Source organism: Wolffia australiana, chromosome 13 (assembly GCF_029677425.1).
Source record: "Wolffia australiana isolate 7733 chromosome 13, ASM2967742v1".
NCBI classification, from domain to species: Eukaryota; Viridiplantae; Streptophyta; class Magnoliopsida; order Alismatales; family Araceae; genus Wolffia; species Wolffia australiana.
Window position 1 is genome coordinate 12,684,583 of NC_135847.1, and position 72,089 is coordinate 12,756,671.

The 72,089-nt window shown below is 38.7% G+C and overlaps 4 protein-coding genes across 9 annotated transcripts; 1 reads left to right on the forward strand and 3 right to left on the reverse strand.

Moving 5' to 3' along the window:
* Nucleotides 1-6,182: 6,182 nt before the first annotated feature.
* LOC144711427 (uncharacterized) lies at nt 6,183-11,714 on the reverse strand. 2 transcript variants are annotated; one of them, XM_078585427.1, is made up of 12 exons: nt 11,455-11,594; nt 11,022-11,166; nt 10,273-10,447; nt 10,024-10,182; nt 8,464-8,560; nt 7,968-8,038; nt 7,319-7,370; nt 7,140-7,188; nt 6,932-7,066; nt 6,741-6,860; nt 6,513-6,645; nt 6,183-6,404 (listed from the first exon to the last, which is right to left on the reverse strand). In XM_078585427.1, exons 3-11 carry the CDS (start codon nt 10,444-10,446, stop codon nt 6,513-6,515), a joined length of 990 nt encoding a protein of 329 aa, XP_078441553.1. In that variant the 5' UTR covers nt 10,447; nt 11,022-11,166; nt 11,455-11,594; the 3' UTR covers nt 6,183-6,404. The 2 variants fall into 2 exon arrangements, with proteins under 2 accessions (XP_078441553.1, XP_078441552.1); XM_078585426.1 differs by lacking the exon at nt 11,022-11,166 and having other exon boundaries at nt 11,455-11,714.
* A 10,397-nt stretch (nt 11,715-22,111) lies between these two features.
* LOC144711236 (plasminogen activator inhibitor) lies at nt 22,112-24,376 on the forward strand. Of its 2 annotated transcripts, XM_078585170.1 has the most exons (3): nt 22,112-22,337; nt 22,428-22,457; nt 22,910-24,376. In XM_078585170.1, the coding sequence occupies exon 3, from the start codon at nt 23,117-23,119 to the stop codon at nt 24,188-24,190; it is 1,074 nt and encodes a 357-aa protein (XP_078441296.1). In that variant the 5' UTR covers nt 22,112-22,337; nt 22,428-22,457; nt 22,910-23,116; the 3' UTR covers nt 24,191-24,376. The 2 variants fall into 2 exon arrangements, with proteins under 2 accessions (XP_078441296.1, XP_078441294.1); XM_078585168.1 differs by lacking the exon at nt 22,428-22,457.
* Nucleotides 24,377-25,246: 870 nt separating this feature from the next.
* Nucleotides 25,247-29,352, reverse strand: LOC144711237 (uncharacterized). 4 transcript variants are annotated; one of them, XM_078585174.1, is made up of 7 exons: nt 28,758-29,352; nt 28,238-28,290; nt 27,380-27,472; nt 27,063-27,286; nt 26,664-26,730; nt 26,046-26,079; nt 25,247-25,522 (listed from the first exon to the last, which is right to left on the reverse strand). In XM_078585174.1, the coding sequence occupies exons 1-7, from the start codon at nt 29,137-29,139 to the stop codon at nt 25,512-25,514; spliced, it is 864 nt and encodes a 287-aa protein (XP_078441300.1). In that variant the 5' UTR covers nt 29,140-29,352; the 3' UTR covers nt 25,247-25,511. The 4 variants fall into 4 exon arrangements, with proteins under 4 accessions (XP_078441300.1, XP_078441298.1, XP_078441299.1 ...); XM_078585172.1 differs by having other exon boundaries at nt 25,972-26,079; nt 28,758-29,350; XM_078585173.1 differs by having other exon boundaries at nt 26,046-26,082; nt 28,758-29,350.
* Nucleotides 29,353-32,071: 2,719 nt separating this feature from the next.
* On the reverse strand, nt 32,072-33,464 carry LOC144711238 (uncharacterized). The gene is made up of 4 exons (XM_078585175.1): nt 33,390-33,464; nt 33,189-33,242; nt 33,045-33,096; nt 32,072-32,271 (listed from the first exon to the last, which is right to left on the reverse strand). The coding sequence occupies exons 1-4, from the start codon at nt 33,452-33,454 to the stop codon at nt 32,122-32,124; spliced, it is 321 nt and encodes a 106-aa protein (XP_078441301.1). The 5' UTR covers nt 33,455-33,464; the 3' UTR covers nt 32,072-32,121.
* Nucleotides 33,465-72,089: the final 38,625 nt, after the last annotated feature.

A 72,089-nucleotide genomic window follows, 5' to 3' on the forward strand; every position in this document is an offset into this window, starting at 1 on the left:
ATGTCAAAGCTTTCACTGGGCTGTCACCATTGCCTCCATGGTCATCGTGGTTGACACGACCTCCTTAGCCGCCGCCGCCTCCGCAGCCACCGTTGCTGCCTCAACTGCCGTTGTTTCTGCCTCAATCACCACCGCCACTTCCTCAGCTGCCGCCGGCTCTACCTCGGGTCTTTGGCCGTGGCCGAGCATGCAACTCAGGCTGGGGCCGAGCACTGCTCTAGCCAGAGCCGAGTGCGCTGCTCTGCTGTGACCGAGCATGCCGCTTCGCTGGGGTGGCCTGGAGTGGCTTTCCTCGCGTGGTGCCATCTTGAGCAAAGCTGTATGACCTGTAAAATGATCCACGCGGGCGCGAGATGCGCACCCACATTGGCACAAAATTACTCAAGTACATTAAAGCTTAGCTTGAATTAAAATAATTCGCCCGCACATATCCCTTTGTTGGCCATCCAAATTGGCTGAAACCTTCACCCAATTTTTCTATCCTCATAAGGCTTCGAACTCATTCATCCTGCTCAAATATATGAAATTCACAGATTCATATTCAGTGTCAAACTTGGCACACTGGTCTTGAAAAATCACGCTCATAGTGCAACGATGAAGAACCATGAAATTTCTTAACCTGCTTCCTGCAATCATAAAACTCCAAACAGAATGATCAATTCACAAAGGTTTGACCTTGAGAAAGGTCCAACCTGTAAATTGCATCACAATAATGATAAATTTAAGAAAATACACTAATAGGTGATGAAATGGAATGAATGCAAAAATGTTAAAATTATCGGATTACGTGCATCAACTTAGTATAAATAATAATTTAATATTGGTTATAAATGACATTAATGCATATGATGATATCACGTTATTAGACATCGAAGTATTCAAATAGAATAGTACTATTTAGCCTGACTCATTTGATAACTATGGTCATTCCCTTAGCCATTAGTGTGGAGACACTAAGAATAGATAGTAGGTACTCTTTAGCGAAAGAGTACAATGAATTGATTCATATGAATACCTGAATGTTATTATACCAAACTGTCAATCACGTTGATTCACATGACAGTTGTATAAGCGGTTCTTAGACTTGAGGCACCAAAGACGTCTTGTGGATAGACAGTTGTCCTTAGACTATGACCAACGAGCCCCTAATTATGGGGTTCATAATACTCTTAGTTCGGGTGCATCAAGAAGTTTATGAAGACGATTGCATGGTCAAGATGGGATCATCCACCCTTGGTACAAGAGGCGACATCTCAAGGAAGATGATGCGATGAAGTTCTCCGATGATTTCAAAATGAATCAATACTAACTCAAATGATCAATTAGGGTTTGACAGTTGACCATACCCTAAGTTGTTCTAGGAGCGTCAAGTGTGGATGAAGGACTATAAATACATGATAAACGATAAGGAACACGTTCCATGAGTAAGTCGATACACACTACTTTGTATCTTCTACAACACGATGTGTAGCTTCTCACCCCATGTGTTGGAGACTCAACCTATAAATTAATCTCTATGATGATATAGTTAATTAAATTTTAAGGCCAATAAAAGTTATTGGGCCACACGAGTTGTTAACTATATTGATACATGGGCCTAGAGGGTCACACACAAATGATATTTTGGATATCGAAAGATATACTTAAGTTTTGAGGGGTTTTTGAAAAATACCCACTTTGTATAATTAGGAAAAGGCCCTGAACGGGATACATCGAGGCCAGAATTGTTCAAGGGTCTTCCCCTTCTTCTCCCTTCCCCTACACATCCTTTCCACTCCCGATGGAATCGGGACAACGTGACGACGACGACGACGGAGATTGGACGGGGTTGTCAATGAGAAGGAGGAGATCCGACATGCTAAGGACCACATGGATAATTCTAGAGGCCGCACACATGAGCAGCTTCACATGACTCATTCGAGGATCAAAGGAATCACAAATGTGATCCGTGCACAAGTTCTTTGTTTCATGTTTTATCAATGTCGTTATGATTTGTTCATCAAGATCTAGGCCTCTAGAACCCAACAGCTTGTCCTACCATCACATTGTAATATGTGCCACTTTCAAACACTGATTTAATCCAAACTTTCTTAGTAAAGTTCCTACATGATGAAACCTATCTAACGTAACCAGGATTTTATAATTATTGTGTCAAAAGGGACTTGAAAGTTGAAGGATAAATATATATAATGATATTAGTTCATATGATCTAAGATCTATATTTATAATACCCTTATGCATCTTTGTGTAACCGCCAACTCAGGTTTTCGAGCTAGATTAGATCATTATTAACTTCCTCTCTACCATGGACACACGATAATTCCCAATATGAAGTCAGATGCATTGCACTTGATCTCAAGTCATAAAATCCTGAATAGGATTTTCAAGAACTTGTGTCTTATTCCAATATCTCCTTAATGCATGGAATGCCTTTTTGTCTTAGTTGACAATCATTATGTCAGTTACTTGATATGAAATTCAGTGTCTGAGAGATATTAGAAAATGTTTAATAAAGCCTCTATAAAAACCACATACTCATACCCAATAAAACCACATATCACTCAAAGGTTATTAGGGTACATTTAAGTTCTAAATAACCTCCCATTTTGTTTTATCCACTTCAAGAACTCTAATGGATACCTAGTGTTTAGCCAAATACCTTCATGTACCATTAAATCTTCCAATTGAGACTTAACTTCTTGTGCTATAAATTCGAAGGATAATTTCCAAGCAAGCAAGTTATTAATTAAATATCTATCAAAATACTGAGAATTCATGTGTCAAGACCTCTAAATATTCACGAATATGATAAAAAAGTTATGTATCAATACACATTTATCATTATCTATTGATTTTAATCCAAAAACAAATTTAAAATATATATTCACTTGTAAAAATCACACCGAGTTTAACGCAGAGAGATTTCATCAAACTTGAACCCTTCGCATTTTTTTCAGGAGGAAAGGTGTGAAATTTTTTCACATTTTTAGCCGAAGAATGAGTTCTGAGGTCATGTTAAAAAGTCATTAACTTTGTCAACTTCTACTTTTTTATCATAATCCAATGAAAAACAGGATGTAGAATGCCACACCGAGTTTCTGCAAGAAAGAATATAATCACAGTAATAATAACAGAATTATTACTCTTCAATAATGTTGGATAACCCTTGGATAAAGCTTATGCTCAGTCAATTGTGGTAGGCAGAGATTCCATTCGAACTAACATAGTAGGGTTCTTGAACGTATCATCTTCAATTTCAGGATCTAGTGAATGTAAAAGAAAAAAAAAGAAAGGATGAATTCTACTTTAATTGCCAGACATGTAACCCTTAATCTCACTAATTTCCGGGTTAACTCAATGTGATCTTTTTCAAGAAATGATTATCCATTTTTAGCCTAATCAAGGACATACTATTCAATCCACTTCTCCAACACAGTACCACTGATATTCCTGAAATAAATAAAGATAAATATTTTTGATAAATTATTATGGCTTAAATAAATAATTTTTGAGTGAAGTAAATTCCAAAAAAATTTCATAACTCCTAAAACATAATACAATGATAAAAGATTATGAAAAAAACTATGAAATAACTGTGGGGTGCATTTTAATTTTAATTTAATTAGTCTTAAATGCTATAAAGTTAATAATCATTATATGTATGCATGAATAGTGAAGATATATCTAAAATAAATACTCAAATGTACTATTCCACTAATTCATTTGCATGAAAGATATGTGTTCTATTTATAAGCTGTCAAGTATTCACATTTGAAATGTTGACATGCATTAGACATCTTGAACTCAATTTGTTGACATGAGACAGAACCAAAGAGAAGGTGAAGATTATTTCTCTTGGCCTTAAGGATGCACTCAGTCGGATTGTACCCAAAAAACAGTGTATCAAAATTTTCTTTTGGATTTATTTGGATATTAATTCTAGTCAATGGAGAGAAGAGGTAAGTGACCCTTCTAAGGGCAAATGCTAAAATTTTGATAATTAATGCACACTCATCTTTTAGTAGGTTTTCAAGGTTAGATATGTGTCCTTCTCATTCTTCATGACAGTAGTCCAGACTATTTGGAACAATTTCCCTCCTTCCCCTTCCTATGGTCAGATTCTTTTCCCCAAGACTAGAAGCACTAGAGCTTCAAATTGTCTTTTGAGATTCCTATTTCAATTATACGTTCCAATCTCCATGATATAAGCAAACTTTGTACACATTCAGTGGATGTAGCTAATGAGATCGATAAAGTACGAGATATCTAGCGGGATGAAGATGATAAATTGACTGGCTAATTTAATTGTAACTCATTTAATTCCCATATCTTTCAAGTGAAATAAAAAATAATTATAAGAAGTGAGGAGGGTGTTTTAAATAAATGTTAACTCGCAAATATTAGAATTAAGAAATAAAGTCAAAAATATATAATCTACATTACCTTTATTTTTATGTTGATAGTATAATGAAAAAATTGAGACTATGAACATAATTATACATTTGAGAAATGACAAACAGGAAGAATTGTATTTAAAAGTGTGTAATATGATACTATATATATTAATTATTATTTGATTCACAGTAGAGAATGTGAAACAATATTATAATAATGAGGGGAATATAATTATAATCATAATATAACATCTCTAATATACGACCGAGAAACATGTTACAGTAATAGATAAGAGAAATAGACAGTATTACTTGTAAGTATAAATTAGGAGATTACTAAACGGTTCTATTGTCAAGGATATTAATTATTGATAGGTTAAATATATACTAAATTTTTATTTGGAGGTGGATAAGATATTTTTAAAGATAGCTCAGAAAGCAAAATACTGTATATTATGAATGATAAGTACTTGCCAAATGAGTTATATATGTTTTGTTATATTTTAAGAAATTCACATATAATATCTTATAGAATACTTGTCTGCATGATATGAGTATACTTATTTATATCCTTCAAGATATTGTAAATTTAAATATCAGATTATATTTGGAGAGAAGATTATGAGTACTAGATTTAGAGTGATATATCGTTGAATATATAATATAACTAGATAATGAAAAGTACTACTATTTGATACTATTGAGATCATCAATATATGCATAAATATATTTATATATTTACTTACGGGTAAATATAAATAATAGCTTTTACTTTTAATTCTTGTAGTTCAAGAAATAAAATTTTATTAAAAAAATCATACATATTTATATTAATATATTTGATGAAAATTGGCAATTATAATTTCAAATAAATAAAGGCAAATGGGGATATACATGTTACCAAAGAAGAGAGCAACTCTATAAACAAAATATGAATTTTAATCTGATTGAATCAAAATTCAGCCAGGGGAAGAGTGCACGCCCAAGTTTTTTATTTTCTTAATTTTTTTCCAGCGTCGCCCAAAACCGTTTGAAACATATAGCTTAAGATAACAGTTAGAATATAAAAACTTTTTACTATTTCTAAGGCGATAAACCTTTTTTTTATTTACGACAAACATAAAATTAAATGGTTATTCTAAAATTTTGCCGATTCAATACCCAAACTCAAATAATAGATATCTAACGCAAAGTCACATTTTATTGATAATATCCATTTAGTAATAGAAGTTTTATTTCATTTAATTGTAAATTAGAAAACTGGGGTTTTTATTAATTCAGTTTATAGAGACACAGATAGAACAAGAGTCACAATCACAAATTTTCCAATTTAGGAACAATTCTGAGCTGGCTTGTTTTAACAAAAGTAAATAGATAAGATGTAATAAATGATGCCCCCCAAAAAAATCACACAAATCACTGATTCAATGCATTCCTAGACTGAACTAATACAGTACTAATAACTGATTCCCCTGAATAACCAGGTAATTAGCTAATGATTTTCCTCATTACTGTAAGAAAAAAAAACTGTTACTCTAGTGGCAAACATAAAATCCATTCAATAATTGTTTTAGCCACTCCATAGAGTAACATATTTTTATTGAGATAGGTAAAGTCTGTGTCACCTTCAATTTCAAGCTTCAATACTAGTAAGGTTACAGAGTATTTGATGAACTAATGAAAATGGGTGTAAATACATATTCCACTGTTAATATGTACTGATTAAGGTTTTCTTTTGAACCATATCCTAACCGCTAAACCATAAAAAGCTTGAACGCCGACTCCGAATTATACACATCAACAAAGTATACCAGATATCAAGAAACAACTATCAACAGATGTCGCATATAACGGCTAAATCTTCAATATTAAAATTTAAATAGCATTTCTGAAAAAGAGATAAAGCTAAATCTTACAAAATTTGGGCCAACTTCTCAGCTACCGGGACTGGCATCCCCTCTAGCTCCATTTTTTTAACAAAATTAATATGGTATGAGGAAATTAAGATTCCTGTACAGAGAAAAATTGAAATCTGAGAAAGAATGAGCAACTTTCATAAATTATAAACAAGAAATGGCGATTCCAACAAGATAACACACACAAGAGGTATTGCTTGACCTAGAACATTGCGGCTGAGACGAAAAGTTCACGCCTGCTTTCAATGAATTTCTGTCTAAAAATGTCAAAATTTCCACACGCAATCGCTCTCCTTATTAAGCGGAAGAAGCCAAGGTAATGGTGAGTGTTATGTCTGCACAGGAAAAAAAAGGTCAGTTGTCATAATTTAGAAAACGTTGGTGGAAGGGGCAATTAATGAAGAAATTGAGGAATAAATATGCAACATACATCTCAAGGAGGGTCTGAGCCAGCATCTCATGAACGTTAAGAAGATGATGGATATAAGCTCGCGTGTGCTTTTGACAGGTGAAGCAAACACAACCCTCCAAGATTGGGGAGTCATCCCTCCTAAAGCAAAAACACATCAAATAAATCCCTCAAATTATTAAAAGTAATAAAATAATATCAATCATACAAACCGGTAGATAGTCGCTCTTAGATTTATCTTTGTGCCATCATTGGCTGAATTTCGCATCAGACTGCTCCCCGCCTTGTCAAACGTATCAATAGGGAAAACAAGGGCGAGGCCTCCGAGAGTAAGATGATAAATATAACTGAAAATGAGGTTAGAAAAAGTCAATTTATGAAAATAAGGGGGGAAATGAAATGTTACACAAGAACAAACACCTGGAGTCAAAAAGATCAATCCCAGCTGCAACGCCCTGCAGTATCTCCTCTAGAGTTGGAGTAAGGATATTATTCGACATATTAGTCCTTTTTTAGGGCACAGATTATGAACAAAGGGATAAATTGATAAGGAAGAGTTATGGAGTAAGAGCTATTGGCTTTGAATTGTTGAAAATTACCAGGGAGACCAAGTCCTGATGCATACCGTAGTTTATCCTCGGGCAAATTTTCCTGAATATTGAAAAAAAAGTCTTAGTGCTGCAGGGTTTGTTTTCAGCTAATGTAAGATAACTTACAACTGCCCTTTGTAATTAGTTTAATGCACTGAAACGTAAAGTGAGTTGTTCTGACCATCAAACCACATCTGGGGGTATTTTGGTCATTTCAGATTTTTTGTAAGTCCCTTTAAATACTTGTAGATCTCCCGATAGAGGGAAAGTCAAGGACTCAATAATTGAAGGATGTGAGATCCTCTTAAAGGGGGCACAGGCGTTGACTCAGACCTGTTGTCATTTGGCTGTATATCCGTCTCTCGCTCATCGTCTCTCTTTTCTAATCTCCCTAGTCCTCATTCGATGAGAGAACAATGTTGGGTTCCCTATCATGAATGTTCACTTTTTTGAAGAAAATCTTCATTAGCAAATAGTTAATACCCTAATGATTAATAATTGAAAGATAAGCAAAAAGAGTTAAAAATACACAAGGAAAAATATTTCACAGTTGAAAAACTACATGTTCTTTTTTCATAGGAATCAAATGAAAAAGAAATTATCTAACAGCAGCAAATACTGTTGCAAAATCATCGAGCTACCAGTTCGGATACCCTACCACAACAGCATTAAAGAGAGCAGGTCGCTCTTCCATACTTTCCCCAAGCCCGAAACCTCCCAGCCAATAACCTGAGAAAGACTTAAATTTCTTTTTAAAGAAAAAAAACAGAATTAAATGAAATAACTACACTGTAACAAAAGGTAATAAATTTGAGAGTATTAATCAAAGGCAGACGAAGATGATAGTTCTTTCTCCATTCGAAATTTACTTAACGCTGTTGAACTAGAAACAGCGGGAATGCATTGATTGTGTTGACTTTGACCATCTCGAATAATTACGTGAAGTAAACCAAAATTGAACTTATTTTCTGGCAGTCTTCTCGGAGGGAAAACTACTAGTGCTGGTCCAATTTTCACCCCTAGTTAAAAAATAATCAAATAGAAGGATCCATTTAACAAGGTGAAAACTCTAAAAAAAATTACCCTGCATTACTCTAGGATAATAGATTACTAGAATTGATCAACTAAGAAATAGCAGACGGATTATTGATCACCTGTCACATTTCTTTCTGCCACTTCTTTAGCACACCTTGCACGCTCTTCTATGCTGGATCCTCCAACTATTGCCCCCAAAGTCTCTTCTCCACCATACTGAATTTCATCGGACGCATTTAGTTTTAAGAAAATTGAATAAAAAACAATAAGAAAAAAGCCACAGTAAAAAAAACGATTAGTTCTCTATTCTTACCCCACGAGATGGAATACATCAACAAAGACAGACAAGGGTTTGGAAAGAGTATTATACTATTCCATACTATCCCATTAAGGGCATTTCAGTCATTTGGTCCCTATGTATTTCCTTAAACAGGAATGCCCTTTTCCTCAGAGGAAGGTCAAGAAGAATGAAGCTAGAGTAATTGGTCTCCACTCTCATTTTTTAAGTCCCCCTCTCTCCCTCGTGTTCATCTCTACCTCACCGCTTCTTCCGGCTGCTCGTCCCCTGTCAATCCCTGCCTCATCTGCTCGACCTCTCCTCAGATCACTCCCCTTTCTCTTGACCAACCCCCCAAACATCTACACCTTCTCATTTAGCCCCTTTCCCCAAAACGAGCTTACATCCAGGTTCACATCAGAGTCAACGTCAATGAGACCCCTGTTGATGTTGATGACAACACTGACAAATTCTAGGGTGGTTGACAACAACTTTGAAGATGTCAGCGTAGCACAGACAGTCGTCGTTGTTTGTCAATGTCAGCTGTCAACAAAATTCTAGTAAGGAAAAATATCAACCCCGTCAATGTCTACCGACCCAGTTGACACTAGCAATGATGCTGTAGTATTTTTTATTAAACCGCAGACAGTTGATGGTGATGACAATGTTGATGTCTGTTGAAGTTGACTGACTCAACAAACGACTTCACTGCACATCAATGTCTTTTGGACATGCCAAACTGATACGTGTGGCCCAGACATGGTCAGCCCCGACAGAAGTAGCCAAGGCAAGTGCACGACCCAAGCACTATTGACACAGACAGAGTGGCCCAAGCAATCGTAAAACATGGAGGGGAAGGCCCAGCCAAACCCTAAGGCATTGAAGAAAGCGGCTCAGGAACAAGGGAGGCATCTGCTGATACAAAGGTGGGAGAGTGGTTGGGAGCTCTGTGCTAACTCACAGCATGGCAGCAGCTCTGCAGGGCCGCCTGAGGATAGCCCTTTAACTCGCGTCTCTACCTCTCTCTCTTCCTTCCCCGCACTCTCTCTCTACCCCTATTTTGTGGAACAGCCACCATTTTCAGGGTCTAACTACATCTCTAATCCTATCAAAAATTAAAGGTAACTAAACTCTAACGTGTAGGCAGCACAAAAACTAGTTTATCTCCGTAACAAAATCCTAGGAAAATGCACAGGAAATTGCATCGGAAAAGTAGATGGAGACAGACAAACCAGAACTTTCAATAAACAGTAAGAAGAATAGATATTCACAGATACATGAGCTGGAAAAATAAAAACCACATTTATGGAACAAAACAGATACCAAAATTCCAGATTCAATTCTAAGGAAGGTAGACCATTCTATGGGATCATGGTATAGGTAATCTGATTGAGAAACAGACCGGGTCCAAGGCAATACACTCGTCGAGCCAACGAACTGTTCTATCCACTGAAGCTTTATTCCGTTTCCCAATGATCCATGCAGGTACCTCATCTGCCAACGAAGCCCATAGATTTGGTTTCAACGATGAAATAATCTCCATGTATTTTTCTGGCCTAACCTTCACCCGGAAATAAAAAGAAGCGATAAGGGATTTGTTTAAGGGGCAGGAGATTAATAATTCCACAACCAAATTAATGAGCTAGATTACCAACAGACGGCCAGAAGGTGTCTCAAAAGAAGCTCCCAACTTGTTCGTCCCTTCAATTGTTGGAAGGGATTCAATACAATCTCTGGGAACAGCAACAAAAAAACTCTCAGGCAATCCAAGCATCTGGCGTAGCCCTCCAATGCTCGAAATGGTTCTTGTTGGGGGACATTCCATGCTGCATTACATAAAAAATGACTTATAAGAGCATGTGAGTGATGCTAGTGTATGACGATCCTATCATTGATTGCCTTGATCGGTAAGGATCAGGCATTGTCAGAGAAAAAAAGAGATCACTCGATCATCATATCATCAATCATCGAGGATTGTCAATTGTCAACAGTGATCAGATTGAAGTAGCCCAAAAATTGATTGTCCATCAGTGAAAATAAGCATTCACTGATCCCACCAGTGAAAATACTCAATCTCTGATCGAATTTATCAGTACGGACTGGGCATGTATGTGACAGAATAATCTGAAGCAGAAGCATACCGAAATCCATCAAGTTAGAAGGATGGGGAGTGGATCTTATGGATCGTCACGTTAGAGACTGATGTCTCTATGCAGATGGGGAGTTGAGGATCTCACATATAGGCTCCTCTGGGGGTTTGTCAAATTACAAAAATACTCATCAGTGTTTCTAACCGACCCGATTTTTACACATTTGCACCCATCCTAAACTTTACAAAATCAATTTAATTGGGGTGTTTGACTTTGTAAGAACTGTTTATATACAATTATATGTGTTCACCCGCGTATTAGATCCAAAAGGACAGTGAGCCGATCAAATCAGTAAAAATAGGCCTTCGCTCGACGATCAGATCATCAGTCGTCGAGGATTGACTCGATAGCCAACTGTTTTCAGATTGATTTGCCCCAAAACTGATCACCTGTCACTGAAAATAAGCAATTGCTGATCGTCTCGATCCGATTAGAGTGTAAACAGGCAATCTCTAGATAGATAAATCTAAACTCGTTCCCCAACAAATTCATGAAAAACGACTTCAAATCCAATATTATCAAAAAAAATCAACGCAAGCGAAGGATTCCGCGGGAAAGCACAGAAGAGGAGCGATACATCAGCTCAGAGCATCGAAAATTCAACAAACCACAGATCGAGGAGCATCAAGAGTGGAAACAAACACGGAAAAAAAGACGAACAAGAGGCGAATCGAGGAACTGACAAGTGAAGCGGGCTCGTGAGGAGGAGGCACGAGTCCGGAAAAGGCAAAGACTGCATCAGGTCTGGCGTGATGAAGGAAGGCAAGCCTTTTCTGGTCGTGAGGAGAAGAGCGGGCGTCTCCACGCCATTGTCGCAGCTTCCCCGCCCATACAGCACCCCTGCTCGCGCCTTCCCGTTCCCTCTCGCCATGGTCGCCTTCGCGGCGAACCTCATATCTCTCTATCTCTCTCTACTTTCTCTCTCTAGAACGGCCCGCTTCGCTCCAGTTCAAATTCTTAGCGATAGTGGAGATATATATGTATATATATAGAGAGAGAGAGAGGAGGAGGTTTGTTAATGGGCCGGTAGAAGCCTGGATTTAAAATCTGTACTGTTGTCTCATTCACTCTACCTCTCTCTCTCTATCTCTGTACTGTTCCATCTCTCTCTACCTCTCTCTCTCCATCTGTAATGTTCCATCTCTCTCTACCTCTCTCTCTATCTCTGTACTGTTCCATCTCTCTCTACCTCTCTCTGCCTCTCTCTACCTCTCTCGCTATCTCTGTACTGTTCCATCTCTCTCTATCTCTCTCTACCTCTCTCTGCCTCTCTCTACCTCTCTCGCTATCTCTGTACTGTTCCATCTCTCTCTATCTCTCTCTACCTCTCTCTCTATCTCTGTACTGTTCCATCTCTCTCTATCTCCCTCTCTACCTCTCTCTACCTCTCTATCTCTGTATTGTTCCATCTCTCTCTATCTCTCCCTACCTCTCTCTCTATCCATGTACTGTTCCATCTCTCTCTACCTCTCTCTATCCCTGTACTATTCCATCTCTCTGTATCTCTCTCTACCTCTCGCTCTCTCCCCCTCTATCTCATTCACTCCCTTTCTCGCTACTCTATCTCTCATTTACTCTCTCCCTTTGTCTCATTTTCCCATTCTACAACCCTCTCATTTTTTTCCCTCTCTCGCTTTCTCGTTTTAGCTTTCCATTTTTCGCTCTCTCTCTCTCTCTCTCTTTGTAGGGAATGTCAAACATCATCCCTCGCATCATTCATCAGGGCGACAGATGCATGATGGCTGGCGTTACTGTGATGGATGTCTTTTTATAAGTGCACGACAATGACAGACTATGTGGTGAAATTCTAGTGTCTGATGACGTGATGGTGACGGAGTGTCTCGGACGAATGATGGGACAGACGGTCATCACATAAGAAAAAGGTGACGAGTTTAAAATAATGAAAGAGAGACTGAGAGAGAAGATGGTGAGAGAGAGAGAGAAAGTGGTGGCGATGACGCCAATGTATCAACGCCAGACGCGTCACCACCGTCAACCGAAGTCAACGCCTCCACTACGGACATGCCGCCACCGTCATCGGACCAAGTCAACACACCGGCGTCACGCACGTCTCCACGCACGCACGTCCCTTCATGCATCATGACACGTCGCCAAAGGCAGATCAACAACTGCCCCTTGACGTGACACGAACCACATCACTCGTCTTTAATTTTTAGTAACTTGTATTTTCTCTTTCCTCCAAGGCCTATATGTATAGGCCATTATTTCAAGAAACAGTGAGGCAAGTCATAATTCAGGAATTTAGTTTTTTTAACTCTTCTTGGATGACTTGCCCTAGCCTCCCCTATCCCCTCTTCCCCCTTCAGGTTGCTGCTGCCGCCGCCACCTTCGTCGCCACCGCCGGTTACCGTTTCTTTCTCTCTCGTCCATCATCTCCCTCTCCTTTCCCTCCTTCCTTCCTTTCCTACTCTTTCTTTTCCCTCTCCTATCTCCTCCTTCACCCGCCTGAGGCTGCCCACGCCAAGCACCAGCGCCGGCCGCCTGCCCAGGACAACCTGCGCCAGCGCTCAGTGCAGGCCGCCCGCCCAAAGCCACTCACACCAAGCACCAGCGCCGGCCGCCTGCCTAGGGCAGCCCGCGCCAGCGCTCAGCGCAGGCCGCCTGCCTAGCAGCCGCGCAGCGCCGCGCAGCGGCCGCCCGCCAAAGCCGCGCAAGCGCCGATCCGCCCGCCAGGACAGCCAGCGCCACGCAGCACAGATCGCGCCGCCAAGGCCGCTGCACCATCAGCGCAGGCCGCCCCGGCCAGGGTCGCCCACGCGCACCAGCCCCGCCGACGCCCGCGTGCACCAATCCCGCCGGCGCTCGCACACACCAGCCTCGCCGACGCCGCGCATACGCGCACTGCCGCCGCCGCTTCCGGACGCCCTGGCTACTCGCGGTGCATACCGTTTAGAGTTGGGCACTGCTGCCCCGCAAGGCGACTTCCCTTGACCCCCCGCCAACTGACCGCGCAGTTGGATCCGCGACACCCTGTCGAAGCGCACATCAATCGTCCCCCCAATGACGTCCCACACCCAAGCACTCCGGCCACTGAGCAACCAGGCTTAGTCCGGCCGTCTCTTTGCCAAGGCCGCTCAATGCCCGAAACGTCCAAATCTTCTCGTCTAGTAGGCCATACAACGCCTGGATCGCAGCCTCTTCACGCACTCCGGTGCCGAGGTACGCCTGAACTCTTTGGAGTCGACGTGTTCTTCGTCCAGTGTTCCACGAGAGTTCATCCACCGCCGACAGATTTAATTTGATTTTGGAACTTCCACAAAATTTTGTTCTTTCATGAGATTTCCCCGTGGACGAGAATTTGAGTACTGGATTTGGTGCTTCGGCATCGTCGCGGTGGTTGAAGACAGTACTCCTGCCCTCGATGAGGAACGGGGCTGTACCACTATCATTTCATCGGTTTTAGGTTTTCGAATTCGATCGTGTGAACTTTGCAGCCTGTTTATTTCCTCTACCCAAACCCGTCTAGCATCCTCCACTGTCATTGTCATACCCCTTCCCCTGGTCGTCTCTCCCCTAGTCGTTCTACGTCTTCCACCCCTCGTCATCATTCCTGTCTCCCCTAGTTGTCCTGCATCAGAAAGAGAGACCGACACGGAATCAAGAGAGAGAGAGAGAGAGAGAGAGAGAGAGAGACCGATAGAGAGAATCAGGGGAGAGAGAGAGATAGAGAGAAAGAGAGACCTATAGAGAGAATCAGTCTTATGTGATGACCGATAGAGAGAATCCAGAGAGAGAGAGAGAGACATAGAAAGAGAGGCCGACAGAGAGAATTGGGAGAGAGAGAGAAAGCGAGAGATCCATAGAGATAATCCGGAGAGGGAGAGAGAGAGATCGATAGAGATAATCCGGAGAGAGAGAGAGAGAGTGAGTGTGAGAGAGAGAGAGAGACTGATAGAGAGAAAGAAAGGGAGATTGATAGAGAGAAGAGGGAGTGAGAGATACCAAGAGAGAGAGAGACACACACAGTGGGAGCGAATGAGAGAGACAAAGAGAGAGAGACAGAGGGAGCGAAAGAGAGACAAAGAGAGAGAGATAGCTAGAGACAAAGAGATACAGAGAGAGAGATAGCAAGAGACAAAGAGATACCGAGAGAGAGAGATAGCTAGAGATACTGAGAGAGGGAGAGAGAGACATTGAGAGAGAAAGAGAGATCAAGGGAGAGACATTGAGAGAGAAAGAGAGATCAAGGGAGAGACATTGAGAGAGAAAGAGAGATCAAGAGAGAGAGAGAGTGAGAGACAGAAACTAAGAGGCATCACAGAAAAAATATTTGTTCGCATAATCATTTGTCTCATGTGACAGGGATTCCATCTGGCAATGAACAGAGATGGGACGCGAGGACCTATGATGTGTGGTGTAATTGTGACAGATTTTTGTAAAACTAAGGATGTGTGACGGGCCAGGAGATGTGATAAACTATAAATAACGGTTCTGTCCATCACCATTGTCATCCATCCTGCAATGTCCTGAACATCTCGTTTGGGGTGTGACGTTCCCTCTCACCCTCATTTTCTATTTCTATATCTCACTCACATTATTTTCTCTCTCTACCTCTCTTTCCCATTTCCTATTTCTATCTCTCTAGCTTTCTCCCTCCCACTTTATCTACCTCTCTCATTTTCTCGATATATCTCTCTCTCATTTCCTCTCTCCCTATTCCTCACCCTTATTATCTCTCTCTACCTCTCTCCCTCACTATCTCTCTCTCTTCCTCTCTCCCTCATTATCTCTCTCTCTCTACCTCTCTCCCTCATCATCTCTATTTATATCTCTCTACTTCTCTCTCATTTTCTCACTCTACTACTATCTCACTGTCACTTTTCTCTCTCTACTACTCTCTCGCTCTCACCTCTCTCTCTACTACTCTCTCACTGTCACTTTTCTCTCTATACTACTCTTTCACTGTCACTTTTTCTCTCTATACTACTCTCTTTGTCACTTTTCTCTCTCTACCTATCACTCTGAAACTTTCTCGCTATCATTTTCTATCTCTATCTATCTTTCTGCCACTCTCTCACTGTCATTTTCTATCTCTACCTATCTTTCTGCCACTCTCTCATTGTCATTTTCTATCTCTACCTCTCAGTCATTTTCATTTTCTCTCTCTACCTCTCATTCACTGTCATTTTCTCTCTCTACCTATCTCTCACTGTCATGTTCTCTCTATCTCTCTCATTTTCTCTCCCTGCCACTCTCTCACTGTAAATTTCTATCTAGCTCTCTCATTTTCTCATTAGCTCTCTCATTTTCACTCTACCATTCTCTTTTTTGCTGTAATCTCTCTCTATCTCTCTATCTGCCATTTTTTACTCTACTTCTCTCTTTCTTGTAGTCATTTTTCTCTCTACCTATCTCTCTCATTTTCTCTCTTTACCCATTTCTCTTGTTTCTCACTCGACCTCTCTCTTTCTTGCAGTAATTTTCTCTCTCTACTACTCTCTCTCATTATCTCTCTACTACTCTCTCACATTGTTATCTTTTATCTCTACCCATCTCTCATTTTCTCTCTCTACTACTCTCTCACATTGTCATTTTTCTCTTTCTCATTTTCTCTCTCTACTTCTCTCTCTTTCACTATCATTTTATCTCTCTACCTATCTCTCTCATTTTTCTCTCTCTCTCTCTATCACTCTATGTCACTGTCATCTCTCTCTTGTTGGGTTCTAAAAGCCTAGATCTAGATGATTATGAAGATTCCACGCACCGAAGACACGTACGTAACATAATCGATAAAAACATTGCATCTAAGAACCTGTGCACGGATCACATTTGTGATTTGTTGGATCTCGGAGTGAGACGAGTCGAGCTTCTCAACTATGCAGCCTCTAGATGTATCCATGCAATCCTCAACACGTCGAATCTCCTCCTTCTCGTTACGAGCCCCGTTCAACCTCTGTCATTGTCGTTATGCCGTCAAGATCACATATGGAGTGGAGAGGGGGTTTGGGGAGAAGGGAGAAGAAGGAGAAAATTTTCACTCAGGCCTTCCCCTATTTATACTAAGTGGATGTTTTCATAAAACCTCCAAACTTAAGTATATCTTCCGACGTCCAAAAGACCATTTGTCTGTGACCCTCTAAGCCCATGTATCATTCTAGTCAACAACTATAGTTGCCCAGTAACCTTTATTGGCCTTCTAAATTAATTAACTATATCATCATATAGATTAATTAATGTCGGATGATTTAACCCCAATCGATAGGTTGAGTCTCCAACACGTGGGGTGCCAAGCTACACCTTGTGCTCTATAAGATGAAAGGAATGTGTATCGACTCGCTCATGGAACATGTTCGTCATCATGTACGTATAATCCCTCTTACACTTGACGCTCCTTGGATGACTTAGGGTATGGTCAATTGTTAAACCCTAATTGGTCATCCGAGTTAGTACTGATGCGTTCGAAAATCATTGGAGAACTTCTCTCCCGATATTTCACTACCTTGGCTAAGGACTTCATCACATCGTCTTCCTTTAGCTATTACCTCTTATAACGAGGATGGGCAATCCCATCTTGACCACTCAAATGTCTTCGTGAAACTTCTTGATGCACGTGAACTAAGACCGTTTAGAATCCCATCATCAGAGACTCGTTGGCCATAGTCAATGTACAACTATTCATCCACAAGATGTCTTTGGTGTCTCAAATCTAAGGACCACTTACACAAGCGTGACATGAATCAATCTGGTTGATAGTTCGGTATAATACCACTTAGGGATTTGTAAGGATCAATGCAATGAACTCTTTCCACTAAAGAGCACACACTATCTATCCTTGATGTCTCCATACTAATGGTTACGGGACGGGCCATACTCATCATACGAGTAAGGCTAGATAGTGCTATTCTATCTGGATACTTCGATGTCCTTCTCGAATATCCTTCGAATAGGAATATTTAGAACACATTCATAATGACTAGTGATATCTGTAATACGATTTCATCATAATTCACTAAGTCAGATCATGTATTCATGGACTTCATTATAAGCATCACACATGTACTATAATGAATATGTTATCTTAATAAATATGGAGCGAGATGTGAAATGTATGATTGGATTGTCGGCCACTTATATTTCCATCATCTCTATCACTTACTCACTGTCATTTCCTTTCTTTACGTCTCTCTAAATGTCTCTCGCTACCACCCTATCTCTTGCTGTCATTTTCTCTCCCTAGCCCTCCCTTGATTTCTCACTCTCTGCCTCTGTCATATTTTCTATCTCTGCTTAACACTCGTTTTCTCTATCTGCCTCTCTCTACCTCTCTCCCTCATTATCTTTCTCGTCTCTCTTTCTCCTTCTATCTTCCTCTCACTTTACCTCTCTCTCTCACGCACGTTCACTCCCTCTCTCTCGAACACACATTATCTCCATCTCTCTCTCCGTATCTCTCTCACGCTCTCCATCTCTCACACATGCATTCTCTCCCTCGCTCTCTCTTATCTCTCTCTAACACAATCTCTCCCTCTCTCTCTATCTCACTCACTCTCTACCTCTCTCTCTCTCTACCTCTCTACCTTTATATCTCTCTTCCTATTTACCTTTTCTCTCTCACACACATATTCTCCCCCTCTCCCTCTCATTCTCTCTCTCACGCGCGCATTCTCTCCCGCTCTCTTAAATATATGCATTCTCTCCATCTCCCTCTCGTTCTCTCTCACATACACATCCTCTCCCTCTCTCTCATTCTCCCTCTCTATCTCTATTCCTTTCTCTCTCATGCACACACTCTCCCTCTTTTCTCATTATCACACTCTCCCTTTCTCTCTCATTCTCACACACTCTCTCTCATAGGCACACACACACAGTCTCTCTCAAAAACACACGCTCTCCCTCTCTTTCTCATTCTCACTCACACTCTCTCATACACACTCTCTCCCTCTCTTTCTCATTCTCACACTTTCTCTCTTGCTCATTCTCTCTATCACACTCCTCTCCCTCTCTCATTCTTTCTACCTCTATCCTACTTTCATGCGGTCAAGCCCAGATCTAAGAACAATGCTCAAATTGAATGCATGCCAGCCTCAATGCTTAAGCAGGAACGTTGAACAGCCTTCACTTGTGCAGCGAAAGTATCGTAGGAAGGCTTGGGATTGCTAAGAGGTTAAGGAGAGTAGTAGGGCCAGGCCCTTAGTAGAAAGTCAGGAAATCAGATTGTACTTAGCAGAATTACATCGGAGGCCGTAGCCATTACAAAATGGAGGCACAAGGCCAATGTAGAAGTAATGAGAAGGGGCACAGCTTGCAACTCTGGGTAGTGGCGCTTCATTGCCTTGGGACCTGCAGCCATGCGTGCGCACCTGTGTGCATTACCACTCTCTAGAGATCTCCCTATCCCACACACGTTCTCTCCCTCACTCTCACATTTTTTCTCTCTCTATACAGTGATATGCCTTGTTTCAGCGTATATATAGTAAGAGGGAGAGTCCAAAAGGGGTGGTCATTACAAAATGGGAGCTAGGTAAGATCTTAAGATTAACATTTGGTTTTTGGTGAATGAGAAACCTATTTGGGAATTTTAATGAGCCTTTAATTGAAACACAGATATAGAGTGATGATTTTAACCCCCCAATTACACTGTGATCAGCGTTTGGATTCCACAAATGGGCCTGGCTTTTTCAATTCAAATCCTTTCAGACATGTTGGTATCTTGATTACATATAATTTATAGTATTACTTCATACACATTGCATTTTTATTTGCACTTCAATGATTATAATTCAATGTTATCATACTAAAATGAAACAAGTTTGCCTTTAGTATATTCTCCTTAAATTTCCTGATTTTTATGGATTTTTCTAGAAACTATTTAGTGGAGAACATGAATAAAAGGTCTCGAAAACTGCTCTCAGTAGTCTTTGCAGGCGTAAATCACATATTTTATTGAAGTTTTGGTATTCTTCACTTGTTTTGGAAGAACAAAAGGGTTTTTCATAAATTTCTAGGTGAAATAAGAGCAGAGGGGTATATATCCAAATATTTCTAGGGCGCCATCCAAATAAAATTTTGCAAAAGCGGAGGGGGTTTTCTGTAACATTTGTGGAGAGAGAAAGGGCCAAAAGGATCAAACGCCCTAAATTGATCTAGATTCAAATGTTAATATCTGAAGATCCATCCGTCAGATTGAGCTCAAAATTTGAGGATGGATGGAAGGGGAGCCCCAAAACTAAAAAAATTAAGGAATATTTAAGGGCAAAAGTGGAATTGTCTCACCCCTTTACCCTAGGTATAAAACCCTATTTTTCTCTCTTTTTTTCATTATTGGATCCTCAACCGCAATCTGCACTTAGAGGGGAGCTCTCCTTGGATCAACCTTTATCCTGGTATTTTATTTGAGTTTTAGTTCCTTCCTTCATGGGTCTTGAATCGAGTTCTTCTAAATCGCCTTGGCTAGGGCAAAATGTGCTAGCTCTTGTCTTGATTGAAGAAGGAAGTTAGCTAATGATCAGATCCTATTATCAGACATAAAATACCCTAAACAATAGATAGATTATCTGTCCCTTCCCTCCCTCTAAATCTCTACATTCTTCACCGACTATTATTATTTTAAAACCCTATATTAAGTACTCTTCTTATCTCATTACACCTCTGATTCTAGATCTTGTTTGACGGATCAGGTTGAAGGAAGTGATGAATTATATTCTCTTCATATTCTCTCATCTCTCCTAGCTCCATCTTCTCTAATTTGTTCCCTCATGTTATCTTAGGATCTATCTTTTATTTTAAAAAGAAATCAATAGAGATGATCCCTTTTTAATTTTGGAGACCTGATCTTCCCTGAATATCATATCTAATCAGGATTAAATCTCTTAAAAATCCATTCTAATTATCTTGAATTAAATCCTAAAACTTTGCTTCCCCGTGGACTACCTGTCTATTCATCACGTACATCTTAAGATAGAGGGTTCATTATAAATATTATTGTATAAGTTGATTACAAACAACGATAATAGTTGACCTAGTTAATAACTATAAAATTCAGCTTACCATATGTCACTGACCAAAACCCGAGGGATCATCACGTCTTGACAATGACACTTGACATCTACATCAAGGGACAGACGTCGACAACGTTGTCGTCGTCAAAAAGCATCAACATTATTCATATGTGGAGTCCCTAAAATTTATCATCATTCACAATGTCAATGAAAAAATAACGGTAGCGATTCCATCAGTCCGATCTCAGAGTAAAAATGGAAGTCAAGTTTGCCATCCATCAGTTTTGCTCGGACTCTGTCTCTATCGTTCCCAGTCCTAACCGGAGTCTGGCTCCACTATTTGCCATCCTACCCAGAGAACATCACCACTCACCTCCTGCTTAGATCCCGGAATTGGCTGTCACTATTTCTCTCTTAATCGTCACCTCCTGCTTATATCCCGGAATTGGCTGTCACTATTTCTCTCTTCATCATTGGAATGACAATCCAACCTGCCTAGTCGCTGCTTGACATCTTGCCCCAACTCGACATGATTTTGTGAATAAAGCAATGAATTTCTAAATAAAATTGACCAATGAACTACAAATTATAAACTCATCATCTGATATGATGGCATCAACGTCGCCCATCGGTAACCCTTGGTCGTCATCGCCCAACAACGTCCTACATGCAATTGACCTTCATCGTCATCACTATCGTCATCATTATTGACTATGTAGATGGAAGGACATCGACTACCAATCCCTAACTTTCCAGATATCAATATTTAACAAATTTACCCCGGTGATTTCCTCTCATTCCCATTTCTGCATGAAAGTCTCTGTCCACCATTCACCATTCTGTCCCACATACACCACTCGCCAATCGACAATGTGATAGTCACCTTCTGCTTGGGTCTCGGAATTGGCTGTCACTATTTCTCTCTTCCTTGCCAGAGAGACTATCCAGCCCGCTCAGTCACTGCTCGACATCTTTCCCCAACTTTCCATGATAATGTGAATTAAACAGTGGATTTCAATACAAAATTGACCAATAAAAAAAACATGGTAAACAACGGCGTCATCGTCCGTAGATGTCACACATGCAATTTACCATCATTGTCATCATCATCATCATCATCATTATCATCATTATCATCCCACCACGATGGCGTGATAAGAACATTTGACAATTTTACCCCTGTGATTTGACCAGGGGTAGGGTTTTCCTACTGGGCCTAGTATTCTAACAGTCAGTTGTCGGATCCAGAGATTTCGGGTCGGATCCTTTTGTCTGTTTCTCTACACCGGTATTCGATTGGATCCGAACCACCTGGAAACAGCTGGAGACAGCCTGTCACCAGCCAGTACTTCTCTCTCTCTATCTCTCTCTATCTCTACGTTTCTACTTTCTTAGACTTCTCCGAGTGAGCAAACGTCGAGGAACTATCCGAGAGTCGATCTGAGAGGATTGATGCTGTCGAAATATTGTGATCTCGTTGGAGCAGGCGGAAAGGCGCGTTTTCTTCTTGTATGTTATCAGGAATTGGCGTCGGGATCGTCCCGAAACTAGGGTTTCAAGAAGTTCTGAGTCTTGAATGCCGGCGACGGATTGATTCTTTCGACTGGGTAATTCCTATTTCTTGGTTTTTTTTGTGTTGCTGTTTTGGTTTTGGTTTCAGATCGATTCAATTCGTATCGTTTTTTTTAATTGTACAGTAGTGGCGTTGGTGGAGGTTTTTTTTGGTGGTAATCTTCTTGGAGCTTGCTTGGTGAACCTGATAAGTTACTTGCGCTAGGAAAATTTGTTCATACCAATCAATCTACTCTGAGCTTGTAGAACTGCCTTTGAGGATTATAGAACCGACAACTTTATTTATCTATAAAAGATCCGGGTTTTGCGGGTCTGGGGAATTCTTAGAACGAAATTCCGGCAGCCCACTTTTGTATTTTGCTTTTGCCCTTTAAACCACTATTCATCCGTAGAAATCGCGTCTCTTCTCTGTTAAGAAGCGGTCATTAAGTGTGTTATTTAGCGTGATGTACTTGCAAACTTCCATCAGTGTTGCCGTTTCTGACTGTATTTTCTTTGAAGAAACGTCAAAGTCACCTTCCGGTCTGATGACGGCTTGACGTTGGATCTAGTCTAGTCATACCGAGTGTATTCTCGTCTGACTTCTCGTTTGCCAAATCTCTTTCAGATGATGTTTGAAGAACAAACACCGCGTTTTTCTCCGGTTTGAACCGGTCCAGAACCATGTCTTCCATCCCAAGATGTGGGCGATCTTTACTTCTCACAAATTCACAGAATTGCGACCAAAGCAACAAAATTTGAAGGGGAAAGAGTGGGTATCTTCCCTTGGCATGGATGCTGGAGAAGAGCACAAGAAGAACCTGTGCTTCAGGTGATGCCCCAGACGGGACCCGCCGCCGAAGCTTTCGGTGCGGTCACCATCGCTCTCGTCTCGCCCTTCGTCGTCCTCGCCGCGCTCTGCATCTTCTACACTGCCCACTTTCGCCGGCAGATCCAGAAGCAAACTCTCCTTCAGCTTGGATACTTCAACGGTCCTTGGGCGACCCGTATCGCCTTCTCGTCGGTGGCGATCTGGTGGAGCATCTGGGAGATCATCCGGTTAAGTCTCCTGAGAATCAGTGGAAGCCCTCTCTCTGAATCCCCTCCATGGCAGAAGCACACCTGCAAATTCTACATCGTCTCGAATGTCGGTTTTGCCGAGCCCGCCATGCTGTTCATCATGATCTTCCTTCTCCGGGCATCGCTGCAGAGGAAGGAGCTTGGCGCCCTGAGCCGCCACTGGAATGGCAAGACCATCAGCTGGGCAATTCTGCTATCAGTTCCAGTCTTCATCCTTCAACTGGGTATCGTCTTCCTCGGCCCGAGTGTTCTTAACCGCGACAATCACGTCCGGGTCAAGCTCGCCGCGTATTTCTGGAGCAGCTGGAGCTCGACAGACGCCGTCGGGAATGGCGGCGGCGCCTGCACTTATCCCCTCTTCAGTACGGCGCTGCTCGGCTTCCTGGACCTGGGCCTGCTCATTTACGCCTCGTGCGCCGGCGCCAAGATCCTGTCTCTAGCAGTGAACAGGAGGCTGAGACGGCGCATCGGTGTGTTCATCGTCCTCGTCGACGTGTTGCTCGTGCTGAGGATCGTCTTCCTCAGCCTCTCGGTCTTGCCGGCGCCCGGCGGAGCCGCCTTCGAGGCCCTGGTTTTTCTGGCATTCTTGGCGCAGCTCGTTTGCATGGCGGCTGCCGTGTCGGTGCTGGTCTTCTACCCGGTGTCTGATTCCTTGGCCATCAGGGAAGCTGTGGGTTTTGACCTTGAGGAGGTGCCGTTCGACGATTATTACGGTGATGCCGCCCGTCTAATGGCGAATAACCAGAGCCTCGTCCTTCGGCTGGAGCCTGACAGGAGCTCAGATGTGTCCACTAAGCGCGGCTCCATCTCTTTCAGGACCATGATCTAGAAGAGGATTCTTCTTCTCCTCTGGCCTGATTCTGCTTGTCCTCTCAGCTAAGTCCTCTGCATCCCATCCCATTTCCTGGCCTTCTTGTTCCTCGTTTGTTGGAGAGGGAAAGCTGGGAATCTTGTAGAAATTGCTCTTCCTTTTTTTTTTAACCATTTATGGCAAGGTTTTGATGTTCTTGTGCGATCTTATCTTGTTGAAAGAGCTATTCTTTGTCTTCTTCCACTATTTGTGGCAAGGTTTTGGCGTGGTGCTTGTGTGATCTTATGCTGTTGAAATCACTCTTCTTTTGATTGTAACCATTTCAGACAAGGTTTTGACGTCTCGTGTGATCTTTTCTTGTAGAACTTTGTGGGGAGGTTTTGTTTTTCATGTGCAATCCTATGCTGTAGAATTCGCTGTCTTTCTACTAAAAGGATAAGGCAAGGTCTTGATGTTCTTGTGGGATCTTATCTTGTAGAAACTGTCATTCCTTTAAAAAATATATCATTCGAAGCAAGGTTTTGATGTTCTTATTCGAGCTTATCTTGCAGAAATTTCTCGTCTTCTTGTTCAACCAAATGAGGCATCCTTTGGTGTTCTGGTGCGATTTTATCTCGTAGAAATTACTCTTTTCTTAACTTTTTAAGACGAGATTCTGACGTTTTTGTGCAATCTTATCTCGACGTGATTTGATTTGTTGGTCGTATCGTTGGAGAATATCGTTCGGGCCCAGACAGCTGTCTGAAACTGAAGGGGGTGAGATTGAAAATTGTCGATTTCTGTCGGAAGATTGACTTTTTCATTGTCTGAGTGGTCAAAATTCATCTGCTCATGCTGTATTGGGCTGAAAGTGAAAGTTGGGGGGGGGGGGCTACTTTCCGACTATTCAACTTGGTTGCAGTATTGGACTCTCCCTTTTTCTGTCAAGTGAAAGTGGGATTGTTATCTTCCTTTGTTAAATCCATGAAATGGACTATCTCCCTTTCATCTCTCCTTGCATGTCACCCTAGCATAGCTCAAAATTCCTCAGAATTGAGATGAATAGATGGTTCATCAAGAATTGACACGAATATAGAGAGAAATAGATCAAAATTTATCCAAATTTTACAAGAAATATGTAAACTTCCTTACTCCATTTCCCATTTTAGGAGTGGATGCCAACTTAATTGTGTTTCTCTCTCATCTCTCCTCGCTTGTCATGAATAGAGAGAGATACATGACTCATCAGGAATTGACATGAATAGAGAGAGATAGCTCAAAATATCGCAGATTTTACAAGAAATATGTAAATTGCCTTACTCCATAGCCCATTTAGGAGTCGTTGCCTACTCAGATGTCTTTAATAGCATCCTGCATCAAAGAGAGACGATCTCTGACATGTAAAACTGCCGCAGCCAAAACTATAAACCCAAATTTGGGTTGAATAGAATCTCACAAAATCCGTTCAGCAAACCATTCATTTTAAAAAACAAATAAATCTAAGAGCCAATTTACAACTAAATTTTCTACACGATAACTATTTTAAACTCCTAAAATTTTCGTCATCACTTCTAATTCCTATTAATTGGTGAATAAGCTATTCATTGAAGTTTACTGGAGTAATTTCTAAGATTTAAAATAATTTTAAAATCCAAAAAAACCCATCATCTAAAAGTCCTGAGTTTTGGTTAAATCTCGGATCCGTTTATTTGAGTTTACGGCTGGAGGACGTTGGAGTAAATTTCATTACAAGACAACTAACACAATTTTAAACTCTTGAAATATGTTATATTACAATAAACATTAAATTTAATTGGTACCTTTGCTAGCCGTGTAACATAAGATGCAGCAAAAACGGTGATAAAGAGACCGATGCCTAAAGTAATTAACTGACCATTTCCTCCTGGTAATCCTTCCCCTGATTCTTCCTGCTGCCAAATGAGGAAAATTTGTAATAATTATTTTAGGGAATCATTTAAAGGAGAACAATATCATTATGAGCATATTTTGATACTGGGAAACTTTGAGAAGCCTTTTTTCTCTAGATAACCATGAGACCGGCAGACGAAAGAAAAAACAATGCCACTATTTCAGGAGGTATTTTTCTACTATTTTTTCAAGGTAATGATAAGACCGGCTCAGCAAAGAAATCATTATCACGGATGTGTCGATATTAGAAACTTTAAGAGGTCTTTTTCCTATTTTTTCTTGATGATAGTGGCAGAGAGAAAAATATATTATCATGATAATTAGAAGCTTTAAAAAGGACTTCTCTTTCTCTTGATAATAATAAGACCGACATAAAGAAGACAAAAGATTATCTAGGGCTAGCCAGTCATGAGAAATTTTGAGAAGATTTTTGTTGCCTTTTTTCCAATAAGACAGGTAGAACGAAGAAAATATAAGACCACGTGAGTATGGGTTATCAGAAACTTTATGAGGTCTTTTTTTTCTTTTTTTCCTAATAATGATTAGACTGGCAGAAAGAATTAAATATAGTAAAGCAGCTTACAATTATAGCTCTCCCAAATGCGCCGGCACTGACATACGCCCACGTCCCAGGAAGCATCCCCAACCAACTAAAACACAAGAAATAAACATTGGGCGATAGGAAAAAGAGGCCAGCAGTAATTCCCCTGAATTTTAATAATTAAAGGGGATTTTGTATTTCATTTTTTTTTTGAAAAGTGGGATTTTGTATTTCATTCATCGTTAGATAATATAATTTTCCCATTTCCATCGAAATTGGGAATTGAGAAGGTTTAATAACGCCAAGATGTATCCTCCCAACTTGTCTAGCACCAATTAACTCACTTTATAGCTCTCTCATTCAAATTTTTTGCTTCTATGAACTGATATGAACTCTTACTGAAAAATAGTTTTGAGAAATGACAAGGGAACTCTTACTAACCTTCCCAGGACATAGGGCAGAAACTCTACTGAAGTCAACCCATATAGGTAATTTCCAACAGCAAATGGAAGCAACGGACTTAGGCGCAGCAGGGCCACAACTTTGAACCCATTTTCCCCAATTGCTCTGTCAATAGCCATAAATTTTTCATTGCCCTCTACTAATTTAAGAACTCGGTCACGGGCAAAGTATCTGGCGATGAGAAATGCGGCAGAGGCAGCTAACTGCACCAATAAATGAATTGACTTGTAGGTCAAAGATCAAGCCCGAGAAAAATTTATTTATTTATGTGATCCAGGAAAGAAAATTTTCCTTACCGTTCCACTGATAGAAACAAGGATGGTGCCAGTAAGAGTGCCGAACAGGAGGCCAGCCGACATTGTCAAGGGAATCGCGGGCAGCGCGATAATCTGTGAAAACAGCAGCAGATGTCCGCTAAAGAACTTTTAAAGAATAACCTTTGTGTATTAAAGAGATATAAATTCAATTCATTTTTACAAAAACCGACGAGTTATGATTCGGAAGGTCTTTTTTCAGCCTGGATCATGATGGAGGACGAAGGTTTTCTAGGAACATTGAGTTTCTTTGTACTGAGAATAATTACATCATCGAGGAAGAGAGTCCTCAATTTCACCAACAATATATTCAAGCCTCGTGAAGAAAGGGAAAAAATAATAATATTCATTGAAGAATTGGTAAGAACAATATATACCATTACAATTTATTCCTACAGATAAACCATGGAAATATCATCGGAAAGGTCTTTGTTTCAGGTTGGATCATGATGAATAATGGGATGCCATTTCAATTTCTTTCTAATTGACAGCATGGAGTCTTTTCGCAAAGCAAAAAAATGCATCATGAAGGGAGAGACTTCAATATCACCAACACAACATTCAATTCTCGAGCATGGAGGGAAAAAGAATGGTATTCATTTAATAATGTGCCACCACTATCTTCCGAAAAAAATGCCACCACTTTCATTTATTTCTGGACTAAACCCGTTGAAATGCCATTTCAAAGGTCTTCTTTCAGTCTTGCTCATGATGCAGAATTGGAAGAAAAAAAGATCAGAGTTTTCTAGGAATATAGGGTTTCTTCGAAGTGGAAAAAATTGCATCATGAACAGAGAGAAAATGAAAGATCTTAATTTAAAAAAAAACAGCTTATCTCACCTCAAGCCCGGTATAGACTGCCACAAATAAGGCATATCCTGCAGGTCCATAGCCTAATACCCGAGGGCATATCATCAGCATTTAATAACAGCAGTCGACGGAAAAGAAAAATTACAGAAAATATACAAATGATGTTATAAAAACAAAAAATTACTCATACGATTCTAAACCCGCTATCAGAAAATCTACTCAAACGAGGAACTGAAAAAGTTTCCTCCATATTATCCGGCTAATCGCCTAGGAAAAGAGGGGATAAATAAAAACATAAAATGTCATTTAATCGACATAATACAATCTTCCCCACAAGAGTTTTTTTTACTAAAATGAGAAATTTTCATAGGATTCTTCACGTTTAAAAATCACTTGTTTTTTTATTTCAACGATTAAGATTAAAATTTACGCCCTTTATTCACTATTAAAGAGAAAGAAGCCAAGATCATCACCTCATCCCCATCAAAAAAAAGAAATTCCAACGAATTATCAAACCCACAATGTCCAAGGAGCTACTAACGAGACACACCTTCGATCACCTCAGTAAAATGGGTGAGAAAATCGTTAATCTGGTCCTTGTAGAAATACCCAGCAGCGCTGAAACCTCCAACGACACCAACAAGCAAAAATCCAGCAAGAACAGTGCCCTTCACGGAAACATCCCCACCAAATAAGCCGTGCCCATCATCCTCAGAAACGAACTTATCCTGAAATTTCTTCTTCTCCCGAGCTCTGGCGAGCTTCTGAGACTTTTGCTTCTTCGCTTCTCTGAGAGAAGAGATGGGTTTGATCGAAAACTGGTTTCTGCTTCGCTGAAGAAACCCAGATCGAAAGGAGAAGGAGAAGAAGGAGCGACGGGCGTTGAAGGGGAGAGAGAGAGGAGGAGAGGGAGAGAGGAGGGCTGGCCTCATCAGGGGCGGATTTAAAGGGTGGGTTTTTGAAGAAAAAGGGAGAAGAGAAGAGGGGAAGAAGCCATGGCGAGAGCTTAGAGCGAGGTTGGTTGGTCTGTGGGAGATGGGTTTGGAAGAAGAAGGGGGGAAGATGGAAGAACGGTGAGGACTTGGGAGGAACCTCGGGGTGACGCGTGGCGTGATCGGGATGTGCTAGTGGAGTTTCGATCGTGAGGAGTTTTGTAGTCTCCTTGTGGATATTCTGGTGAACATTCCGCCTTCCAGAGAAGTAAGATCCTCTATGGATCTGTATCTCTCTCTCTAAGTGTCTTTATCTCCATGTCGCTGTCTGCCTTTCTCTCTCTCTCTCTCTCTCTCTCTCTCTCTCTGTATGTCTCTTTCTATGTTTCTCTCTTTCTGTCTATGTGACTCTCTCTCTATGTTTCTCTCTCTCTGTCTCTGTATGTCTCTTTCTATGTTTCTCTCTTTCTGTCTATGTGCGTCTCTCTCTATGTTTCTCTCTCTCTCTGTCTCTGTATGTCTCTCTCTCTATGTTTCTTTCTCTCAATCTGTCTCTATATGTCTCTCTCTCTATGTTTCTTTCTCTCAATCTGTCTCTGTATGTTTCTCTCTCTCTCTCTCTGTCTCAGTATGTCTCTCTCTATTATTCTCTCTCTCTCCCTGTCTCTGTATGTCTCTCTCTATGTTTCTTTCTCTCAATTTGTCTCTGTATATCTCTCTATGTTTCTCTCTCTCTGTCTCTGTATGTCTCTCTCTATGTCTCTCGCTCTCTCTGTGTCTCTGTAGGTCTCTTTCTCTCTGTCTCTGTATGTCTCTATCTATGTTTCTTTCTCTCAATCTGTCTCTGTATGTCTCTCTCTGTGTTTTTCTCTCTCTCAGTCTCTGTATGTCTCTCTCTATCTATGTCTTTGTTTGTCTCTCCCTCTCGCTCTCTTTGTCTCTCTATGTTTCTCCCCGTATCTCTGTCTCTTTCTCTCTCTCTCTCTCTCTCTCTCTCTCTTCTTCTCTCCATGTCTCTCCCTCTATCTCGATGTCTCTGTTTGTGTGTCTCTCTCTCTCTTCGTCTCTCAATATCTCTCTCTCTTCGTCTCTCTATGTCTATGTTTGTCTCTCTCTCTCTCTCTCTCTCTCTTCATCTCTCAATGTCTCTCCCTCTATCTCTATGTCTCTGTTTGTCTCTCTCTCTCTTCGTCTCTCTATGTCTATGTTTGTCTCTCTCTCTCTCTCTCTCTCTCTCTCCATCTCTCTATGTCTCTCCCTCTCTCTCTATGTCTCTGTTTGTCTCTCTCTCTCTCTTCGTCTCTCAATGTCTCTCTCTCTTCGTCTCTCTATGTCTCTGTTTGTCTCTCTCTCTTCTTCTCTACATGTCTCTCCCTCTTCGTCTCTCTATGTCTCTGTTCGTCTCTCTCTCTTCATCTCTCAATGTCTCTCCCTCTATCTCTATGTCTCTGTTTGTCTCTCTCTCTCTCTCTCTTCGTCTCTCAATGTCTCTCTCTCTTCGTCTCTCTATGTCTCTGTTTGTCTCTCTCTCTTCTTCTCTACATGTCTCTCCCTCTTCGTCTCTCTATGTCTCTGTTCGTCTCTCTCTCTCTTCATCTCTCAATGTCTCTCCCTCTATCTTTATGTCTCTGTTTGTCTCTCTCTCTTCATCTCTCAATGTCTCTCCCTCTATCTCTATGTCTCTGTTTGCCTCTCTCTCTCTCTCTCTTCCTCTCTCAATGTCTCTCCCTTCTCTATGTCTCTGTTTGTCTCTCTCTTCTTCTCTACACGTCTTTCCCTATATCTCTATGTATCTGTTTGTCTCTCTCTCTATCTCTGTCTCTTTATATTTATCTCTCCCTCTGTATGACTCCCTCTTTGTATGTCTCTCTCTCTCCTTCAGTATGACTCTCTCTGTATCTCTCTCTCTCCCTCTGTATGGCTCTCTCTCTGTATCTCTCTCTATCTTCCTTTGTATGGCTCTCTCTCTGTATCTCTCTCTATTTTCCTCTGTATGGCTCTCTCGCTGTATCCCTCTCTACCTCCGTATGAACCTCTCTCTGTATCTCTCTCTCCCACTCTGTATGACTATCTCTGTATCCCCCTCTCCCTCCGTATGACTCTTCTGACTCTCTCTGTATCTCTCTCCCTCTGTATGACTCTATCTGTATCTCTCTCCCCCTCCATATGACTCATCTGTATCTCTCTCCCCCTCTGTATGACTCTCTGTATATCTCTCTCCCCCTCTGTATGACTCTATCTGTATCTCTCTCTCTCTCCCGCTGTATGACTCTATCTGTATCTCTCTCTCCTGCTGTATGACTCTATCTGTATCTCTCTCTCTCTCTCCCGCTGTATGACTCTATCTGTATCTCTCTCTCTCTCCAGCTGTATGACTCTCTGTATCTCTCTCTCCCCCTCTGTATGGCTCTCTGTATCTCTCTCTCTCTCTCCCTTGGTATAATTCTCTTTATCTCTCTCCCTCTGTATGACTATGTCTGTATCTCTCTCCTCTGTATAATTCTCTTAATCTCTTCTCTGTATGACTCTTATCTGTATCTCTCTACTCTGTCTGACTCTATCTGTATCTCTCTCTCCTCTGTATGACTCTGTCTGTATCTCTCTCTCCCCCTCTGTATGAGTTTCTTTATCTCTCCTCTGTATAACTCTATCTGTATCTCTCTCTCCTCTGTATGACTCTCTATCCCTCTTTATTACTCTGTATATCTCTCTCTCTATCCTCTCTTTCTCTGTCTCTCTCCCTCCCTACCTCTCTTTTCTTTTCTTTCTCTATCTCTCTCATCTTCTTCTGTATTATCTCTCTGTTTCTGCCCCTCTTCTCCCTTTCTATCTTTCTGGATCTCTATATCTTCATCTATCTTTCTGTCAATCATCCTTCTCTCTCTTCATTTCCCTCCCTCTCTCTCTAGTTTTTTTAATGATTCCTGAAATATAGCACATAATTTCTATATGGTAAAGAATGCAAAGCCGGTCAATTCTGGGTCAACGCCGGAAGCTGATCCTATGCACCACTGGGTGAGCACTCTGAATGTCCTCCTCCACTAGGTCAACAGAGGGTTGACTTACAGTCAACCTGTTGACCAGTCCTCGTTCTTCCACGACATTGACTATTGACCTCGCCGCCAAGTCGGCCTGCAAAAACCCAGAGACGGGTGAACAGCGGCGAAAATACTTGGATACGAAGAAATTTTTATAATCCTCGACGGCGAATTCTATCATACTTTAAACTTATATATATATATATATATATATATATATATATATATATATATATATATATAATCTTCCTGGGTGGCATCCAGGACATGGCTGGATCGGTCTAACAGCACAACCTTCGGTGTCGGTCGTACATGGCACCGTGATTCTTGCTAATAAAAAATATTATAATATTTATCATATATTTCTAAGAAGCTGTAAAATACGTTAGAATAGCTTTTATTATTTCTAATTCGAAGACAATAGAGGGGCACAAAATATTACACATTTCTGTTTAATAAAAAACAGAAAAAAAGAACATAAAAAAGACTTGGCCGGATAATCATATCAACTAAGCAGCCTTTGATCGATGAATTATTGGAGAAAATATTGACGTTTATGACTGACAACTTTTGTTTTTTTGTTTTGAAGAAAGACAGTTAAAAGTTAAGGTACTTGATTTCCTAATCGCATACAAGACGAGAAAATTTGACAAAGATATCCCTTTTTTTTTGGATTGCGACGACAAGACGACGGTTCTTGGAAATTCGCCAGTCAATTTTAAGTTAAAACTCGTACAAACTCAAATTTCATGCATTCAAAGATTCTCCCATCACGAATTTCAACAAAAAAACATCATCCATTTTCATTTCAGAGAAAATTTGCAATCCACAATGAATATTCAAACAAGGGACGAACAAAAATCTCACCGATTTTGAAGAAACTTCGGCCAGCGCCTTCAAAATTGGTAAAATACAGAACCTGAAGATTCGTTCAGACCCAGAAAACAAAATCAACAAAAGCAAAAATCTCGCCACTAAACTAAGATTAGAGGTGAGCCGAAGAAAACTAACATTCCTCTTCCTCCAGCCAATGCTTCCGCCGAGGGCTCCCTCCATTCATCAATCCTGGGAAGATGAACCAGAAATTAAAGGAAAAACAGTAAAAAAAAAACAATATGCAAACCTAGCGCAAAATATTTCAAAGGGTTCCCAGTATGATTCAAGATTTATCACCGAATTAGCGAAATCTTAGAGCGCGAAAGAGCAACTTACACCCAACCATATCGCCGATCAAACTGCAATCGATCCGCTCGTAGCCGCCCCCCACGGTTTTCCATAGAGCGTGGATAGATAGAAAGATAGATAGAGAGATGTATAAATAGATAGCTAGTTTTATATGTTAATTTGGGCCTTATTAGCCCAATAATACCCTATTAGTACCAATTATGCGAACATTAGTAAATGGAAGATCCTTTATGGATGTATGTGTATTTTAACATGGTGAAAATGCATTTTTCTGGAATTTTCTACTTTCTTGATCAGCCATGTATGATACGGATATTAGACTTTATTCATTAAAATTGAGTTTATTGGAATCTAAAATCCTGATGACAAGAAACGTCCAATGGCATGGAAATGTTATTGACATGAATGTTCATGGTTATTTAATGGCATATACCATATGAACAGATGCTTCTCCCCACCATCAAGCTGTAAATGAGAAAATACCTGTTCTTGCATTTTACTTGTCATGAACTGAATATTTTCATATCATAACTCTATCATCATAAAGCAACATTGAGATTTGAATGTGTCTTTGGTGAATTAACACGTCATCTTGTCATTTTAATTTTGTGGTATATAAGATATAGTGAATTATAAAGATACAACATTAATTTATGATCTAAACTGATTACATATTTGAAGTTTATACAATTGTTAGTTATGGTGAAATAAGAAGTATAAGAATTTTATTGTCTTTAATGTTATGTACATCCCTCTTGATTTAACATGAGAATGAAGGGGGTTATATAATTCAAATGAAAATATGAAAGGAAGTTCACAAGAAACAAGTAATGCCTCAAAAAATTCTATCAAATATTTATGGTCGATATTAGATTCTCGTAAATGAATATCCAAACCAAGTTAAAAGTTATAGTTCTTCATAATTTATTTGATTTTTTTTCTTTCCTACTATGGAACTGTTGGTCCAGCAGTGATCGATAGATTGAGATGAAATTTCCTAGATGGAAGAGATGTGATTGAACCAGACCTTGGAAACTAAACTGGAACACAAGATAATTGAATCAACTTTCACATAGTCAAATGCGCTGTCATTTCTTCTCCTACAATCAGGCACCTCTAGACAAGCAAGTGAACATCCTCTAGATGTATCACCGCAATCCTTGGCACATCAGATCTCTTTTATTTTTCTGGATCAACCCCACAAAAATCTGAAATTATATTCTCACCATTCTAATCACAGTGGGAGTTGAGAGGTTTATGAAGAAGGGGCTGCAACGCATGGTGAGAAGCTCGCAAGGGTATGTGATGGAGAACCATCTGGAAGATCAAGCCCATGTTCGTCAACAGCCGTGTTGCGAAGCCCAAGCCGACATGAAGAACCCAAATTTCTGATATCAAGCGTGACGGCAACCTCCGAGCGTTGTCTCTCTCGGGTACGTTTCATTTCCTTTGACTTTATGGAGGCCCCCCCCTGTACGGGCCTCTCGTGTTTGACTTTTTTTTGTTGTGTTTTGTTTAGACCACCAGGGGAGAGTCCATTGTTGTACATCTCCCCTAATGAAGCCCACTAGGGCAACCGCATCCCCCATTCACTATATAAGGAGGGGGGGGGGGTAGGGTTATATTTATTTGTGGAGACTTTTGGAGAAGAAAAAACCTTCGTTGAGTTGCACCAGGGGTCTCCACTATTCCCTCCCAAGAAGGGATAGTATTTTCTTCTGACTTTTTTAGTTTACCTCATGGTGGAGAGAACACACCGGGGTCCAGCAACTGCCGAGGTTCCCCATCATCGCCAAACAACCGTCGAGGGGTCGCATACAAATGGAGACGCCAGTCATCATCTCTCCATCTGGGTGCTGCCGTGACTACCTTCTTGACACCCCGCGGTCTTGATTTGGTCTCAGTGGCCGTCTGTCGAGACACCGTGGTCACCGCCGCACGCTGCAATCCATTCACGAGTCAACAACCCAGCGGAAGTCACTGCCCATAGCCCTCTCTCATGGCCGTCGTTGCCTCTCCACCAACTGATTTCCGGATCATCCTGGTCTATGGTGGTCCCTTCTCGCTCGAGAGTGTGCGGAGCCCCCCCTGATAGTTGACCGGCCGCACGTCAACCGTCCACCACTCGACGACCTCACCTCCTTCCCCTCGATACCCTATTGTTGCACCGGATCGTTTGATACGGTCCGTAGTGCGCCATCCCAACCGTTATAGATTAGGAACACAGGCGGGATGATTTTTTTGTCGAGGGACAAAAAAATCGTCCCGTATGAGGGTAAGGACAAATTTTGGGACAAAAATTCATCCGTGGACCGCCGGACGATACAGTTTTCATCCCGTGGGACAAAAAAATTGTCCGTCTGGAGGTCTCTGGTTGATGGACGGACGAATCTGGACAGAAAACTGCCGGATTCACATCTGGCAGCTGAGATGTTGCCACGTGGCCTTGCTAGTACAATTTATAATATATTATAAACTATTATAATATATCAAAAATATAAAATGTGTTTTTTCATCCCGTGACGAATTTTGGGACAAAAATTTGTCTCGAGAGGACTGGATGGGATGAAAAATTGTCCCGAGATTATTGGACAGGATGGATTTTTTGTCGGTGGACAAAAAACCGTCTCGTCCTTCGTCCCTAAGCTTATGTCAGATGTAGGATGGGACGAAGTTCGTCCGGTCCCGTCCTTCGTCCACGTCCGGGACGATCCGGATCTATACCAACCTACCTCGACTGCTGGCTGACCAATGCGACCGGCCACGATCATCCCCGCATGAAGCCGGACGCCATCCCTCCATGGCTCCCACCAGTGCCCGCGATTGCCTCTGTCCGCGGATCTTTTTGGAGCCATTGGGTCTCTTCATCCCCAACCATCATTTTGGGTCTCTCCAAGTCAGCAGTGGTGCCCTCCTGTTTGGAACGAGCGGGTCTCTTCTCCCTGCTGATCATGACCATTGTCGCTACGCCCCACCCGGTGCTTGCGACCAATGTGTGCACTCTTCATCGGTTGTCGTGCAACTGTTCCCAGCCACGGTCAGTTGTCATCCGTTGATAACTCTCACCATCAGTCTGCGCAGCCCTTGTCGACCATGGAGTCATCCCTTAGATATTAGACAATGGTGGTTGCGATCCACCTCGAACATCCGGGCCCCAGTCCGCATGTCACTTCTCCCCTCCCTTTTTTTTACAGTATTATTACATCTTTCAGTGCCCTCTCCACTTGCTCCGCTTCCTCGAGTTTATACATTTTATAGGATTATCCACCACACTCGTGTTAGGGACCCTCTTCATCGGTGACAGACGTGAACACTCATAGACGGTGATCGTCGACCACTCCGTCGGCCTTCAATCTGATCACTCAGGTCATTAGGAGCTCATCCGTGTCACGACACCTCATGTCGTCTGTCTGTCCTAGTACTCCCAGATCAGTAGGTTTCCATCATACTTCTCATGGGATTTAAAACTTTCGCATCATTTATTCTTGTTGCATCTCGCATTCTCACCCGTGCCTTGTGGTGTGACACGAGCAGTACGATCCCGACACCTCGTGTTACATCAATATGTTTGACTCAGAGCCTTGGGTTCTTTTATAATTGACATATACTATTTTCATAAAAAAACACACTTATACTTAAGAATACCATTTGATGTTCCAATGAATCCTCTAAGCCCACATACTATTCTAGACATCGCCTACATTATCCTTACAACTATTTACTGGTTAAACAAAATAATTAAATATATCTAACAAAAATATTAATTAATCATGGATTGGTTTAACCCAATCAATAAATTGAGTCACCAACCAAGGTAAGGGGCCAAGCTATTTCACATGTTTCACATATATATATATATAGGGGGTTTAATTAACCATTACATGGAACCTATTTTGGCATTGGTTATCACCATCCCTCATCCGCACGACATTCGTGGAATAACTCGGTAATCATAAACTATTATACCTTTATGAATTAAAAAAATTGTAATATAATTCATTTTTCACTACCTCGGGCAAGGACATTATCGTATCATTTTTTTAGTCAAAACAGAACAATACATCCAAAAGATGTTTTTGGTATGTCATGTCTAATGACCACTTACACAATTTTGACTGGATTCAATCTGGTTGACAGTTAAGTATGAATTAATTTAGTAAATATTTTCCTAAAGGGGACCCATCATATCGTTTTATTGCCTACACAGAATAGTCGTCGGATCAAACATCCTCATCATGTAGGTAGGGGGATATAGTGTTACTTTTATCTGAGTATTTTGATGTTCTTTCCAAATATCATTTTAATAGGGACACTCAAGAATTTTTTACATTAAGAAATTATTTTTTATGGTTTACCCTCAATACTGGGGCTTAAAAACCCAACCTCTTATTAGTATCTTACTAAAAGTTAAGATACTTTTTGTTCAACAAGTAAATTAAAATTAATGCTTTACAAGAACTTATATATTTTATTCTTTTTTAATGATTTTTGTCAAAACATAAATTAGTTCTATGTCTTCTTCGATCTCCCTTGGATGCTACTCTCCCTAGTGGAAACATACATGCTCATGTCAGCTAGGGTTAGAATAAGCAAAAATACAATTTCTATTCCATCTCGCTGGCTTAAAATACCAGCCAATAACATAATCTCGTGGGCCCTGCTTATGACATGAGTTATTCTTGGAATAAGTACCGTCAAACAAGATCAAGTTGGCTACTTGTTATCGTGACCCACATACACTAATTAAAAGAAGTAAAATGACATATCCCACTTTTAACATGTGGCCCATTTACTGATAAATAGTTGAAAAACAAAGAAAACATTCAATAAATAAACGTATAGGAAGTGAATCTAATCAACACCCCCCTGCAAGTTTGATATAAATGTCAATCATGCCCAACTTGTTGACAAGTTGGTAGAACTATGGTCTTGGTAGCCCCTGTTAAAAATATTATGTTGAACTGGATTTTGTGCTATAGATATAGCTGAATTGGTTGTCACTGATGGAACCAAATTGCGTAATAATTTGTATTTTTCGTTGTAAATTTAATTTGCCTACAATCAAATAAATTTGATAAAAGATATAAACTTAATCAAATGTATAGTTAGAGTAAGGTCGTCTCCACAGGGACTGGCCTATAGAGATGTTTTTAATAATTGGGTTGTTGGTTAATAAGCAATAATAATACCAAATTTAAATAAAAAATTGATCTCTATCTAGATTGATTTAAAACTAATGCATCCAGGGTGTAGAATTCAACCGCAGAGATTCATAAACATACCTGAATCATCCTGATTTGAAGAGCAATAGTGGCGGCGTCGATCGCCGCCACCAAGCTTTGGTTTAGGGGTTTCTTGGCTCTTTTCCTGTGTCTCGGTGTGAATCCAATATGCTCTGACTTCTCCTGTCACCTTCCGGAGCTTCGTGAACAGACAGGAGGTTGTCACAACCCTCCTGTAGCTCTCGTCGCCGCCGGAAAGGTTTCCCCATGCTGCTGGACTCTCGGTCGAAAGATGGATGAATTAGGGGCCTTCGAGTCCCCTTTAATGGCTTGGGAGGGACCTCCTAGGCCGTTCGATGGAGGGGAATGACCCTCGAGGTCCTCCCAGGCCATTGGATGGCCTGGCGGTCCGCCCCATTTGCCAACAACTGCGGTCCGGCCGGCGTCTTTGACGGCCAAGGGCGGGGTTGGACCAAACTACCCTCGACCGTTCGATCACCCTCATCTAGGTCTGACAGCTGCGATTAAATCGCAGCCGTGGATCCACATTAAATGGTGTACCCATGTCAGTCATGTCAGCACACCCCGTTAGTCTCCCCTTTAGCACTCCGTCAGCGCTCTTTCCTGTGATTCATCTGCAAGAGGGTCCCGTGTCCACGTCCTCCACAACAGCCAATAAAAGCCCTGGAAAATAGAATAAAATCTATTAAATAAGACAACATAGATCTCACTGTCCGGTCTTCTTTCTTCAAATTCTTGCCTATAATAATATAGATGACATAATAAATAGATCATTAGTCTAATTATAATCACAATGTTTACCATATATTTTTACAAAGAAATAGTTGATTACGTAGAAAATGCAAAAAAATGGCATTGAAATGCATTGTTTTATCACTTACTCTATTTAGTGCATGAAATGCAAAATTCTGCCCTCGATCAGTCACAATAAATTGTGATACTCTTTTTGGAATGAAGACCAAGTTCTTCAAGCATTTATTGAATCCATACAACTTCACAAACTTCTCGTACAATAACTCTTTACTCATCTTCTTCACCAAACATGGACATTATCGCTTGTATCTTACTTCTCCAAGTTTCCATGATCCCTCCAATAAATGCACAATACCTAGTCATGGAGTGTCTTCCAACAATTTAGCCAGGAAAATCTGCATCTGAATACATCTCAAATATCACACCTCCATTCCTTGACAGTATTCCTTGGCCGATTGTACCTTTAAGATAAGATAATATACCTTGTGTTGCATGCAGATGAAACTCAAGACGATCATTCATAAACTGACTTATCTGGTTCACTACTACATAGGAAATATCTGGGCGGGTATGATGCAAATAGATCAACTTTCCAAAGAGACAATGAAATGAATCCTAGTTAACTGATGCACTATCCTCTCCATTATCCAATTTTACAAAGTTAAGGATAGGAGTCCCAGCAGGTTTTTAAGAAATTATCTTGGTTTTTTTTAGAAGATCTAATATATATGTTTGGTGTGATTATGCATTTCCATCTTATGAGTAAGCTAATTCTATTCTCAGAAAATATCTCAGCTTTCCAACTCCTTGATATCGAATTGCTTAGACAAGTTCTGATGTTAAGTGTGAACCCCCTCTGAGTCTTCTTCAATAATAATCATATCATCAATAAAATATCAAGATTGTCTATCGAACATCAGTGTTAAATTTTTAAAAAACTTGGTACGGTCCCCATTACTGTGTTGGTAGTCGAGAGTCTTCATTACTCGAGTAAGTTTCCCTTGTGGAACTACCACAAGGGATGATATCAGTGGAATGTATATGGGCATACACCACAGTCTACATAATATGGAACACTGGATATGCTTGATTGGTAGACAAAGCTACATTCATTCCCAAGGGATTGTTTAATTCAAAAGATTTTCCCCTAATAAAAAATTTCAACGCATCTATCCACAATAGATAAATGGAAATATGATGAAAAAGTCATAAGCAAATATGAATAACGACATAAGATGGCTCAACAAGTAGATCATCTATTACGGCTCCAACCACATAAGCCCACATCATATTGTTCAATATTTTTTATTTCTTTCTTGTCTACAATGGTCCAATTTTCCAAAAAATGAAAAGTATTATAATTGTTGTGAAGAGTATTATATTATGGATTCAAATAGGAGATACGGAGAAGCCTAATATGTGACCTAGATCAAGATAGGAGGCCCAATAAGGAGAAAATGCTCAACTTAATCCTATGTAGAGACCATCTCATGATTTCTGGAAATAACCCCATAATCCAAATGTGGAAGCTTCTTTCTAATCGGAGGATGAATAAAAAATGGATCAAGGTTAGATTTTAAAACATGCAGACCCCTAATTCCCTAGAATTGGAAAAAGAATGAGAACCTTAGGGCTCCTCAGTTTAAACTTCTCTTCACTCCTCTTTGAATATCATCCCTGACTTCTATCTTAACCCATCTTTGGAAACCTAGTGCAACAGATTTTCCGAGATCCATTATCTCTATAGTGTTCCAAATTGAGTGAACAATAAGCTAGATACATTAATTTTGAGGATATGGAAGCAGATCAACGCATTGAGCCCTAATTGGTGTGACAAAAAAGTTCATTTGATATTGAGTTACATCATTTTTAATGCACCAAATTTTGCTGAATACCTTTACTACTTGCCTGCTGCCACATATCACTTTTGTGATCACAAATAATGGTCACCGTCAAATGACCTACTCAAAGATTATACAACCAAGTTGAATCGATCAAACTGAACCAAATGAGTTCATACACACAGATATATTTATTTGTTTTAAAAAAATTTAACCCACGAAAAAAATTAAAAGTTCAGATAAGTCCTCTAAATATTAAATAAATATTTTCCACTAATTATGTTATGTTATTTTTCAGGATTATGCTCCTCTTTTACCGTAATTAATTTAATAGATATTTTAAACATAAGAATAAATAAAAACCATTTTTTAAAAACACAAAAATAATTTTAATTGAAATTTTAGTTTTTTATACCTGATATCTTTGGATTCAATCCTAACTCTTTATGTGCCCAGTAAGTAGTTTATTATAAATTTTATTGCATAAATCAAAACCTTAAAAGTCAAAGTGTGAGTTTCAAAATTTTGTTTTCAGACACGACTCTGCTTTGAAAAATAATAATTGATGAGACGTCCATACCATGATATTTATTAAATAATATTTTATAGATGAAAATTAACATAAAATATTTTTTAATTCACCCATGGCAACGCAAAAGAGTATGCTTTTTTAGAGTAAACTTATGTCATCCCTTTTGTTTGAGTGATGCCATTAGTAATGCACACTTGATGTACCCTTGTTACTCTGTCCTAAAATTGGTATAATTGGATAATAAAAACATGAAAAACATATATATTTTCCTGAGTAGAAAATGTAAAAATCATAAGAATTTACATAATATAATAAATCTGAACATTTTTTCTTTCATTAGTTGCACAAGATTCAACCCCCTCAGATGCTCACCTAGGGGTTCCAAATAGGTGATACGAGTATGATTCATAAATGTACCTTTGGTATTATGGAAATGCTTAAAATCTCATAAATGTACCTTTGGTTAGTGGTATCTCACCATTCCACATCTCTCCTTTAGTCACAATATTTCATGCATAAGACTTGCTTTTATATGCCCAAAACGGGTACTTCAATGTCGTCAACATCTGGGTGCTCTGTAGAGACATACTATTTCTCAAGTGTGTGACACAAAAATTCAACAGAAGAGAATAGTCTCTCTGTTAGATTTATAGTTTGAGAGACGAACACAATTTTCTTTGTTATCTTTGTGCTCTACCAAATATTGTCATTCCCCATTCTGCTTCCACCATAACAACACACCCTTTGTGAGTTCCAACTGATTAATGAATTTGTATAATTTGTTCATACAGAATAGTGACCTGGAATCCAAATCATGCATCATGAACAGCTACATCCCATCAACAAAAAATATAAATTCAGATGTTGAAGTGATGCATGTTTTTTGGATCTTCATCTGCTATTGTCTAAATAAGATGCCAAACATTTCCCCACACAATTGAGTGCCACAATAGTTTGGTACATGAAAATTTTGTAAAATAATGTAGCATCAATTACATTGGTGCACTTAAGCAAAAATGTATACTTGGAAAGTTTTGACCCCATTTGGCTGCAGACAGCTATGGCTGTTGCATGTGTTTCTTCTTTTAAGATCCCATTATATTTCTCAAATATTTTTAGTGATCTCTCCATGTGCACATTTGACAAATTCACATCACCACTAACCATTGAAATTGTCAACATTCTCATATCGGTAAAGTATGTGACCTTTGCAAATGGCTTCATAATTTTGATGAACTTAGATAACATGCCCCCCTATTCAGTGCTCATGTGGAGGCTTCTTTTTATCTAAGATCAGGTCTGTGTTTAACAAGAAATGTCTATTTTCCAAAATTGGTTCCAACACATCATTTGCGGAATTCCATCTCATAGGTGCATCAAGAGGCAGTTTTATAGCAGTTAGGAATGGCAATGTGTGTCACACATTTTGTTAATATCTTTTGCTGCATATGATTGAATCCCTAATTATGATTAACTACTCCCCAACTTGTGAAACAACATGCTCAATAGACAAGGACAAACCCCATGACATCATTGACCTCGTTGTTGACTCATTTTATGATCATCTTCGTTGGTCCATGTCTATTCTTGAATGCCAGGGTTCATGAGCCTACTATGGACTAGTAAGTTAGTGACAAGGGCGAGGCATGGGACATGACTTCTAGGAGTGAATAATTGTTTAAAATCCACATTTTCTCCAAAAAATTGAATTATTGCCCCATTACAAGAAGCATCATCAGTTATAATTTCACCAAAATATGACAAGGGAAATATAAAATTATAGGAGCCAAGAGACCCCTTACAGAGTAATTTAAAATTTATATTTGAAATGAGTTTAAATTCATCAAGAGCTGACATCGCCTCCTCACACATTTTCTGTCCGAAGCATGCTTTGTCTCATTTGTAAAAGGACAATACTATGTTCTCCAACATCTGATTGGTATCAATACAACATCTAGTATTTCAGCATTTTTCTATCATGTTTACACACTGACTGTGATAGAGACATGTTCATTGTCAACAAGTTCTGTAAAAACTACATCTTCATGTCAGCATGATTTGTACTCAGTACCTTAGTGGCTTTCTCTGGATCTCTGAATATGTATTTTAAAATTTTCACATAACTGAGACCAGTAAACAAATCCCTTCCTATCTTTGATACTCTACATAAGGTCTGAAACACATATGAGGTACTCGAGCTCCATTTTGCTGCCTTAAAAGTGATTCATATCTTGTGAGGTTCCTTCCCAATGCATAGCTTGTCATACAACATGTTGATCACTGACTTCCTTTTTAGACTCCTCTTCAATTCATCATGTACTACATGGTGGGAACGTTTGAGATTCCTCAAGAGGCACATTCCTCTCTATGGATGATGAACCGTGTGACATGGGTAACATGCATACTCTTGAGGTCATTATTGTTGAAATACTCCATCATCCTAGACCTTAGTACATTGCACCCGTTTCCCATGCTTGAGCCTTAACTGTTGGATCTATCGTGGTATTTGAAGTGCCACTGACTACCGAAGTACCGATTACTAAAGCAGCAATAAGTTCATCATCCACATGAGAACCCTTTCAGGGATGAGCTACCAAAGGCTATTTGTACGTGTGGACCCAATATGTAAGAGGTACACTTTTGTTCATGCAGGCCTAGCCTGTCTTGTACTGCTAATGTTTAAGCTAGATAAGGAATGCCTCATCCTAGAAGTGATAGTTTGAACATGACAGGATGGATAGCTATCATTGATAGATGACTATCAATGGTGAATGAGAGTGTATCCTTGAGTTCCGACAAAACCCCCATACTCGTCTAGTGATCAGACACCATTCCCATCACACAGGACTTAATGACATAAAAACTGTTTTTTAAATGTGTGTCTTTGTCTCTCACTCTCTCTCTCTCTCTGTGTCGGTGTGTCTCTATTTTTCTCTCCATCTCTCCATCTCTTAGTGCGTCTCTCTCAATCTCTCCGTTTTTCTCCCTCTTGGTGTTTCTCTCCCAAACTCTCAATCTTTCTATGTCCGGGTGTCTCTCTGTCTCTCCATCTCTCTATTTCTGTCTCTTTGCTAGCACACAATATAGATAGATTAATATGATTTTTTCTTAATTGTTCGATATTATATTCATAAAGATATGTTTTTTCCACGTGTCAGCGTTCAAATTTGTCGAACAGTGGCCAATCATTGATTATGATTAAGTATTGGTAACATCCACTCATTACAAACAAAGCATTAATGCATTGCTATTAGCGATGCCATAACGTCCTTTAATGATAATGATTCTCACTCGTATTTCTTTAATCAAAGGGGTGACATGTCCCAATAAAAAAGAGGTATTTTTTGAAATTAGTGTGATGCGAATACCAAGGCTATTTGAATTTCAAAATAATTATTGTATAGATATCCTCCCTTCTTGACGGGTAAAAAATGGATGTGCCTGATAACATGTTACATGACACATGACGCCATGTTTGCAAATGGCGCATATATGTACATGTGGGGTGAAAGTGTGCATATGGTGTCAATTTGTCATTCACTAAGTGGAGAGGCCAAAAGAGGATGCTGACATTGCCAAGTCACACACCCTCTTATTTAAATATTATCATTATAAATATACCGTTATACCTACCTTTTTGTCTTTTTCAGAATGTGACACATGCTGCGGCGTGAGCCGTCAATCAAGCATGACACGAGGCAATCTAAGGCAATTATTGCATTTAATACTATTATAAGATAAAATCCTACAGCATGGTATGATGACGCTGATGAGAATGAGGAGAGAGAAATCTTTAGATTAAATTGACAATTAAGAATAGTCCAACTTCAAGGCTTGATATCCAACAATCCAAAACTATGATTGAGCTGAAATTTTCAGGGTAGCTTTGTAATTTTGTCCTCTATTTGTCCATATGGTTAGATCTATAAATTTAGCCACTGATCTTTGTAAAAAATATATTTAAGCTCACTTTCTCTTAGAGAGGCAGATTGAAAGAAAATAAACTTTCAAAGGTCCATCAAGAGTGTTCTTGGTGTCTTGAGTGCTTGGAGAAGATCAAAAAATAAGTGGGGTAGCTGATATGCATTAGGAAGATACTTTGATTCTGGGGGAACATAGGTATCTAAGGTTAGTCTCTCACCTTACATTGATCATTATTCAACACATTTACTTAGGAAGATAATTTCCATCATCAATATCCACCATCATCAATCAACATCTTTCATCATCTAACATCCACATCACATATCATCTACGCCATCAAAATCTTGTCACATGGTCCCCGCTCAATTTATCTGAGGAAACCTATATAACTATATTCCTCCATCTCATTGATCACTCAACTCCTGCTTCTACCACTGATAAACTCAAAATTAGGGGTAAAATTACGTCATTGTGAAATTGAGTTTAATCAATAATATTTGTTAACATTTACTTATAAAATAATTTGACTAGTTAGTGATGAGCAAGGGTTGTCTCCACAAGAACAGATCTTAGGGAGGTAGCTCTCTTTATTGGGTGAAGTTAAGATGTCAAGAAGGGACACAAATATCGTAAGAGGTAGTGTAGAATGAAGGCAGTGATCGGAGATAAGGACACTTCCTACTTAGGGGGAATAAGACGTGTATACATGAGAGGAGGTCATGATAGGAGCGAGTGAAACTAGATAGTAGGAAGACGTGAAGCAGTGATGGTTGGATGAGATGAGAATGAATGAAAAGAGGTATCAAATTTATGATTTTGTAATTTAGGGTTTAAAAGAATTCAAGAGGATGTAGAGATGAGAGGGAGTAGAAAAAATGGGATCAAACATGATGGAGGTTTGAGTAGAGTAATGGATAAAATGAGGGAAGTTAGTGATTTAAGTCTTCTTAAATAAGTAGAGAAGGGATAAGTTACGAGACCGTGGCAGTGTAGGTGATATGTGAGGTGGATGGTAGAAGACGGTAGATAAGGATGGATGACCGATGTTGATAGATATGAACAATGGATAAAATTGAATCATGATCTACCTAAATGAGTTACAGAATAATCAATATATGGAAAGAGGATAACATGAGATCCTTATATTCTGTGGGAATCAAGGCATCTTCCTAATGCAGATCAGCCCTCCACTTCTCTGTTGATCATGTCGAAGCACTAATGACACCAAGAACACCCTTTATGGGCCTTCAAAACTTCACTTTCTTTCAATCTGCCTCCCTTGGAGGGAGTGATATTCTAGATATTTTTTAAAATGATCAGGAGTTCAATTCAGATATCCAGCCATAGGGATGGATAGAGCAGATAAATATGAAGCTACCCTTAACATTTAAGTTCAATTGCATTTTGGGATCATTAGATATCAAGCGTGGAAGCTGGAAAATTCCTAGATGATGATTTATTCTATAGATTTCTCTCATTATCCTCATCAGTGCCATCATGTTTTTCTACTAGGGTTTTGTCCCATCATGACATTTAATGCGATGATTGGCCCAGATTTGTCAATGTCATCCGATGCGAACAAATCCCGTTACACCACGTGTCACATTTTGAAAAAAAGACAGAAAGAGGAACAATAGGATTTATAATAATATTTAAATATTAGAGGATGTTTGATGTGGCGAAGTCTTAGCACATGCCACACCATCGTCCTACCTCTTATCCTCAAATGATAGAATGACATCTAGGCACTATGTGTGAGTATGTGTGCCGTACGTACACATGGAGCCATGTGTGAATGATATGTCATTGGCGCCACAACTTTTCACTAATAAAAAATTATAGATTGACAAGTTTTTTAATTACTTTCACCTTGGTCATTGGATTACATTTATTCTGAAATAAACGATCCTTTTACTATTGGGCCACATCACCCCTTCACTTAAAAAGCTAAAAAAGAAGACTTTAAGCAATAAATGCCATTACACCATTGGTAATTGTGATGCCATAACGGTTTGAGAAGAGAATGAATCTTTTTATCGAAGGATCAGAAAAAACTCGGTCCGGAACTACTGCGGGAATTATTTGGATGAATAAGTACGTATCAAGTTCTATTAATGTACTCAGACCTTTCTTTCTTGCTGAATTTGTATTCTATTCTTCTGAGAATTAATTATTTGTCAGGAACCAGGTTTGAACTGGTGACACGAGGATTTTTTTCCTCGTCAAAGTTTAATGACTGGCTGTTGCCAATCATTAATCCCAATTTTTTGTTCGTCACCCTTCAAAGAAATGAACGTGACATGCAGCATCCCAGAAATGAATCTCTTAAAAATACTCCAAAATTCATATTAAATTAATTATAAGCCAAAAAATAAAAATATAAATGCATTTCAACTGAGAAAAAATCATATCTTCATGAATATAATGTCAAAAATTCAGGAAAAGGTATATTCAATGTTAAAAAATTATGTTCTTTTATAATTTGATGTCAGAAAAATCATTAAAAGTACTTAAAATTCATAACATTCAAACTCTTACTCTAAATATAAATTTAATAATTATAAGATTGATGACATATATATAATTGGTTGAATGTAAATATAGATGTAAATGTTGTCAAATTAACCCATCAAAAAAATGTGTTATCAACCACTCCCATCACTACATTTGATCCCATCATCTCTATCACACATCACCTTCAAACCCTCCTTTCTCATGTTAAACCCTAAATCATATAATTCTTATTATCATTTCCCCTTAGTTCTCATTTCATCTTATCATCACCTGTTCACTTCTTCCTTCTTTTTAACCTCTCATTTTTAGCCGATTTGTTTACGGTCCACTATCTACCACTCGTGTAATATTCATTTTGTACTTATTAAATAGTCGTCACCCCTATATTTGATCACCGTCTTTATCCTACCACAACCTCTGATGCTATATGTACCCCTTCGGGTCCTCTCAAATTCACCCTATAAATAAAACTACTTCCCAAAGCTTTGTTCCATTGGGAGACAACCCTTACACATCACTGATTAGTCAAATTATTTTACAAGTAAAGGTTAATATTAATTCAAATATCAACAAAAATTAACACCCCTAATTTTGAGTTTATCACTTTCCTTCTCTCTCCCTCTCTCTCGGAATCTCGGTCTCTCTTTGAATCCGTATGTCTCTCTTGTTCTATCTGTTCCCCTCTTTTCACTCTCGATCTCTCTCTCCCTCTTTTCTCTCTCGGCGCTTCTTCTCACTCTCTTTTGGTCTCTCTTTCTCTCCTCTCTCTCTCTCTCGATTTTTCTCTCCTCTTCCATCTCTCGGTCTCTCTTTCTCTGTGATGTCTTTTGGTCTCTCTCTGCCTCTTTTCTCTCTCTCTTAGTCTCTCCTCTCTGTCTTTCATCCTATTCTCTATCTCTCTCAGTCTCTCCTCTCTGTCTTTCATCCTCTTCTCTATCTCTCCAAATCGCTTTATCTTCTTTATAAAGCTGTCACCATCATCATCTGTGATGGTTTACCCTCACATCAACTGTTGAGGTCCTTAATCACCATCATGTGATCTATCAGAAATTCTTCATCATGTCATATGTCACTATCACATCCTTTTAAAACATCATCCCTCACTATCACATTATCCCTCATGCCTTTGTCACCACGACAAAGCATGTTATGGGTGACATTTGCTATTCCCTAAAGCTAGATAACCTTATTCGATCAGTAAGGAGGTTTTTTTATCATTTCTTTCTCATTGGCATCTAGGAAAACATAAAACCATTAGTGGTGATAGTTGAAAAATCCCAGGTAAAATTTTTATATCAAACTCCAAGAAGAAAAACACAATTAAGACATTGTCACCAATATTTTGAACTCATCATCATCATAACATTCATCCAAGGCACACATGGAAAGGAATGGGGATGGAAATTTTATGGATGAAATTGAACATGAGCTCTACACAACAAGATATGAAGATATAATGAGCTGAGATGGTAGAGACAAGCTGACAATATAAGGAATGAAAGTCAACAAAATGAGAACACGACATAATCTCAATATTAACATCATTATGTCCACCAACAAGCATATATTTGTACATAAACCATAGAGATATTGAAAAAATTCATTTGGACTCTATGAAAAAAGAAAGCACAAGGCATGGAATGAATGTCAACAAATATCCATGGGATCAACCAAAATGATCTATTTCCATATACCCATGGGATCAATGGATGTTCAAAAAATAAGTGGAAAAACCCTACCATCTCGGTAAACCCCAAGGTATCTACAACTTTGTCTACATTTAGGACGTTTCATACATGAGCCATCTAAAGAAACTCACTTTGTTTCCTTGTGGTGAGTCAAGAATAAATCCTAGATCGTTTCATACATGAGCCAACATTAGATAAAACGAGGTTGATCTCACTGTCCAATCTTCTTAAAGAAGATCGGACAGTTGAGATCATGTTTTTTTACTTAAAAACAACCCATAATGATACGAGCTTCAGGCCGGGTCATCTCAAAACCCAGTCATAATATATTTTTAAAATTCATAATATCGCGGCCGTAGGGCCGTGATCACTTTATTGCTCATTGGCCCGGCCCAATGCAGAGCTAAAATAAACTATGGAATATAGATCCCATATCAGAAAATTCAAGAAAGTGTTAGTCTATAAAAATTTCACAGAGAGGTAGAGATTGAAATTAAATTACTTCCCTCTCCGCAACTGAACTCTCAGGCTCCTGTGGGCTTGCTGTTGGGCCTCTTGGGGGCCTCTTTTTGTCCTAAGTTTTCCAACAGGTGGGCTATTGTCTGGCGGTACTCACCGCCTGCTCGCCGGCTCAAGCGATGTGCACTCATTGGCTGGTGGCTGGCTTGAGTACCGCCGGCTGGTCCTGAGCTGGCCACGAAAAGAAAACTTCTTTATTTTTACATATGTAAACTTTCTTCCTTTTTCCTTTCCTCTTTATTTTCTTCTTCAACCTTGACTTCACCCCTGCAACAGCATAGATGACATACTAAATAGAGAATTAATCTAATTATAATTAATAATGTTTTAAATATATTTTAACTAACAAATACTTGGGCTTGAACAATATTTAGAAAATGACATTAAAAATGCATTGGTTTATCACTTGCTCTATTTAGTGCATGACATTAAAAAGTTGAAGATAATACCCATGAAATGATCCCAAAATGACTTTAAAAATGTATAATTGCATGCCATATTTTGGTTCTATTACCTATCAAGTAGGTTTGAGTAAATATTCGATTAACTAATATTTACATTGGATGTAGCTGATTAATTTATTTATAAAATAATTGTAAGTATTTATGGAGTTATTAACTAGACTGGTATATGATCCTTTGAGGGTCACACTCATGACATTTATTGTACATTGAATAATATATTTCAAGTGAAAGGGTTTTAAAGCAAAATTCACACTTAAATATTAAAAGACAGACACCCCTTTTCAGAAATACCTATGCGATCTTTCCAAGAGTGCTCCTCCTATTTTCTTCTTGAGTGCCCTTTCCTTCTATGAGATAATGGGATATTAAGATCTCGCATGTATCTACCAGTACCATTTAAGGATTTTACTAGGATATTTGATTGTACAAAGGACCACATTGATGATCCAAGAGGATACATGAATGTGTAGCTTGAAAAAGACTCAACTAATGAATTGGTTGGTTGCAAATTTGACTCTTCACTAGGTGATTATGATGTTCTTTATTTTTATTTTATTTTATGCTACATTAATATTTTTTAATCATGAGAAATAGCACAAAGCCCAACAGTGGTATAAGATCCCAGTTATGCCATGATTGATGCCAAATGGCGCCCAGGTTCATAAAAATGATTGCAACTACCAAACTTCACTTATAAGATGATATTCAATATGGGAAGATTGGGGCAGAGGGAAATCCCTATTAAGTGTTGATCTAGTTGGGCCCAATCGACATAATGGAGTAAAGACTCTTTAAGCTGGCCCAGTGGGTGTTAATCACATTTGACCCAATCCACACATACATGTGGGCTATGTGGCAGGTGAAGACACTCTCATTACAACACTAATCATATGAACTATACATGTTGATTTGAATTAAAATGATTAAATCTATTTTTCAAATGATATTTTGATTTTTTAGTATTTAAGAAATATTTTGACTACAACTTTGTGAATAAAATAAAATTTCAATTTAGATTATGTATTTAAGGATTTCAATAAATGACTTCATGAATTTAAAATATGTTGAATCATGAATTAACATTGTTGTGCCACGTATTGCAATACAATTTACTCTTATCATGCTCGATTTACAGATGTGACCAATGATTGGCTGCCTAAATCATATAAAAAAGGTGATATTATGGCATCCTGATTTGGGATGTCTTTTGTGACCAAATTTTATGTAAAATTTTAATGCATAGGGATACAATCAACATGAAATAAAATTTGGGATTTAAATCACAATAAAATTATTTGATGCATCAAAAACATGTCACCTGGATAAAAGTCAGGATTAATATTGTGATTAATGCATTGTAAAAAAACTACCAAACCGAGACATGCAACAATATTTTAGTTTGTGTGGGCTTCAGATGCAGACAATGAGATGTGCAGTTAAATATCTAAGGTAATTTTTTTGTATTTACATTTTTCCTGTAGTTTTGATAACCCGTCTCAGATCCATGCACATCCATTCATATGAATCCAGTAAATCCATTTCATCCACATCTTAACCTTTGATCAGCATAATCTTACGTTCTGATCGTTTCACTATGCCCCTTTGTTTCATCCTTATCATCCTTATCATCCTTATCATCCTTCACATCCCTTCAATATTACTGCACTATATCCCTTATCTCTCTACTATCTCTATATCTTCCATCCTTCCACATTCCGTAGATAATCTCTGTATATCACCTCCCATCTCACCATCATTCATATTTCTCTCGATATTTTTTTTTGCACAATATCCCTTCTCATCTGTAATCATTGTATAAAAATTAATTAATTCACTTATATATGTTCCCTATAATCTATGTTCCATGTGGCATCCATGTCCCATTGCAGGCTATAGCTTGTGCTCGAGGGAAATACCTGCATCTGCTTGGCACAAAATAAATCACATTCATATTTTATTTGCCGGGTTCATACCCAAGATCTCTTAGTTGTGGACTGAGAGCCCCACTTCTAGGGCATTCTAATTTTGATACAAATTAATATAGTTTGTATATCTTTTCAATTAGTCAAAGATCACGCAGTCTTAGCTTTCAAATATTTTAAAGGCATAATAAATTTCATAAAAATTATAAAAATTTATACATTTTTTATTCAGTTAACTTAGATAAATTTAAATCTAAATAATATAATGTTTAGAAAATCCATAAAATCAGAATATGGATTTTGGACTTATCATTTGAAATTTCAATTAAATTTCTAGAAATCATTATAAAATTTTTAAATTATTATTTATTTTTAAAAATAATTTTTATGTCTTAATTTATCAAAATGTAAATTTTGTAATATTTTTATGAAAGAAATTTTGATTAAGTGAAATCCTCAATAAATTAGCCAGATCTGATGCTAATCCTCAATAAAGTAATATTGGAATTTAAGCTTGGATTTTACTTATGGTCCGACTAAACTCTTATGTTTACACCACATGAAAAATGTGTCATAATCATGAATATTGGGTTATCCATATGGTAATATAATATTGGCTAATTCTTGTCTTTGAAATAAATAATGATGGATTAAAAATCCTCATATAAACTTTGAGCCATAGCACATCAGTTACAAAACCAAATGGCGTTCCGTCATTATAGTCTTTAGACCCAAATCACATTTAAATTTGTTTTTTTATGGTACCACTAGGACACCTTATTATACAGGAACAATTATAGGTAGTGCATAAGATGCACAAAGAGACAAATGAATGGTTTAGCTTTGTTGTGCTAGTACAAGATCTGCATCCAAATCTATTCATGTCAAGCAACGATGGTAATGTTAAGACATAACTTAGTAGTTTGTTCTGATGATAATATATGTGGTCGGCAAGCTAATCACACATTCCATATCTCGTTCCATGTTGATTAATAGAAAAAATTCATTATAATGCATGTGATTTAGTCCAAACTATGGGTTCTAAGTTGGTGATAGAGTACAACTAATTAGGACGTTCGTAAGGTCAGTATGAACCTAACATTATTAGTAGCAATTAGTAAGGGTAGACCCCATAGAGATCTAGGTAGATAATTAAGATGAATCTAAATCTGTATTTCAAGTTTCAGAATTTTGGAAAGCTCTTTGATAAGGTTTTATTTGTTAAGAGGAGTTATTTTCAAAGATAAGAGATGCTTACTATTTTTTCTAGGCACAGAAAATTTTCAGTGAGGAGCCTAGACTGACAATGATTTTTGAGAATTTTTTCAGGATTTTTTATCGACTCTAGAGAGATACAAAATTCTTAGTTAATTGAGATAGGGTTGTTATGGACCAGTTCGGTTCAAAGTTGTTGAACTAGACCAGATCTGCGCTTAAGTGAGCTGATGTGGTGTACCTGAAAGGAACCTGATGAGAGAGAAATGTCGGGAACTGATTTAACTCAGTTCATGAATGATTCTCGACAGATGGGTGGAGGAGAGAGAAAATGTGTGGGGGGCTTCGACGCTCGGTAGTCGCTTGCGGCAGCGAAGGTGCTCTCACATGTCGTGGACCAAAATGACCATATTTGGAGCTCTAGATGTCATTTTGACATGTGTGAGTAGGCGTTGGAAAGCTTAGAACATAAGCTAGGATAGGATTAAGAGGAAGTAGAATGAGATGAAGAGATGAAACCTTTTGTCGCACCCAATGGGCGCAAGGTAATCCCTTCAGCTCCCTACCAGCTAGCTTTAAAATCCAGAGTGCCCCCAAAAGACTCCTTGCACCTCCATGTGAAGGTTGACCTAGGAACAAGCTCAGATGATGGAGAAAAATGGGAAAAAAACAATACACGAGTCTTGGATGCCCCTCAAGGAGGGTGAAGGGGCCCTTTTGTAGGGTTACATGTGTTTCTTCCAGTCATTCCTAGTGGTTGGATCATGGATGAACGTCCAGGATTGAGTTCTTGAGGCCTTAGTCCAGGTGATTAGGCCCCAAACAATTAGAGTACTTCCCTCCATGTTGAATTTGGAGGGAAAAGACCAAATTGGTTAGAGTAAGTTACAAATCATCCCCAGCCCTTGGATTTGAGCTGGAATGGATGAATGAATGGGTTCCACCTCATGAATCCAAGGATTGATCCCTACCTAAGGCTCTCCTCTAATCAAGACCCATCAGATGGAGTCCTCCTCAGGTGTCTTGACCATCCTCAAAGCCTCCAAAGATCTTCTAGAAGGTTTTCTTCAAGCTCCTTCACATCAGGCCTATTAGTTGAGTCAGCTCCACTGATTAGCATGCGCTTTTTTTTTCAGGGCTCCGTTTGGTTGAAAACTTTGTCCCAGGCCTCAAGACTCATGTCTTGACCTCTTCATAAGTTTTTGTAATTTTATGACCCCCGTAAGGTAACCTTTGACCTGAAAAGTCAGCATACTAGGGGAATTGTTAGATTCATGTCCCACTTGGCTCATAGAGTCTAGTGGCGTTTAGAAATACACATGAAAGCCTCTAAAAAAAATCCCAAAATATGAAACTGGTCAAATGTATGTCAGATCACTTATGGAAACCTCAAGTCAGTAAGAAAAAATTATCTTTTGAATCATGGGAAAAATTTCAAGGCCTGAACTGATTATTCTGTAAATGAGAGTTTTCGGTAGTGTTGTACCAAATTTCAGAAAAGTTAAGATGAATAATGCATGTAAGTGACTATCCTTATTTGACATTGTCAACATGCAAATAGTCTTTGGACGTCGGAAGATATACTTAAGTTTGGGGGGTTTTAAGAAAAATACCTAATTAGTATAAATAGGGTAAGGCCATGAATGAAATTCACCTAGGCCAGAATTCTTCAAGGGCCTTCCCCGTCTTCTCCCTTCTCCGGTAGCTCCTCTCCATTCTTGATATGATTGGGATGACGTAATGACGGTGATGGAGCTAGAATGGAGCCAATCAAGGTGAAGGAGTAGATTTGATGTGCAGAGGATCGAGTGGATATGTATAGAATTGCACACTGAGCAACTTGACTCGTCTCACTCCATGATCCAATTAATCATGGATGTGATCCGTACACAAGTGCTTCATGGAATTTTTTTTTCAATGCCATTACGATTCATTAAAGTCTTAGGGTGGGGATCATTTTGACTTCTTCATCCATATCTAAGCCCTAGAACCCAACATATTCTAGTACCACAAGTCCAAAAAATATTCAGGGACGAAAAATATGATTAGATCTTATGGACTGTTCAAAGTTAAACGATATGGATTCTTAGTGAATATGTTATGATTTGTCTTGCTACCCCAAGGGTAGCATGAAATTTTTTGATATTCTGACCCTCATTTAGATATTGTTAGGTTTTCTCTTCTTTTACATCTCATTGTTGTATTGAATTCTTCAATCTAGTGGGAGCGTATTTTTCAATTGATAGAAGTCATGACTCACTATTTATTATCTCTTAAAAGAAACCATGTCATCAATTAACATTATCCATGGCATTATAGATGACAATATTTTATATGCCTAAATTTTATTGGCTAGCTAAAAAACCTAAATAATCTATGTCCTAGATAGTGATGGACCTAATGAGCCCACATTAGATGATATTTAAACTTATCTGCTTAAAATATAAACAGAAAAGAAGGATTCCATATATTTTTCAATATTCATAATAAAATATAAATATTATAATCGACATTCAATGCTTATAAATCAAGTATAATAATACATGTAATCAATAAGGGACTTATATTGAGATCATAATACATTGATCATTAATTTTAAAACATGTGCTTCTGAATATTCATTTTCAAAGTATAGTATACTGCTATTTAGTCCCACAAAAATGCTTTTAACGGGTGCTCTTTGGGGAAAGACTTCATTGTGTTGATCCCAAAGGATTACTATATAGTATATGTCACTCAGGTTTATTCACGTCACGGTTGTGTTAGTGATCCTTAGACTTGATACACTAAAGACACTTTTATGAATGGACAGTTGTGGTGTGCCTATAAACTGTGCCTCTCTAACTATGAGATTCAAAACTATCTTAGCTTGAGCAAAAGTCCACAAATGGGTTGGCATACTCCTTTGTATCTTCTTGGCCAAAATATGTAGCCTAACAGCCATGGGCCAGCGACTTGAATAATAAAATAGGTTAGATTAATTAATATTTATATTGATATAGTTCAGCAAGGAGGTCATCCAATAAAAGGTTACTACGCCTTTAAATTGACTGACAATGGGCCTAGAGGGTAACACACAGTATTTTTAACGTCGGTGGATATACTCCAATTTTGTGAAATTACGTTAAATGTTTTTTGGGACATGGACATTTTTGAAATTCTGCTAATGGATTTTTACGAAAATTCTTAGAGATTATAAATAGATGGTTACACCATAATGTTATAACTATGTGAGTCATTTTGAGAAACCCCCCTTCTTTTCTTGCTCTTCTCATATGTTGCTTCTAGTGAGATTGGATGGAAAGGAATTCCACTCAGATCTATGTGCAGATGAGAAGATCTAGTGCTTTGACAATTGCAAGGATTTTTCTAGAGTTGGATATCTAAATGGATCAAAGAGGCTCTTTAAAGGAATGTAAATGATTCAATGTGTGCAAATATAATATGATCATTTAATTTTTTCTTTGAAGATTTATTTTTGATTTAGTATTCTACTGCATAATCAAGCTTGTGTTGAGTCAATTTAAGGGATAGATTCCTAGTAGATTCTACATGATTCCACTAATACTTGGTTGTCTCTATGAGAAATGAATTGAAGCATCATGAGGACATGGCACCAAGAGACATGTTACTTTGTTTGATGGAGCTTTCTTTCAGCAAAGTAGGACTCAATTGTATAAGATGACCAAAAGCCTTCTTACATTTTGACCGATTCATAATTGACAAAGCCTCATCAGGAAAGACCCTAATTCAATGATGATAGAGTGGATTGCGAGCTTGGAATTATTGGAAGTTCACCTCTCTGTTGAAATTATCATGAACCTTATCTTTCGATCATTGGATAGCTCCTACTCCTAATTCATTATCCAATTTAACACCAAAAATTCAGGTCTTTTTAGTTTGTTTATTTAATATGCTCAAGACTACCGAGGAAAAAATTCATTAGTAGAAACTCCAAGGCCTCATCATTGGAGGACCTATGACAAGAATAAGGAACCCCATGCCCTCGAGAGGGATAAAGGGAAGAAGTATGTGAAAGTGGCTCTAACAAAGAAGGTAACATACACGGGTGAATGCTTTCACTATGATCAGAAGGGTCATCACAATTGGAACTAAAAAAATGTCTTAATAAGCTAGTTCAAGCAAAAAATGTCTGTAATGGTTATATGGATATAATGATATGTGTGTAGTTGTATGTTAGAGATTTTACATCATGGATATTAGGTATATAATGTGATTATCAAGTATAAAATGATTTTCTGGTTCTAATAAGTGGAATAAAGTTGAGCAAGGTGAGGTGGAGCTGACATCAAGAAATGGTGCAAAGTAATGGTTACAACTGTAGGGACAACAAACCTCAAGCTTTCATTGGTATATATTTACTATCCTTTCAATATTATTATATTATTATTTTCATGCTTAAGAAAATCATGTTTATTGTTTATAAAAACTTAGATATTCATTGTCTATTTAAATAATAGTTTTCCACAAATTTTTAAAATAAATTTATTCCTTCCACATCTTTGGTCAATGATTCAAATCTATTAGATGTTTCCGGTTATACTCTCCAAGTACAACTTTCTCTTAAGATAAAGGATGTAATAAATAAGGTCTAACTTTTCCTTTGGAGACTTAGTGATTTGGTAATGGAGGTTATCAGAAGTTGGATAAAGATGCATAAGTAATCACATTTCATACAATTTTTCTGTTTTACATTTTCTCTATTTGGGTATCATCTACTTGAACATTCCTCTTAACTAAATTTTCATAAAAAGAATATCATTTTTTCCACCTACTACATGAGGTGCATTTTTCTTCTAAATGTCACTCAATTATTACTTAATTTCATGTGAGGCACATTTGATACATTTGATGGATGCTGACATGGCCCAAATGGGGTACACATTAGAACGGGTCCACGAATGCGATTTAGTCGTAGCCGTTGACCCATATCAAGGGAGGATCATTCACCCCTGGTTGTCATCCTCATCGGCTGGTCGGCGAAGGCAGCGGATGAGGGGACCACTAGCCGATCCAACGGCCCTCCACGGGCTGTTAGATCAAGCCTCACCTACTGAGGGGTCAAGAGGACCCCTCTCGATCCCTAAAGGGAGAATTGAATCTGCATTTTCTCTGATCTTTCGACCATCTTTCTTAGCGGCAAATGAGATCCCATCCGGCGGCAGCGAGAGCAGGAGTGGCATGACACATCTTCGACCACTATTGGAGCTCTGGACCGTGCCGAAGGAGGTATGGAGTATCCTGGATTCTCTCCAGGATGGAGGAGAATAGAAAGGGAAACCAAAGCAAAGTGGCCGCGACTTGTGCCACCACTCTTGCACATCAAATCAGGGCAATTCAGGTTTGTTTATGACTTCCATCAGTTGATTACTATGTTTTCATCTATTCTAGATGCTTGATTTGTATTCACGATTAGAGATTGATCGAGTTTTCATAGAAATTTGGTGCTGCAGCCTTTGTCAGGCATTTCAGCGAACACCTTGTCAACTGACTTATCTAAGTTGCTATCTATTTACCTTATAAAAAACTTATAAAATTATATATATCAAAATATAAAAAATATTCCCCCATTTCAACCTCTCTCAGGCACTCTGTCAAACGCCCCTCTTGTGTTGACAGAATTACCCTTGTAACTCCTGATTTTCTAGTATAAAAAGTATATAAAATAGATATATTTTAATAAATAGTATACCTAGATAATGTGTATTCTACTAGTATAGGCGACTTTATAATTATATATACTCCATAATTACCTTTAGTAACCTATTTATTCTCACTTAACTAGTATCTCTATCTACTTAATTAAACCCCTATAAAACTAGATAATATATATTATCACTACCTCCCTTTGTCTTTATCTCTTAAGATATCAATATATGAGTAGGTATATAAATTCTAATCTATATCCTAACTAATTAAGTCTTAAAATATATTATTATTATACCTATTTCCTATCTAAATTATAATTTCCTATTAGTTTAATAAATAGCCTCCTATCTTCTATCAATAGTAGCATACTAATATATGTATCTTATTGGTCTTATCTACTCCCTCATTATCTATATTACTATCATCCTTAACTATAATATCTAATATCTTACTTCTTTATTATTTCTAGTACCTATATATATATATATAGGTATTCTCTCCTTCACATCTAATTCTCTTATCTACTTAATATTTTCTAACTTACTAACTACTTACTATATTTACTATCCTTATAATTACTATTACATCTTCTTGACTAAAACTCAATTATTAAATACACCTCTAAAGGCCAACCCCTGTGGAGACGACCTTACTCTAACTATACGTCTGAGTGAGTTTTATATTTTATCAAATTTTATTTGATTAAGACAATTAGAAATTAAAAATTACAACGATATTAAAAATTACCACGCAAATTGCCTTCATTAATAGGTCAACTTTCCAACAACCTAGGTGCTTCCATATAAAAAGTGTTTTAAAATAACGAATCCTGCCTAATCCCAATCTTATTTCTTACTTCCACATATATTATATTATTATCTTACTTTATCTGTATATATTATATTATCTTATTATATTCGTCAACTCAACTTCTTCAATACCTATAAACATGATATTTTAAAATATAATAATATTTTAAATCTTATGATAATTTTCACAAGATAGTGTTATAATCATTTCTGGACCAATCTCTATCCTCCAATATTTACTATAATATGACCTGGTCTTTCATGACATCCTGATTTCACTCTATCATTGTAATATTATATTAAAAATTGAATAGTAAATATATCTCTTGTTCGATATGCTTCTTAGTTCATGTATTCTTAATTTTTTCCTTGTCCAAGATCTATTTCTCACAACATATTACAGTCTACCTATCTCCCTTATTTATGTAATAAATAAAAACTTTCTTTTCTATTGTCTTGTCCCTTATTTTAGTGAATATCATTTTTAAAAAATTAAAAAATAATTTTAAAATAAAATAAAATATTACTTATTATTTTCATATCTATACATTATATTTATATATAAATCATCAGTCCTTATGGATAGAAACTTACTAATCCCAATATGATTAGTTGAGTTGAGCATAATAAATATTATTTGAGTATATCATAATTTAAATGCAATAAAAATTAATTTTTTTTTAGTTGATCAGAGATCAACCTTTAGTTTGTTTCTTTTCAGCATTCATAGATCACAGCATATATTACAATATCTTAACGCTTTATGGTAAAAGCTTGTTCAATGAAGTGTTAGGGGAGAGTCTGATGGCCCATGCCATCTTGACCCGTCGAAGACACCGTCGGTGCCACCCGCCATTGTCGTCGACTGCCGGGTGAATTATGCTCAATGTTATCGTGTTTGGATTTCTATTGTCCCCTCCATCCATTGGTGTTTACGTTTTTCTCTGTCCTATCCAGTCATTTCATCGAGTTCGTGTCAGTCATCTTATGGCTTTATTTTATTATATTTTATTTTGTTTGGTTGTAATGGGGGCCCATTATATAAGGACCCCCCTCCCCCCTAATGGACCACTACTTCCCCCCCTTAAGGATCCATTAGGGGCCCATTAATTCCCCTACTTAAGGGAAGAGTGGGCGCCCTAATGAACTCAGACTTGTTTTTCTTGAATTGGTTGAATTTTGCCAAGGAAGACAGGTCTCACCCCTTCCGACAAAAGAAAGGAGAAGAAGGGGGCATGGAATAGAAGAAGCAGGAGAATTAGGATTGGGAGGGAGAAGAGGAACGTGAATCCTTGGTGCCACATAATTCTCTCATCAGGAGATCATTTCCATGGATTTCTTCCTTCGCATTTCCCCTCTCACCCTTTTTCTAGCACTAGTCGGACAATCGGGAGGCCGGTGGACTCTCGTCGTCGTGCCCCTCCCGTACAGGTGACGGTGTGATCAGATACGCCTGAGAACGGCAAGGTGTCGGCCGATGAATTCTCCGTAACTGACAGATCAGAGAAATTGGGGAAGAAGTCGTGTTCTTGACCGCTTGGACGCACGATCAGCCGCTCAATCCACAATTATGGTGGGAACACTATGATTCAAGCCAATGCGTGATCTACGGCCCGATCAGCTTTGCCACTCCCCGGTTGCTTCTACCGGCCCGCGAGATTCCCCCGCCCTTGTGCTGCGTCTGAATCGTCGGAAGACGCGATCCCACGGCCTAAATTCAGGGAATCCGCTGACCACCAGGCCCCCCTTCCCGATGTCAAGGTGCTCTTGTGATGACGACCAAACTCCATCGAGGGTGCCCATCGCGATCCGGTGTCGAGGAGGCCTTCCGGTTACCGACGGTCACGGTGAACGCTTCGCCTTGGATGCCCTTTGACGTCGTTGGGAGTCGTGTTGCCCGCCCTGGTGTCCCCTCCACCGTTGACCTCGATACACCAGCTGCTCATGCTCTACCAGACATTTTGTGCATGTCAACGACCGCCCAGCTCACATGTGACAGTGTGACCCCGCTGCCGCCATCCACCCTGTGTGTTGATGGAATCAATCACCATCGTCGACATCGGCGTTGATGTGCCTGATCATAATCGTCCCAGCCGACCGCTGACAGAGCTGTGCCATTGAGCCCAACGTCGTCTGTGTCCTCTCGTCACCGCACACCCGCAGTCTGATTCCTTGCCCCCAAACTCCACTAGTACACTCCTCTACCTTGGTCAGTCGAGCCGCTGTTCCCTCTCTGTCTACTATCCACCACACCCACTCCGGTTGTCGTATTGATGAAAAACCTACACGACAAGCCACCCGACAATGAGGTATGCCCTCTCTCCGCCACTTGTTATTTTACATTTTGTAGTGTACTTTTGTCTTGACTCCACCACGCTCGGGCTAGGTAGGTGAGAGAGGAAAGAATTGAAAGAAAATTACGATGCAAGTGAGTGTCTTACCAGTACGAATGACTCCGTCTGTTACGTGTGAGCCCTACAGATTGATTCAGTTCGGCTGTAGACGTCTTCATCCCTTCGACAAGGTTTGAAAGGCCGCCGTCGCCATCACCTGGTGACCCCCTTCAGAGTACGGAGCTCAGCATCTCCTTCGAGTCAGAGCCTGCACGTACGACACGTAGGAGGCATCCATTGTGCATCGTAGTTACATATACCCATTAGGGTTTATTTATCCGTCGGATGATGACACCATCAACATCTGACACCCCTATCTAGGTACCAAGCCATCATCCTCGGCCGACCGGAAGCCATCCTCGACGTCGTCTGGCATCAGAATCGCCTTATAAGTTCTTGTAATCTCTTTTAGAGTTTTTCAGATAGGTATTCCTCTATACCTGCAGGTTTGACTTGCATAATTTTTCCTTTAATTCATCATTTTTTAAGTAGACTTAATCAATATGCCTAAGCCACTGGGCCTTGATCATGGAGATAGAGGTTGGTTCATTTATCAGCAAAATTTGTGTTACACTAGTTTTTAAGGCATTGTAAAAGCTGAAAATATGCCCAACATATCACTCATCCATGCATCAGAGAAAGGGAGTTGTATTATAGGATGTTATATCTTTAAGTATTTTTGTCATAGAGATAGAGCAACACTATCTCTTCCTAATATTATAATTATGGCTTATCTTGTGGCCAATAGTGTGGAGACACTAGGGTCACAAGGTGGGGGGGCTATTTATAGAAAGAGTTCAATGAATTTATTGGTATGAATCCCTTAATGGTATTACACCTAAATGTATTCAGGCTTATTTTTATCACGGTTATTAGTGATACGTTGACCTAAGACACCAAGGACATCTCCATGATGTTCGACTATTTGACTATAGCTTAAGAATTTCTAATTATGTGATTCAAAGAGGTCTTAGTTCAGATATAATAAGAAGTAAACAGGCAATTGAGTGATCAAGACATAATTGTTTGCCTTTGGTATAGGAGGAGATTTACTCAAGTAAAAAAGTGCATCAAATCCCTGGCAAGGGTGGAAGGTATACTATAGGTGGTCTCCATTATGCATCAGTACTAACTAAATGACAAATTAAGGTTTGATGACTAACCATACTCAAAGCCATTTGGAAGTCTCCCACATACAACTGATTATATGTATATGGTAACTGATGACGGTAAAAGTTCCATAAGAGAGTTCAAACACTACTCAAGAGCACAAGGTTTAGTTTACCAGTAGAGCTGAAAGCTTAACCTATCGATTAGGTTACATCAATCCTTAGTTAGTTAATAAGGTTGACCAATAAATGTTATTAGGCCTTGAAAGTTATTAAATAGATTGATATATAGGCCTAGGCATCCATGCACATAAGGTTAAAGGACTTTGGAAGATATACTTTATTAGTGAGGATTTTTGTGAAAAAAATCATAATAAGTAGAAATAATGAGTGCACTCATTTTAAGTGTCCATGCCATGCAGATCTAGACCCGCCCTCAGTTTCTTCTTTCTGTCATTTCTCTACCCATTCCACAAGTGCATCTTGATGGTGAGGAGAAGGAGAGGAGATCCAACAGCCCTCTGGTTGTGTGGATACTTCTACATAGCAAGTCAAGGGTGAAAAAAATTCACTATAAGTTACATAAAATTTAGTTTATTTTAGAGATAAATTATGAATTAATCTTCACCTTATGCTGCATTGAAAGTTTTTTTTCATATTCCAAACCAATGTGCCATAACCCAATAGCCCCACCATCAAAAGTGAGTGTACCAATAATGGAGGAGACAATCAGGATCATCATGCGATATCATCATCAACCCAGATATAGGATCTGAATATTATTAATTAGTAGGATTTAATTTCTCAATTTTCTAAAATTTTGAAGTTATTTTCTCTCTTATCTAAGGCCCCATAGATAGGACATTGCTGACATGGTTCATTTAGTGATTTTTTGGAATTGAAATGTCTTCTCAAGAATTATGCTAGGCTTTCATCTATATTTTTGTTACTGAGTGAGGCCCTCTTTTCCTGTATCTTTAGTATTATGTGCCGTCCATCCTTATTGCACTGCACTATTGACACCATCCACACTATATGCCCCATCCTATGCCACCTGCATTGCATTACAATGTAATGTCCATGCTACGTCGTATAATTAGTGTTGTGCTGACTTGCCCACATTGTCCCAGCCTCTTTGTGAGCCAACTTATCAGCTCCATGTTGCTCCACTCACACAATGCCATCCTATTCGCACCCTTCGCTCCACCAAGTATGCACCAATGTCATACATTATTAAATATATCCCTACCCGCACTTAAATATCCTACACAAAGGGTGGTTTCCCCCTTGTTCCCCCACCAACTGACTATGTAAGGAGATCCCTATCCTGCCTCATTGAATAACACATCATCTGCATTGTTATCAAATGCCACTCTAAATCTCTACATGACCCTATTTGGTGATTCAGATGACTTCATCTTGTATTTTCCCAACTGTTTTTCACTGTAATTTGACCAAGTGAAATAGGTTAGTGTACTAGCCTTGCATCTTCTCATAGATAAGTATTTAGGTTTTTCGATTTGGAGCTTTCTTTTGTCATGGTGATTGTATGATAGTTCTCATGCCCTTTATACAAGAAAAAGGTGAAAACATAATTAATTTCTCCAGATTTAAGCATCCAAGTGATCATGTGGATTTGTGGTATGTTTCATCCAACCATTGGTTGCCTTTATTTATCCCATCTCTTATTGGTGAAATTCATACTGAATCAACATAATGGTGGAGGTTGAGATGCCATCATCACCATCTTGAAGGATCTTCACACACCATTTGATGAACCCAAAGTCGGGGTGTTAATTTTTTTCATAATTGAATTATTAAATAATATTTATAAACCTCAAGTCTTGAAAATATGATTAGATAGTGATCAGCAAATGCTATCTCTGTGGGGAATTGAGGAAATTTTCAATGGTGAATGAGAAAATAAAAATTTAGGATTTAATTTAAGAAAATTTAATGAATAAAATTTACAAAAATGTTGCTAAAAATGTGCCTAGTTTGTGATGAGTAAGGATAATCTCCGTTGTGAGTTTAATACTCTTTATATGGTAAGAACACAATAAATAATATTGATAAATAAATTATAGATATAATGATGAGAGATAAAAGATAGAAAATAGTGGTGTAGAGAGAGATTAAAAAATGGGGAGAAGAAAGATAGAGTGATGTGATGATGATGCTATAGGAAGGTGAATAAAGAAATATATGATTAGGTATAGATAAACACATGTAAATACTATGTGAGTCTAGTGACAGTGGGATAAGGCAATGGATACTGTATAAATGATGTGATAGAAACTAATATTGATGATGGATCTAACCCCATGATGAATAAAAGACAATGCCAGGCAAGATTACTCATCCTACATCTTTACATTCCACTAGGAGGATGGAAATTTTCAGATGCAATTAAGTATCTCCACTTCTATGTTACTCCTTAATAGACTTGATGGATTGCTTAACGCACTCTCTTTCAAAATTCCAAGTGCATGGATGAAAATAGGAGAGGAAGTGATGCAAGATAATGAGGACAGACCCGGAGTTGGTGATTAAATGATACCTATGGTCGGAGAAAAGACACCACAAATCAACACATTATTTCAAACCTTGAAATTTGGAGAAAATGGTGATGTTTCAGCTCCTTTCCTCATTCCAAGGTGGGATACTATCTTATTACAACCACAGTCAAATGATCCTCCAAATCCAAAATCAGAAATAACATTCTACAAGAAAATAAAACCTATTCCACTAACATATTCTGCTACATCGGACAACGCTGAAAAAACAAATGAGAAAATATTTTTAAAAGTAATGTGATTCACTAATAGACGAAAGAGTGGACCTGTGGCACTAACATAGTGTGGTTGGTTGACATGGAGCCTTGATCTCTAACATGTAGGGTGGATGAGTAGCCCTAATTTCAAAAACATAGGTCTAACTGTGCTATCAATTTTCATGGGTCAAGGGGTAGTCACCCCATTGTGGGGTTCTAGGCTGCACCCCAACACCTAAACAGTAGACGTGGCATAGCACGGTGATGTGATGAGTCGTGGTGCAGAGAACACAACATGGAGAGATGGTAACAGATATGGTAAGCCCCCTCCTCTCTGGGTGCCAATGGTAAGTAGTGGTAGCAGTGACAATGAATGAACCAAGGCAGCTATTGAGAAGAAATTTTCACTTCTAAGAACCAACCCCCAATTCCATACAGAAATGACCTATTTATTGGCCTTACACAAGAGGGAAAATAACCTTAGTTTTAGAAAGTTTGAAGTTCAATATTAAATAAAATTGGATCCATAACCCAAGGTTAATGATCTTGGAATGTCGTAACTCCAGTTTGATGATAATCTCAAATTTTGGGGTTTAATTTGTTTTTGGTAATTGAGATTATTCGATAAAAATATATTTGACTGTACTTACGAATATTTAGTTAGTGATGATTACGGGTCATCTCCACAGGGAACGATGATTAAGGAATTAATTTCTTATTATAGTAATGATCAACGCGAAAAGAGATAAAGACGAGTGAGTAGATTATGTGAGCTAGCAGTCTCGAGTAAAAGGATGCAAGTTATATGTTAATTTACTTAGTAAAGAAAAGAGTAAGTAAACGTGAATTATGCACAACATTATGGTGGTTGAGTTTGTGAACGATGGTAGTTGTTGAATGTAGAACTGTATGATGGAGAGGATAGAGAGACAAGATAAGAGACTATAAAGAAGTAAAATGCGACTGAGAAAATGAGTATAAAACCTAATAAAGCAAATAATGATGTCAGGAAAAGAAACAACGTAAGGCGATGACACTTACCTTACATCCTTAAGTTCCACTAGGATCAAGGCAATTTGGAGTGCCGGTAAGCTCCCCCTCTTCTCCGATGCTTCTCCCCACACACCCAATACACCAAGAAAACACTTGATGGATCTCAAAACTCTCTATCTTTCAATCAGCCCACACAAGTAGGAGGCAAGTTCAAGATGAATTTCACAATGATCCAGGCATCTATTTATAAATCATAGGATATGGATGAAAAGAGGAGGGGAAGACGAAATAGTGCTGAAAATTTCAGCTCAATCGGAGTTGTAGATCAAAAGACATGGCCGTTTGAAGTTGGAGCAATCTTAGCCCTTATTTTTTCTCTCTCCTCGTCATCTGCTTCCTTGTTTTCCATTTTCAGTTAAAACAGTCACCTCGTTTCAAGTTTCCCCATCTCCTCGTCTTCTGCGCCACATGTACCTGGCTTTGAAAAAGATAAAAAGACAAAAAAAAACAAAAAAAAAGACAAAAGTAATTTTTTATTCTTTCACGAGGCTGATGTGGAGGCGCATCAGCATGCGCCACGTCCGCTTTTTTCTTTTCATCCACTCAGCGGCAGACACATGCATACCACACATTCCCAAGCAGCCCACGTGTACATGTGGCGCCATTTTGCGTGGCCACGTCGTCACCGCTAGTTCAAAGAAAAAAGGAGGAAAAAGTTAAAGTTTATTATTTTTTGCCTTGACCCATGCAAAAAAAAGGTCCCATCATTTTATTGGTTCACGTCGCCTCTGCGTCAGAAAAATCCAAAAATTATGTGTTCGTCATTTTTTTTAATGGCAAAAAACACGGTGCCGGGTACAGCCAACCTGACGGTTGTGCCCGTAGACAGATCCATCCGTGCCCTAGATGCCACCCAGGGGGATTTTATATATAAGTGGAGTGTTTATAAGTGTTTATAGGCGTGGAATGAGTATAAATATCCCAATTACACTTGGATCTCACTCGTCCATGCCCATGTTCAGAAAAAAGAAAAGATATATATGTGATACCTTGCAGGTGCTCAAAGAAGTGTTCGTGTCGACGTCCCACCGGAGCCCCCCGCGAGTAGTTTTGGAGATGTCCTCGCCTCCGTCAAGTGGTATCGATGAAGTGTGTGGCAAGGTCTTCAGCCGAGGTGGGTGCATGCCATCCCTCTAGCTCTAGTGTTCCACGCAATCCTCCATTCCCCCGGGCCTTCCGTCATGAGGATGCGCCGCGTGCGGAGGGTCGGCATGCCGAGACGATTGACGTGATAACAACCCCTAGCTGTCGTAGGGAGCGCCTGCCAAGAAAGAAAGATGGAAGAAGAAGTTCGTGCATGTACCGCGTGGTTGGTGAGGGCATCTGCTGTCTGGTTGCCCTCTCGCAGCTGATGTCGAAAGCTGGATGTGTGAGGGCATACAAGATGGAGCCACCACTGGGAGCATGTACCTACACGAAGCATGTCGACTAACACCTGTGAGTCCGATTCTACGACGATATTGTGAAGGTTTTGCTCCTCACAGAGGAGTAGACCATCACGTATCGCCATAGCTTCGGCTACTATATTAGTCTGTGTGCCATAGAAAGAAGAAAAAGCAAATAGAATGCTCCCTGAATGGTCCCGGAGGATACCCCCCCCCCCCCCCCAGCCCTAGGTTCCCTTTGGCCGCACCATCCACATTCAATTTAAGGATGTCGATTGGCGGTGGTAGCCAATAAACAACCCGAAATTGAATGTGGATAGGGGCAGGGATCACCGAAATGCCCCAAGAGCGGAGGAGGTCGCATGTGAGTGCTGATCTGCCGGCTTGAGGTGGAATGAGGTGGTGGATGCGCATGTTAGTCATATTGGCAATCATCAATTTGCGAATCGCGAAGCCATGATTGCCTGGCGAAATGATTGGCTGACGCCAATCATCAGCAATAGGAATGATTCGTCACTGTTCGACGAATCGAACGCCGACATGTGGCGGCACGAGATAAAATAAAGGCTATAAATATTCTAAAATTCATATTAAATAAAAGAAAATCCCAAAAAATACAAATAAATATATTTTTAGTCTTAGAAAAATCATATCTATCAAAATTTAATGTCAAACAATTACAGAAAAATCATATTTTTGTCTTAAAAATTATATTCTTTTAGAATTATACTCTTTTAGAATCTGTTGTTAAAAAGATCTCCAAAAACTCAAAAAAATTCAGAAAATTCAGAAAACCAATCTAAAAATAGATTTAATCATTTTAAGCATGATAACATGCAAACATAAGTGATTTAATGCAAATAAACATGTAAATATGATCAGATTAAAGTGATAAAAATGCATGTTATCAGTTGTCTAATCCTCAAATGGTGGTGTTGCATCAAATTGTGGAGCATGGTCGGGTGGTTCACTAGGAAGACAAGCATGACCTAAAATTTTCAGCCCAATGAACCTCCTAGATCATCATATATAAATGTTTGAAGTTGGAGCCATCAGAGCCATAGATTTGATTGTACAATTTCTTTATCCTCATCAATTCTGCTGTCCTTTAACCTTTATAAGTTAAAATTTTTCATATCGTTCAAAACTTTGAAGCATTATCTGCAACCATCGGTCAAAATTTTGCAGTTCATCCAAAATATGGTGCCAATAGTGACATGTATCTGTGTAGAACAAGACAAAAAGAGAATAATATTAAATCATCATTAATTGTTTGATGTGGCAATTCATCACCTCATGCTGCATGAAGTGATTCCCCTTTTCCAATGGTTTCATGAAGAAACATCTTTCTTCTTTTGGAGTATTGAACACATAATCAAGCAACATATTTTAAGTGTTGACATATTTTTTTGTAATTGCACTAGTATAAATTTATTGGGCTTTTTTCTGCAGTCCACATCACCCATGAGCATAAAAATAAAAAGTCAGCTCTTGATTGGCCATTATGATACTGAAATAAAATATTTTTCAATGATTAGCTGAGCTAATCAGAAAAGTGGGTTTGGTCACCATTTGATCCGATCAAATGGCAATGTGTGGCACGACAGAAAACTAAGGCTTAAAATAAGTAAGTAAATCCATAAAATAAATCTAATTTATAAATATTCATCTTGAAGAAATAAATATCTCCATGAATTTAATGTCACAAAGTTCAAGAATAATATTTTGACTGTGAATATGATGTCAAAAATCCATGAACTGTGACAATATCACTCAAAAAACAAATCTAATCATTTTAGGCTTGAAAAAAAAACATATGTAATTATTTTTGTGCATCTAGCAATGTAACTTTTTATGATATTAACCTAATAATTATGGTCTTCTCAGTGATTAGGGGATATTTTATAAGAAAAGAAATATGGTGAAATACGAAGCATGATAGGTAGAGGTAGCTTTTTCTTTATGTACATGATAAGGGGACGTAGTGGATGATGATGACATGTGAATAGGATGGGGGATGGACTGATGTGTTTGGATAATATGAATGGTTTATGGATGTGATATGTGGATATTGATGGATGGATGCATATTTTTTTGTATGATATATATGGTGAATGTATGTAGATACATGGATTTGAGTGGAGGGATGTGAATAGATGGGTGTTCAGAAGAAGATGACAATGTAAGTTCAAGTAATTTTCCTTGTCTCTTTATGTTCTTCCAGGATCAAGGTGTTTTACAACAGCTGGATGGCCCCTCCATTTATCTTTGCCTTGAAACATCTATTAAGGAATTCTGCTAGATATTTGATAGATCTCAAACTCACTTTCTTTCACTTGGCCTACCAATCTAGGATAAAATTTGAGATGATTTTTAATTGTATACAAGGTTATATTTATATATTCAGTCATATGGATGGGTATATGATAGAGACAAAACTGCCCCCATAATTTCCGCCCAAAACTCTTGGATCTTCAGATATCATGTTCTGAACATTGATCATGCTGAGCCATTGAAGTTGACTTACCACCAGTGTGCTAAAAAAATCCTTGAATTTTCCTATTATCTTGAATCAATTTTCTTTGTTTAACAATCAATCTAACCCGTTCTCAGATTACACAAAATCAGAAACAATACTTGAAATGTTCCTCCAAAGATTGCTTGATCTACCATTATGATGCTTACATGTCTCCTGTAATGACACAAAAAATAAAATATTTTAAATCATAATTTAATGCATGAAATGGCAATGGGACTGCATTGTACATTTTTATTTCCTTGACGAACAAAGAAATTCCACATTTCAACACAATTTTAGACTTCCAATCACGGTTATTACAGTTTTAATCGCTGACTTTTTTTGCAGTAACACATGTTTATAATTTCCGTCTCATTTTTTCTGAAAACATTGACTCGTTTA

Bases quoted from the DNA above. Each gene is read 5' to 3' on its own strand.
- LOC144711427 (XM_078585426.1), bottom strand. From the start codon at position 11,666: ATGAGGTTCGCCGCGAAGGCGACCATGGCGAGAGGGAACGGGAAGGCG. The intron at 7,371-7,967 runs GTAGGGTATCCG...TTCAATATTCAG, and splicing joins CTCTCTTTAATGCTGTTGTG to GAAAATTTGCCCGAGGATAA. The intron at 7,067-7,139 runs GTGTTTGTTCTT...CCTCATTTTCAG, and splicing joins ATTGATCTTTTTGACTCCAG to TTATATTTATCATCTTACTC.
- LOC144711236 (XM_078585170.1), top strand. From the start codon at position 23,117: ATGCCCCAGACGGGACCCGCCGCCGAAGCTTTCGGTGCGGTCACCATC.
- LOC144711237 (XM_078585171.1), bottom strand. From the start codon at position 29,139: ATGAGGCCAGCCCTCCTCTCTCCCTCTCCTCCTCTCTCTCTCCCCTTC. The intron at 26,083-26,663 runs GTAAGCTGCTTT...CTCATTTGGCAG, and splicing joins CATTTGGGAGAGCTATAATT to CAGGAAGAATCAGGGGAAGG. The intron at 25,523-25,971 runs GTACCAATTAAA...TCTTTGATGCAG, and splicing joins ATGTTACACGGCTAGCAAAG to GATGCTATTAAAGACATCTG.
- LOC144711238 (XM_078585175.1), bottom strand. From the start codon at position 33,454: ATGGAAAACCGTGGGGGGCGGCTACGAGCGGATCGATTGCAGTTTGAT. The intron at 33,243-33,389 runs GTAAGTTGCTCT...TCATCTTCCCAG, and splicing joins GATCGGCGATATGGTTGGGT to GATTGATGAATGGAGGGAGC. The intron at 32,272-33,044 runs GTGAGATTTTTG...GGGTTTTTGCAG, and splicing joins CCGAAGTTTCTTCAAAATCG to GCCGACTTGGCGGCGAGGTC.